General features: G+C 47.3%; 1 protein-coding gene across 3 annotated transcripts; it reads left to right on the top strand.

Annotated features, from left to right (window-relative positions):
* Window positions 1-16590: 16590 nt before the first annotated feature.
* Window positions 16591-44813, top strand: LOC119965352 (glucosamine-6-phosphate isomerase 1-like). Of its 3 annotated transcripts, none has more exons than XM_038796003.1 (7): window positions 16591-16712; window positions 21969-22118; window positions 25392-25493; window positions 33988-34170; window positions 36405-36589; window positions 39206-39380; window positions 43234-44813. In XM_038796003.1, exons 2-7 carry the CDS (start codon window positions 21995-21997, stop codon window positions 43374-43376), a joined length of 912 nt encoding a protein of 303 aa, XP_038651931.1. In that variant the 5' UTR covers window positions 16591-16712; window positions 21969-21994; the 3' UTR covers window positions 43377-44813. The 3 variants fall into 3 exon arrangements, with proteins under 3 accessions (XP_038651931.1, XP_038651932.1, XP_038651930.1); XM_038796004.1 differs by lacking the exon at window positions 16591-16712 and adding an exon at window positions 17458-17765 and having other exon boundaries at window positions 33988-34167; XM_038796002.1 differs by lacking the exon at window positions 16591-16712 and adding an exon at window positions 17461-17765.
* Window positions 44814-72089: the final 27276 nt, after the last annotated feature.

Raw genomic sequence — 72089 nt, 5'->3', positions numbered from 1 at the left:
ATGGATCTCTGACTCCGGACTCGCTTGGGTTTGTGCTCCCCAACATCAGTGCAAAAGTGCGCCTCACACAAGATTTACAAGGGTGCTGCCCGACGAGGCATCACCTTCTACGCCGCTTCGCACCTGATGAAGCAGTCTGCGCTCGTAACTTTGGTGAAGGTCCTCGCTGGTTCCCGGGACTGTTGTTCGGCAATCCAGTCCTCTATCATACCAGGTCCATGGCCGAGGTCAGCTCATGAAGCGTCACCTTAATTACCTCCGTGCCCAGCGGTCCGCCACTTGGGGGGCTCCTTGGGGGAACTCCACCCCGATCCTGTTGGTTGTTCTAGTTCCTAAGCCTGTGCCTCCGACTCCATTGTCTTTTTTCTTTGTTACCGAGATGCCTGATGTCTGGCTGTCTGATTCTGATATGGAGACGCAGACCTCTGAGGTCTCTGTCTTGGACGTTGTTGTTCGGCTGCCTTCGGAACGTTGTCCGCCCTCCCGTTCCAGCCGCAAGCATCGTTTTCCGACGAGGTTTACGCCGGCTGATCTGGTCCCACCGCTAGGAAACGGAGTGCCAAGGCCAAAGCGTTTGCGTCATCCGCCACCCACCGGGGCTGCGCCAGTTTCTTCTGATCCTTCCTTGTTGTGATGAATAGTATCAGTAGCTGCTGTAACGGTACCTTACCTTTAATGCATTGGTCCTTTAAGACCGGACTTGGAACCCTGGGGGACTCCGCCCCCAGGAAACGGTATATAAGATGAGGCTCACTCGGCAGCATGTAATGAGCACACTTCTCGGCTGCTGTTCAGTTCTCAGATGATTAAAGCCTTTGAATTACCTATCTTCTCTCCTGTGTCGGAATTGAGGGTATCTCAATTTAATCATCTGACGCATCAAGATGGACAGCGCTCTAAAGCCGGAGAAACTCAACCTGGATGCTCGGTCGCCGGAAGCCCCGGAAATTTGAGATGTTTTGAGGACTATATTGACTCCTCAGCGACTGACGTCGACGGCGCTCGCAAGCCGCATTTACTACATGCCCGACTCTCCTCCGCGATCGAGAATTCTGCAAATTACGAAGCTGCGGTCGAGATACTGACGAAACGCTTCTTGAAGCCGATTAATGAAGTACACTCCAGACATTTGCTCTCAACCTGCAGCCAGCGTTCCGGGGAAACTCTGGACGAGTACATGGAGAGACTCACTGCGCTCGCGAGGAACTGCAACCATAAAGCAGTGACGGCAGAAGCCCACATGAACTTGCATATTCGTGATGCCTTTGTGTCCGGTATCAGGTCCTCGTACATCCGGCAGCGGCTCCTAGAAGACGGGGCAAAGGATCTCCAAGGCACGGTAATGCTCGCCTCTTCTCTAGAAACGGCCCACCGTAACCTCCGTACATACTCCGCGGACCTTGCAAACCCCTCTCGATCCCCTCCAGACTCGGTCATGCTACAGGCCTGCGCCGTGCGGCGATCCGATCACTCCGGGGGTTCCCCGTTCTCCGTGCTATTTCTGTGGGCAAGGTCAGCACCCACGGCAACATTGCCCGGCCCGCTCCGCGATCTGCAACGACTGCAGGAAGAAATGGCACTTCGCTAAAGTCTGCCTGGCTGGCTCCAAAGAACACAAACAAAATACTCACCAGGCCGAGAAATCAAGCTCCCGGTCTCACAGGCCCTGCAACGCGGCTGCGCGGCGGCCGGACACGCCCACGTCCGACGCGTCATCGACCTCGTGCGAGTCATGGGAGCGGCCATCTTGGCGGTGGCCATCTTCGAACCCCGACACGTGCGACCGACGGCGGCAGCCATTTTGTGACTCCAGGCGGCCATTTTGTGAGTCCGACTTAACCGAGAACTCTGACTACCCGCAACTAGGAGCGATCACGCTCGATCAATCGCGGCCGAAACACCTGTGGAACTCAATGATGCGGGTGCGAATCAACGGCCATGACACTCCCTGCCTATTCGACTCCGGGAGCACGGAGAGCTTTATCCATCCAGACACGGTAAGGTGCTGCTCTCTGCGCACCCACCCCGCCTCCCAAACTATCGCCCTCGCCTCTGGGTCCCATTCGGTATTGTGTCGCTGACCTCGCAATTCAAGGCGCTGAATACTCCCGTTTTAAACTTTACATCTTCCCTCAACTCTGCGCCCCCCTGGTGCTCGGTCTGGACTTTCAGTGCAGCCACCGGAGCCTGACACTGAAGTTCGGCGGACCCCTGCCCCCACTCACGGTATGCAGCCTGGCGACACTCAAAGTTGCGCCCCCCCCCACCTCTTCGCGAACCTCACTCCCGACTGTAAGCCTGTTGCCACCAGGAGTCGGCGGTACAGTACCCAAGACATTACTTTTATCAAGTCAGAGGTTCAGCGGCTACTAAAAGAGGTGGTCATAGAGGCCAGCAACAGCCCTTGGAGGGCTCAAGTATTGGTAGTCTGTTCCGGGGAAAAGCAACGAATGGTAGTGGATTATGGCCAGACCATAAACCGCTTTACGCAACTCAATGCTTACCCACTTCCCTGCATAACGGAAATGGTGACTCACATCGCCCAGTATCGGGTATTCTCCACGGTCGACCTAAAATCGGCCTATCATCAACTCCCTATCCGCCCAGAGGACCGCCCCTACACAGCTTTTGAAGCAGCCGGTCGGCTGTTTCACTTCCTCAGGGTCCCTTTTAGTGTCACAAACGGCGTCTCTGTTTTCCAGAGGGCGATGGATCAAATGGTGGACCAGTACGGCTTACGGGCTACCTTCCCGTACTTGGACAACGTCGCCATCTACGGCCATGACCAGCAGGACCACGACGCAAACCTGAGGAAGTTCCTCCAGACTGCCCGGGCCCTCAACCTCACGTACAACAAAGATAAATGCGTGTTCCACACAACCCGGCTAGCCATCCTCGGCTACGTCGTGGAAAACGGGGTCCTAGGCCCAGACCCCGACCGCATGCGTCCCCTTAAGGAACTCCCCCTCCCCCGTGGCCTCAAGGCACTCAAATGGTGCTTGGGGCTTTTCTCCTATTACGCCCAGTGGGTCCCCAGATATGCGGACAAACCCGACCACTCATTAAGACCACGGTTTTTCCCCTGACGGCTGAGGCCCAGTCAGCTTTCAGCCGTATCAAGGCCGACATCATCAAGGCCGCCATGCACGCGGTGGACGAAGCCATTCCCTTCCAAGTAGAAAGCGACGCATCAGACGTCGCCCTGGCTGCTACCCTCAACCAGGCGGGCAGACTAGTAGCGTTCTTCTCCCAAACCCTCACCGCCTCAGAAATTCGGCACTCTGCAGTCGAGAAGGAGGCACAAGCCATAGTGGAGGCCGTGCGACACTGGAGGCTCTATCTAGCCGGTAGGAGGTTCACCCTCATCACCGACCAACGGTCGGTCGCCTTTATGTTCGATAACGCACAACGGGGCAAAATAAAGTATGACAAAATTCTGAGGTGGAGGATTGAGCTCTCCACCTATACGTACGATATTAAATATCGCCCGGGGAAGCTCAACGAGCCCCCGGATGCCCTGTCCCGCGGCACGTGCGCCAACACGCAAAAAGACCGCCTGAGAGCCAACCACGATGACCTCTGCCACCCGGGGGTCACCCGGCTTGCCCACTTCATCATTCCCGCAACCTACCCTACTCCACAGAGGAGGTCAGGGCCATGACTAAGGCTTGCCAGATCTGTGCGGAATGCAAACCGCAATTCTATCGACCAGACAGGGCCCGCCTGATAAAGGCCTCTGGGCCCTTTGAGCGACTAAGTGTGGACTTCAAAGGGCCCCCCCCGTCCACCAACCGCAACATCTATTTCCTCACTGTGATTGATGAGTTCTCCCGCTTCCCTTTTGCTGTCCCCTGCCCCGATATGACCTCGGCCTCCGTGATCAAGGTACTGCACAGCATCTTCACACTGTTTGGTTTCCCCGCTTATATCCACAGCGACCGGGGTACATCGTTCATGTGCGATGAGCTGCGTCGGTATCTGCTCAGCAAGGGCATCGCCTCGAGCAGAACGATGAGCTATAACCTGCGGTGAAACGGGCAAGTGGAGAGGGAGAACGCGACAGTTTGGAAGGCTGTCCTTCTAGCCCTACGGTCAAGGAGTCTCCCAATCGCCCGCTGGCAGGAGGTCCTACCCGATGCCCTATATTCCAGTAGGTCGCTCCTCTGTACGGCCATGAACGAGACCCCCCACAATCGTTTGTTTGTCTTCCCCAGGAAGTCCACCTCTGTGGTCTTGCTTCCACGTTGGCTGACGACTCCGGGACCAGTCCTACTCCGGAGACATGTGAGGAGCCATAAAACGGATCCCATAGTCGAGAGGGTCCAACTGCTACACGTGAACCCTCAATACCCCTACGTCGAGCACCCCAACGGCAGGCAGGATACCGTCTCCCTGCGAGATCTGGCACCCGCTGGCTCGCCCACCGACCCCGACGCTTTCCCCACCGAACCCCCCTCCTACCGACGCTCCCCTCACCGCACCAACTGCCGACCCCAACAGCGTCCCCCCCATAGCGCCCCCTGCCCCCCAGCCGGCGCCAGCACCGATCACCCTAGTCACCCCGGATACCCCCCGCTCCAAGGCGGGCAAAGGCTCAGTCAGCCGTGCTCCCGGATATACCACCATCAAAACCGACCGTATCCACGGCACCGCCACCGGAGCGGAGAAAGTCAGCACGGACGGTCAAACCACCCACAAGACTGAACTTATAACTCCACTTCATCCCCGACGGACTATGTGTTTTTTTTTAAACAGAGGGTGAATGTGATGAATGGTATCAGTAGCTGCTGTAACGGTACCTTACCTTTAATACATAGGCCCTTTAAGACCGGGCTTGGAACCCTGGGGGACTCCGCCTCTGGCTCCGCCCCCAGGAAACAGTATATCAGATGAGGCTCACTCGGCAGCATGTAATGAGCACACTTCTCGGCTGCTGTTCAGTTCTCAGATGATTAAAGCCTTTGAATTACCTATCTTCTCTCCTGTGTCGGAACTGAGGGTATCTCACTTGTCATCGGTGTTTTTAACTTCATCTTTGTCTACTCCTCATCTTCATCATCCTCATCATTCCCTTTGGGTGTCTTCGGACTTTGAGAAGGTGTAACCTGCATGGACACATTGGGTGGGATTGATTGTTTTCCCCATGTGGCTCGAGATGCATGAGCTCCCCCGCTAACTACGGGGCAGATAAACATGTTGCATAAAAGGACGGCCAGATAGGAACCAACCGACACGGAGAGAGGACCCGGTGAGGTTTAATTGGACCCTTGTAAATAGTTATTATAAATAAATGTCTTCTTTTGTTTACTCGTCTGACTCCCCTTTTATTAAACCCGTAACCCCATTGTTGGATTGTGAGAGGAAACGGGAGCACCCAGACAAAACCCACGCAGTCACAGGGAAAAAGTGCAAACTCCACACAGACAGTCACATACAGGGCCGGCTCAAGGCACCGGCAACTCGGGCAGTCGCCCGGGGCGCCATGTGCTTGGGGGCGCCAGAGTCTCGGGTCCCGCGCATGCGCAGTTGGGGCGGTGCCAACCAGCGCATGCGCGGTGGCCGCCCTCCACCAGGGCGGCCCCCCCCTCGGTCCGCCGACCCCTCGGTCCGCCGACCCCCCTCGGTCCGCCGACCCCTCGGTCCGCTCCCCCCGCCCCCCCCCCCCTCGGGTCCGCCCCCCCGCCCCCCCCGCCCCCCCCTCGGGTCCGCCCCCGCCTCCGGTCTGCCCCCCCCTCGGCCCCGCCCCCCGCCCCCCCTCGGCCCCGCCCCCCTTGGCCCCGCCCCCTGCCCCCTCAGCCCCGCCCCCTGCCCCCCCTCAGCCCCGCCCCCTGCCCCCCTCAGCCCCGCCCCCCGCCCCCCCTCGGCCCCGCCCCCCTGCCCCCCCCTCGGCCCCGGCCCCTTGCCCCCCCCCCCGGCCCCCCCCCCCCCGCGGCCCCCCTCCCCCCCCTCGGCCCCGGCCCCCTGCCCCCCCCCCCCCGGCCCCGCCCCCCCCACAAGGGCGCCGAAGTTCAGCTTGCCCGGGGCGCCAGCAACCCTAGGGCCGGCGCTGGTCACATACCAACGCCGGAATTGAACCCGTGTCCCTGCCGCTGTGAGGCAGCTGCGGCAAGTACTGTGCCACCATACCAGTGACTAATCGATTTCCCAAAAGAGCTTTAGTGAAGGTTTTTGGAGCCTTCGCTAAAAGCCCATCTGTTCCTACAGAAAGCATTCACCTTTATGACTAGAGTGGAATGAGCCGCCAAATGATTAAGATGAGAAAAAAAAATAATTTTAAAAACTCAGTGGATGAGTTCTCTCCAGCTTGCTTTTGTTGAAAGAAAATCAAAGATATTTGTTACAAAGTCTATCTGGTAAAAGATCTTCTCATTTTCACAGTTTGACCTGATGCTAAGCACTGATCCCATTGACCTTTGCTTTTTAATTTGACTTCCTGCCAATCACAGAGAGTGCTCGGGGCAAAAGACAAAGGACGCAAGTCCAAATGTGCAAAGCCGCACCTTTCTGTAGCTGAGCCATGCTGCAAGTCTCCTAGCCTGTGGAGACCCAGTTTGTGTGCCTATCCTTAATGAAACAGCCAAAATCATGAACTTGTCTCGTGGGAAACTGTAGACCTACTGTGATATTGTTTTAAACTGTTCTGGTTTACAACACACCATCTAATTAAAATGAATAATAAGAGAATGGCTTGTCCTCAACTCCTATTGCAGCATTTTCAGGAAACTTTGGAATCTGTCCACATTTAATCTTCAGTGAAGTCGAAACCTCTGCTGCAGGTTATACATTTTATTGCTCGAGATTGCATTAAATACCTTCTTTGGACAAAATTATGGCAGCTGAAAGACATAATTATGTACTACAATGGGATTTATACTATGGAGAATTCTCACTTGGATCTTTTTAGTGAAAAGTTAAACTGTGCTCGCCATTCTTCAGGTAACCATAAATTATTACATAATAATGAAGCCAGACCTGCCACTAGCTTCCTGCGATGATTGAACTTGGACCAAGCTCTAGATGAGGCAGGGCAATGATTTGATACGATTTGGCATCAGATTGGATGGGATCTGTTTATTGTCACGTGTACCGAGGGAGAGCGAAAAGTATTTTTCTGTGTGCAGCTCAATCAGATCAATTAGTATATTGAAAGAAAATACGGAATAGGGCAACACAAGGTATAGGAGATGTAAGAAGACGGTCTGTGTGAGAGAGCTCACAGAGAGTCGCCAGGCTCCGGCGCCATCTTGAGTAAATCCCTTTATTGCTTGTGTATCTTCCCTCTGATGTGACAGATGGTACTGACTGCTGACCACGTGAGGATATGCAGGATCAAGCTCAGTTTGATTATGGAATGTGTCAGTGCATCAATACCTTGAACCATCAGGACACCTCACTTATGGCAGAGTCAGTAACATGTGGGATTTGACTATGGTTTTGAAAGGTGGTTATAGCAGGAACAGTAATCACAATAGAACAGCAGAATGCTGCTGGTAGAAATGATGGAACTAGTGGAGGGGTTTCAGGCGGTATCATGGTCCCCACCAATCATTTTAAGGTGGCTATGGAGGGCTGCTTCAATTTTCCTTTCAGGATCCTCTGTTACCTGTCTTTGCCCTGGAAATATGCATTCTCCAGCTCAGTGGCATTCCCTAGTTCCGAACTAGGGCGGTAGGGTAGCACAGTAGTTAGAACTGTTGCTTCATAGCGTCAGGGACCCGGATTCGATTCCTGGTTTGGGTCACTGTCTGTGCGGAGTCTGCACATTCTCCCTGTGTCAGTTTGGGTTTCCTCCGTGTGCTCTGGTTTCCTCCCACAAGTCCAAAAAGACGTGCTGTTAGGTGAATTGAACATTCTGAATTCTCCCTGTGTACTCGAACAGGCGCCAGAATGTGGCGACTAAGGGCTTTTCATAGTAACTTCATTGCCGTGTTAATGTAAGCCTACTTGTGACAATAAAGGTTATTATTATTATTAACTCAATCCCCTTCCTAGCATGTCAGCCAATTCTTGAATTTGATCATTCCACCTGGCCAAACGTAACTCCAGAATGGTAATCTACAAAATGCCCTCATTTATCTACCATGAGTCATCAGAAATATAGCAGTTAGTTTAACCTTTGAACCTCATTAAAGATAAAACTAAGCTGATGGATCTTATTCTAAAGTGGAAAAGGGAACAAATATGCCAGCTCCCTCTTAATGAGAGAAAATTAAGTCACCATTAGGCATATCTTGTACCATTAAAAACATAACTGCAAGTAACTGAACCTTACAGATTAGAAATGTCCTGGGTTCAGGTTCCAGACAGTGCTGAGTTATCTGACCTTGAGTAGGTTGCTATTGGGACACTACAGTTGATCTCAAAATCCTCAGATTAGGGAAGGACTGTTATATCTCTGCCTTTGCTGCAGAGTCTGGCGATGCCCACACTCTGGATTCTTACAAACACTACGAGAGGTTTTATTGCTCATACAATCTAAGATGGAAAACTGAAGCCCGAGCAAACACTCTACTGATGTCACTACAGATCACATGACGCTTCACCAGCAGGGATGTATTCTCAGATACATAACACCCCTCCCCCATCATTACTACAGCGACAACGGCTTAATATTTATACAACAGATCCACTCATGCATTATCTCTATACATATTTACAACTGAATTAGACAGTCTCTCAGGTGGACGTATATTCCTTTTAGGTTGAATTCGACGATCTAGAACCTGACGACTCAAGAACATGGAAGGGACCTCTTTGCCTTCAAGTGGTACTTCCTGGGTAATTATTCCAGTGTCTGTCTCCATAGCTATTGGAAAGTCCTCAGAAACAGAATCTGAACTTGTCACTGTTCCTAAGTATTGCTGTCTAGATTTTAGGGAAGTACTTCATGAGAAGTGTAAGCGACTTCACTTTGTGAAGCTAGTAGCTGATCAGTATGACCTCATCAAACTCTTTCATCGTCCGTCTGCGATGGGCGGGATTCTCTGGTTGCCGATGCTGAAATCGTGTTTGCCGATCAGCCGGGGAATACCCATTTCCGACCAAATCGGGGGCGGTGCCGCTTTCGCGATGCTCCACCCGCTCCAAAGCTGCATACCGACGGCCTCAGGACTTTGCCTGAGGCCCACTCCCAATGCTCTGCTCCCGACCGGCCGAGTTCCCGACGGCGTTGGTCGCGTGTGCTATCATCCGTCGGGAACTCGGCATGGTGGCTGCGGACTCAGTCCAGTACCGCCACAGTCGGGAGAGGGCCGAACCACGGGCGGGGGGGGGGGACTTTGTCAGGGGCTGGGGGCAGTGTTGGGGGGTGGTCCGGGGCTCGCGGGCCGGCCAAAGCGGGAGCACGATTTTGCAGGCCGGGCGCACGCGTGGCGGCGCCATGTTGCTGCAGGCCACCACCGTGCGCATGCGCAACCACGGACTCGGCAATTCTCCGGGCCGTAGCGGGTTTGATGAGGCTAGAGCCGGGTGCACTATGCTGCCCGGCTACTAGCCCCCAACCAAACGGAGGATCGGTGGCCATTTTACACCGGATTTTCGGTTGTAAAACGCCACCGTTCCCACGCCGCCGTGGGCTCAGAATCGGAGAATTCAGCCCCTGGTGTATGATACTGGACATGTCTTTTCTAGCATCTTAGGAGGTAACCATTTCTCGTTGGTGGTGTAGCTTCTGGCTATCATTTGCTCTCCTTGATTGAATACTCACTTTTTAGAGTTTGCTCCCTTCTGGCAAGCTGTCCTTCCTGTTGTCGTTTGACAATCTCTGAAGTATCAGGTGGTATCAACAAATCAAACTGTATTTGCAGTTTCATTTTGAACAGCAGCGTTGCTGGTGAATTCTGGGTTGTTGCATGTGCGGTGTTTGGGTAAGACATTAAAATTTATTCACTCTTTTGCCAATGTTACTCCAGTGTCCTCCGATCCTTCAATGATTGAACAAAATGTTGGCCAATCCATTTGTTGCAAGGTGATACGGAGCTGACTTGATGGGGCTTATGCAGTTTCTCTTCAGTTAGTCCTAAACTCCTTTGAAGTGAACTGAGTATCATTATCACTTATGATCTGCTCCTGTGTTCCAAATTTTGTGAATATTTTGCCCAGCTTCTCAATGATTTGTTCAGCCATCTTGGATTTCATGATCACATTAGAGTGTGCATCGACAATCACTAGGAATATGTGACCCTCCACTGGACGAACATAGTCGATGGGTATTCTCTGCCATGGCTGTGTCGGCCATTCTCTCGGATGTAATGGTTGGAATGGTGGAGTGTTTCTTAGTTTTGCACAGGACTGACATTGCCCCACTTTCTCTTTGATTTGAGTACCTAATCCTAGCCACCAAAAATAACTGCATGCCAGTTCCTTCATCATTACCACACTGGGATATCCCTCATGCAGTTGGTCAAGGACTCTACTAAGGAAGCATAGGGGAATAATCATTTGGATCCCCCATAATAGAACTCTATTCTGCACTGTCGACTCAAGTCTTTGTGTGATGCAGGGCTTGAGATCTGGATTTTTCTTATGAACGTTTTTTGGTCAACGTATTAGCACTTTTGAGTCAAGCTAGAATGCTTTAATGAAAGAGAAAATGCTGCAATATCTCAGCAGGTCTGGCAGCATCTGTAGGGAGAGAAAAGAGCTAACTTTTCAAGTCTGATGACTCTTTGTCAAACCACGCTTTAATCCTCGTTGATTCTTAGCAGCTGGAGGAAATTGGGGTGGGTCCTAGCTATTGGTGACGTAGATGCCTTTGAGAACTTTCCCGCCCTAGCAATATGGTTCTCACTGACAGATGATGGCTGCTTGCAATTAAAGGGGATCTGGCTGATAGCCGTGGCTCTGCAATTTTAAGAGTTATGAGTCCTGTTCCTGTTGTCAGGAGAGAGGTTGGGTTTGCCTTCGCCGGCAGGGCCGTTTCCCCCTGTTGGAATCTAGGTAGCTAGCTGCCTGGGTCTGGTCGAGTCGACATGTTGGAACTAATGAGACTTGTGCTGCATTCATTGGAATCCTTAGAAGATCCTGAAGAATGCTATCCGTTTCCATTCCTCCTTTACCCTCAATGTCTACTTTCTTCGTGCAACAGTGGAATGGCTTTTATCCTGACGAATGCCTCGTTTCTCAGTTGTTATCGTAGTCGTTACTTCCCAATAATCAGGTGGCTATCTGTTAATGTTGTCTATGCATTCATTTGCAGGGAAGTAAATGTTTTGGGTGTGATGTCCTGCACCGTTGGTTATCCTGATTTGATCAAGTTTTATCATGTTAGACTGAATCTTGAGTTTGGGATTTGTACACAATTTCTTTATCCTAATATATCCTTGGCGGGGGCAGAGCAGAGCCAGAGTTGGGGGAGGGGTGGAGTGTGTGGGTTGTAAGGATAGCCTTGTCCTAGCTATGTTTGAGGAAGGTCCCCCAGAGTCAGGGTTTTCTTTTATTTTGGGCTGTGTTTTCGGCCTTCCTCAGACCCAGGCGGATCCTGTATTATTCTGCTCACCACTAGGGTTTGTTGAACTCCCCTTTATGGGGGAGTTGGTTGTTTCTCCATATGTGGGTCTCCCTCTTTGTCTGCTCTTCTTCACTTTACCAGTGACGTTGAGAGTTTTTGGGGCATTGCTTCTACTTATTTCTTTGTACTGGACCCTGTGAGGGTTTGTTGTGATGGTATTGGATATTGAGCCTTGGTGACATGGGCATTCAGATCTATGTTTGTCTTTGGGTGGCCTAATCCTTTCGTCTTTTGAGATTTGTACCCACTAGAATTCAGAAGAGTAAGAGGCAACTTGAACAAAACTTTAAGATACTGAGGGGTATTGACTGACAGGGTGCATGTGGAGAGCATGTTTCCTCTTGTCGGAGAATCTAGAACTAGGGGTCACTGTTTAAAAATAAGGGGCCACCCAGGGAGTCATGAATCTCTGGAACTCTCTTCCTCAAAAGACAGTGGAAGCCGAATCTCTGAATATTTTAAAGGCAGAACTAGATAGATTCAACATGAACAAGGGTGAAAGGTTAACGGGGTAGACAGGAATTTAGGGTTGAAGTTAGAATCAGATCAATCATGATCTTATTGAATGGCAGAGCAGGCTCGAGGGGCCGAATGGCCTACTCCTGCTCCTGGTTCGTATGCAACCGCAATCTGATTGACTTTTAAATGCTGTCTGAAATGGCCCAGCAAGCCACTCAGTTCAGTTCAAGGGCAATTAGGAATGGGGAGATCTCATGGTTCTGGAGGGGGGGGGGGGGGGGGGGGGTGGCGAGAGTGCCAACACTCCCAGGATGCATCCCAGTTTGGGGGTCGCTCTGACAGCCCTCCCATCCTGGAGCAGTTTATGTTGTTTTTGGTTCTAGGCACTGGGATATCCTGTTGTCCTATTCAAGGATACTCACCTCCTCGCCTTCCCACAGCAGCCCTTCTGCCAGGTTTCACATTTTTCGAAAGGTGTACTAATTGGTGCAGCATGACCACTTGCTGAGGAGGGCAATGAGTGATGGAAGGCCGTTGGATATGGGGTGACTCCCGTTAATTGTATGGACATAGGGCTTAAGTGGTGATAATTGGTTTCTCGTCAAACTAGGGTGAGATTCACCTTTCGCCAACAGGAGCGGTCCGGTTGCATCACAAATAAGGCCTCTCCCGCTATTCACCGGCCTTGTTACGTTCGAGTGAGAGCGCAACAAGGGTGGAGAATCGTGCCCTAAGTGTTGAATTGCGTGCGGTTCCCATTCCCATTGGGACAGTTATTTGTGGAACAATTCAGGACATGCCGGAATCAGATTCGCTGGGGCCAGAATTGGCGCTGGATAGCTTGACAAGCTAGAGCTGCTTATAAGTGTTGACCTCTTTATTTCTATGTGGACCACAAGCTGTTTCTTATATTGACCGAATGACCACACAACTAGTGCATTAGTCCAAAAGACAGTTTATTAGCAAACACACTAGTTTTATGTGCAATGATTCACACGGCTACGTACTAAACTAAACCTAATAACTAAAATAAAAGCAAATTACTGCGGATTCTGGAATCTGAAACGAAAGGGAAAATGCTGGAAAATCTCAGCAAGTCTGGAGTACGTAGGCTGCAAAGCAAATTTGCTTCGAGGCTCATGGCTTCTGCTGTACTGATTACCTCTGCATATTGAGTTTCATAGTAAATCAATAAATTATAGAAACTTTCAAATTGTGTTCTTAGGAGTGGCAGCAGCTGATGTGCTACTGATTGAGCTTGGCCACGTCCATCCCGTTGATCTGTAAGCGGGGGTCTGAGGGTTTCCACAGGGCAGCCTGAGTGGGCTCCCAAATGACCAGAGGCTCTGTGAACATTTACAGGACTCAATGAGCAGTCGGCAGAGTGAACGCCAAAGGTCTTTAACTTGTAGCAAATGGGTGCCTTGAAACAAATACTGTAGCAATGGCAGTCTGAGCCAGGCCACCCTGACCCAGAGAGGGACACCCTGTGGTAGTCACCACTGTTGTATTATATTGTGTATACTGCACTGCATACGAGGGTATTACGGTAAAGCCCCGTACTACAGGTACGGGGGTAGATCCCTGCCTGCTGGCTCCTCCCAGTAGGCGGAGTATAAATGTGTGAGCTCTCCGAACTACAGCCATTTCGGCAGCAGCTGTAGGAGGCCACACATCTCTATGTAATAGCCGCGATTTCTCTCTACTCTCGTCTCGCAATTGATAGTGCATCAATTTATTACGCCGAGATTTTAAAACGATGGATCTCCGCATCAAGCCTGATCGCCTGCAACTGCACCCTCAAGCAAACAACGGCAAGTCAGCCTTCGCACATTGGCTAGCCTGCTTCGAAGCATACATCGGATCTGCGGCTGAACCACCCTCAGAGGCACAGAAGCTCCAGATCCTCTACACGCGCCTGAGCTCGGACATCTTCCCCCTCAACCGGGACGTGCCGACATACGATGAGGCCATGTCACAACTACATGCAGCAGACCAACGAGATCTATGCCAGGCACCTCCTCGCCACGTGGCATCAACTCCCCGGTGAGTCTGTGGAGGATTTCTGGCGTGCCCTCCAAATCCGAGTGAGAGACTGCGATGGTCAGGCCGTCTCGGCCTCTGAACATTCGAACTTGCTACTTAGAGACGCGTTCGTTACAGGCATAGAGTCGGCCTACATCCGGCAGTGACTCTTAGAAGGGGCTACCCTGGACCTCGCAGCGACCAAGAAACTAGCGCTCTCACTCACGGTCACCTCACGCAATATTCAAGCGTATGCCCCAACCGCGCGGCCCACCTTTCCTGGACATCGTGGGCCCCGCCAGCGAATGCCCTACCATGCACCTCGTCGGTGACTGGCCCCAGCCAGCCCCAGGCCTGCACCGCACGGCAACCAAACAACCCCGGGGGACCCAAGTGCTACTTCTGCAGACAGTCAAAACACCCCTGACAACACTGCCTGGCACAGAGCGCGCTCTGCAAGGCCTGCTGTAAGAAAGGACATTTTGCTGCTGTGTGCCAGGCCAATTCGGTCGCTGCCTGCGTCGTGATTCCTGAAACATCGCCACCAATGCCTCCACAATCTCCTCAGCTATCTCTTTTAGAAACCTGGGGTGCAGTCCATTCGGTCCATGTTATTAATCTACCTTCAGACCTTTCAATTAACAGAACCTTCTCCTTAGTGATGGCCACCGCACTCACCTCTGCCCCCTGATTCTCCTGGAACTCTGGCATCCCACTGATGTCTTCCACCGTGAAGACTGATGCAAAGTAACAATTCAGTTCCTCTGCTATTTCTTTGTTTCCTATTATTACTTCTCCAGCCACATTTTCTAGTGGTCCAATGTCTAATTTTTGCCTCCCTCTTACCTTTTAAATATTGAGAACTCTTCCGATCTTCTTTTACATTACTGGCTTGCTTACACTCATATTTCACCTTCTTCCCCCTTATTGCTTTTTTAGTTGTCCTCTACTTGCTTTTGAAGGCTTCACAATCCTTTGGCTACCCATTAATCCTCGCCACTTTGTATGCTTTTTCTTTTGCTTTTATGCTGTCCTTGACTTTCCTCGTCAGCCATGGATGCCTTGTCCTCCCCTTAGTGTGTTTCCTCCTCCTTGGGATGAATTTCTGTGCTGCTTCCCGAATAACCCCCAAAATCTTCTGCCATTGCTGTTCCACTGTCTTCCCTGCTCGGCTCCTTTTCCAATCAACTCTGGCCAGCTCCTCCCTCATGTCTTTGTAGTTACCCCTTATTTAATTATGATACAGTTACATCTGATTCCAGTTTCACCCTCTCAAACTACAGAGTTAATTCTATCATATTGTGGTCACTGTTCCCTAAGGGTTCCTTCACCTTATGTTTCCTAATCAAGTCTGCCTCATTACACATCACCAAATCCAGAATCGCTTGTTCCTGAATAGGCTGTCACAGTCTGCTCCAAAAATCCATCTCTTAGACATTCCACAAATTCCTTTTCTTGGGATCCACTATCAACCTGATTTTCCCAGTCCACCTGCATATTGACGTCCCCCATGATTATTGTAATATTGCCTTTTTTACATGCCTTTTCTATCTCCTGATTTATTTTCTGCCCCACATCCTGACTACTGCATGATATGCATCTTCACCTGGAGAAAGTCAAGGATCTCCAATTGAAGCTCAACCACAGAAAACGACACCACCCATTCCTGCTATTAGACTAGTAAACGTTCTCTGAACTGCTGCTAAGACATTTACAACCTTCCTTAAATAAGGAGACCAATGCTGTATACAATACTTCAGATTAGGCCTCATGAATGCCCCGTGCAACTGAAGCATAACCTCCTGATCCTTATATTCAATTCACCTCACAATAAACAATAACATTGTATTAACTTTCCTAATTATTTGCTGTACGTATCCCAGCCTTTTCTGATTCATGCACTCGGCCACCCAGATCCCTCTGCGCATCAGAGCTCTGCAATCTCGCAGCATTTGGATAATTGCTTATTTTATATTTTTCCTGCCAAAATGTACAATTTCACATTTTACCACATTATACTCCTTTTCATAGAATTGTAGAATTTACAGTGCAGGAGGCCATTCGGCCCATCGAGTCTGCGCTAGCCTTTGGAAAGAACACCCTACTTAAGCCCATGCTTTCACCCTATCCCCGTAACCCCACCTATGTGATTTTGCCAGATCTTTGCACACTCACTTAACCTATCCATTCCCCTTTGAAGCCCCCCCCCCCCCCCCCCCCATGTCCTCTTCACAATCTACTTTCCTACTTATCTTTGTGCGGTCAGCAAATTTAGAAACCATCCCTCCGGCCCCTTCATCCAAATTGTTTCTCTAAGGAGTTCAGATGACAGGGTAACATGTCACGGATACCTGAGAGTCCTTTAAACCAATGAGGCGGAATTGCAAACCTGTCTTTTTAAAACTCGACTTATTTGACATGAGATAAAAAATCAATAACATTTGTTGCCGATGGGGAATACCCTGCGTCTGTGTGAAGCTTTGTGTGTCAAACCTCCTTCGGAAGAGTGGGGCATTTCCTGACCATCCGAACAATTTAATTTCCTTCTTCTTCCTTTTTCTCTTCCGATCATCTGACCGGCAACAAAAATCATATGACCGTCCTCTGTTTGCGCTGGGGTGATTAGAAATCAGATAAGGGCTTGGTGAGGAGTGTAAGAGGAGCTGGCATTTGCTGCTGGTGTTGAATCGGAGCTTGGAGGGTCAGCTCACTGCTCTGGGTGAGTAACAGAGGCAAAGCCTCGGGGAGGGGAAGCTTGGATCAATGCAGTCGATTTCCTGATCCTTGGGAATTCGGCAAATGATGGGAGAATCGCCCTCGAGAATTTCCCCTTTAGGACAAGCTCCTTGCTCAGGATTTTTTAAAAAAAGCTGGGCTGATTTCACTTTTTGAGTGTCAGAGTCCAGGGCTCACAATACCAAAGGCTGAATCGTTGATTTGCAAAGTTTCCACTTCTTCGCCTTGCTGGCCTGGCGAGACATCTCAATGTGTCACTTCCACCTGCTGTGGGTTTCATGTTTAATTGGGGGGTTTGGGGGAGGGTCCACTGGTGCTTTTCACCCCCTCTTGGTATCCGGAGTTCACTTTACCGCTTTTAAAAACTCAGGTTCGTATGGCTCACTGATTGAGACTCTTCAGCATGTGAGATGCAAAGTTTAGGCGCTGCAACACCCCACAGTGGTTGCAATAGCCCCCCCCCCCCCTCCCTCCTCCCGTGGTTGCAATAGCACCCTCCAATAGCTCCCCCCCACCCAGTGGTTGCAATAGCTTCCCCCCCACCAAGAAGTTGCAATAGCCTCCCCCCCCCACCAAGAAGTTGCAATAGCCTCCCCCCCCCCCTCCCCGTGGTTGCAATAGCCTCCCCCCCTCCCCCCCCCCCGTGGTTGCAATAGCCTTCGGCAAATGTGCCGAGCCGGCTTTGCTTTTTTTGGGGGGGGGGGGGGGGAGGCTATTGCAACCAGGAGGCAGCAGCTCCGGGAGTTACGGTGGCTCCACACCAGCGAGGCCCTTCCTTTGGATCTGGGACAGGCGGAGATGGAAAGGTGCAGGATCTGGGTGGTCCGTCCAGACCAGCACCAATAAGCCAGACCCCACCCCCTCTCCCTTTACATTGTATCTCTTACTGGATGAAAGGCGGGAAGCACAGAAGGTGCAGGCAGACCTGTTGAGCCTCAGGATTGAGGGATTCAGCAGGCAGGGCTGGTGCTCAAATGCATCCGCTCACAAGCAAGGAGGACACATTTTCAAGCGCCCAAACTGATGATTTGTAAAGGTACGGAACTCGCTCATCTCCGTGGCTGGTGGAAATTGTGTGGCAGTCGTGTCCCTCCACCCCGGCCAGGCGGTGGCCGTGCTCACAAGCTCCGAGTTTTCCTGTTAAGCTTCTGGGGTGTGAATGCCCCAACTGCCCCCCAGCAAAGCAAACTGCAGCATAACTTTACCTGGTGGGAAAGGCGAATTTAAAGTATTGGGCAACACGGTGGCACAAGTGTGGCTGTGGCTTCACAGCGCCAGGGTCCCAGGTTCGATTCCCCGCTGGGTCACTGCGGAGTCTTCACTTTCTCCCCGTGTCTGCGTGGGTTTCCTCCGGGTGCTCCGGTTTCCTCCCACAGTCCAAAGAAGTGCAGGTTAGGTGGATTGGCCATGCTAAATTGCCCTTAGTGTCCAAAAGGTTAGGAGGGGTTGTTGCGTTTCGGGGATAAGGTGGAAGTGAGGGCTTAAGTAGGTTGGTGCAGATTCGATGGGCCGAATGGCCTCCTTCGGCACCATGTTCTATGTATTCCCCAGTGCTTACTGGACCGTTCCCTGCAGCAGTGCACAGGCCTTTTAGCCCCTGGGTCACGTAGGTTTGTACCACCCAGCCATGGGGGCAAGTGTCTCATTCATCAACATTTAATATCCTCAAGTTGCTCAAATTAAGGTCTTCTGTTTTTTAGGTTGAGCAGCCAACAGCACCAAGGACAGGCAATAGAAATGGAACAACGACAAATAAGTCGAATTGCAAGAGAATGAGTATCTTATAGCCAGGATTGCTACAGCTAGATTCCACTTCCACAGTTTGAACACCACTGATTTACATCTTTGAAATTAATACAGATCAGATTATTTTGCAGTTGCTGAGAATTTGCAGGCACCTGCTAATAGAGTTCTGTTGGGTTTAATAGCGATATGAACGGGTGGCATGGTGGTTAGCACTGCTGCCTCACAGCTCCAGAGACCCGGGTTTAATTCCAGCCTTGGGTGACTGTGTGGAGTTTGCACTTTTCCCTGTGTCTGTGGGTTTCTTCCGAGTGCTCAGGTTTCCTCCCACAGTCCAAGGTGGTGCAGGTTAGATGGATTGGGTATTCTAAATTTCCCCTTGGTTCCAAAATGTTAGGTGGGTTACAGGGATGGGTTGGGTCGGAGTGTAGGCAGGGTAGGGATGGGGTGTAAGGAGGGTACTCTTTCCAAGGGTCGGTGCGGACTCTAATGTCCTCTTTCTGCACTATAGAGATTCAATTAAGTGCTCTATTTTGTTTTCCTGTTTTGAGAGTGTGCTAGATCACACTGCTTTTGGATGATACCTACAGACAAGAACCTCCAAAGGAGTAATCTCCTTCTTTGGGCTGGATTCTCCCGCCCCACCCACTGCAAGAACGCCATGTGCGAGCCGCGTACAATGGAGAACTCCATTGACCTCGGGCGGGATTCTCTGCTTGCCGGGTGAACGAGGCCGGAGAATCCCGCCCATTGTCGTTCATTTGCTTTTATTGTTCTCTGTCTCTTCCCTGTCTCACTCCCCACCTTACCCCACTAGCATCAGCTTTCATACTGTGCCTTTAAATTTATTGTGCCATCGCCAACAGAAATTCTTTGCTTAATCCCACAGTTGGGTTTATTCAGCAATGGTGGCTTTCTGCTTGTTTAAAGGCAGTGCTAAACATTTTGAAACACTTTCTGTATTTTCCTTTCAGGTTTAGAGCCCTTTCAATCCATGGTTCCTGTTATTCCAATGGCTACAAAGTCCCCTTGTCTGTTTGTTTCAGTTTTATTTTCCAATGTTCTCATAGGAAAGAGTCTTTCCGCTCATTTTCATCAGATTTTCTTCTGTTTTGTATATAACTTTCAACTCTTTTTTTTGTTGGCACTATTGTCACTGGTAAAATTTCACTAGGGAAGCAAATTCCAGAATTGAAAAAAAAAGACTAGTAAATTCTGGCTAGCACTGGTGTGTCTGTCCTCCAGCCCCACAGCCCTCAGATATCTGAGCTCCCTCAATTCTGGCCTCTTTGTGCATCCCCACTAGTGGCCTTGCTTTCGGTTGCCTTGGTCCCAAGCTCTGAAATTCCCTGCATATACCCTGCATTTCTCTACCTTGCTTTCATTCTTTCTTAACCTCCTTAAAACCTACCTGTTTGATCAAGCTTTTAGTCATCTGACCTAAAATCTCCTCGTAATACTTCCTTTTGTGAAGTGCCTTGGGACATTTCAATATATTGGAAATACGATATCAGTATAAGTTGCTGTTTTTATTATCCATTTGCATTGTTTCCTGTCAACAAATTCTGACAACTCCTGGGTGGGATTCTTGCCCGACGCCGATATTGTAATCGCCGATCGGGCGGAGAATTCCGGTTTATGACCGAATTGGGGGCGCCGCCTGTTTTTGGATGCTTCCGTCCCCTCCACAACGCCATCATCGAAGAATATGGCGCACACCGTTGGGACCGCCTCAGGACGTAACTGATGCTCCGTCCCCGATGGGCCGAATTCCCGTCGGCGAGGGACACGTGTGCTCTCAGTTTTTGTGACGCTGGCATGGCGGCTGCGGACTGTGTCCAGCAGGGCCACAGTCAGCCTCCTGTCTCTCATCTTTCTCAACGTGACCCCCTTCAACTCGGAAGCCAATTCTAGAGTCAGTGTGAAGTTAGTGTTTTCATAGAATTTACAGTGCAGAAGGAGACCATTTGGCCCATCAAGTCTGCACCGGCTCTTGGAAAGAGCACCCTACCCCCTACCCAAGGTCAACACCTCCACCCTATCCCCATAACTCAGTAACCCCACCCAACACTAAGGGCAATTTTGGACACTAAGGGCAATTTATCATGGCCAATCCACCTAACTTGCACATCTTTGGACTGTGGGAGGAAACCGGAGCACCCGGAGGAAACCCACACACACACGAGGAGGATGTGCAGACTCCGCACAGACAGTGACCCAAGCCGGAATCGAACCTGGGACCCTGGAGCTGTGAAGCGATTGTGCTATCCACAATGCTACCGTGCTGCCCTGTTCCAGGCCATTTAATGAAAGGTATTTTGAGCGACGGAATTGCAATACGCTCCCCTTTTTCTTTTCGGAGACCTGTGTGTTTGGCTTGAAGCCGAACCATTCTTCAGCCCAACCGCAGACAGAATTCTGCGTAGTTTATGATTATTTCTGACACTTAGCTAGAAGGTATATCGATGTAGCTACATGCTGCAATGGCACATAGCCAGGATGAAATAAAGCTTCAGCCTAAATCTTTGGTAAGTACCATTCACAATTACTCTTGCGAGTGTGATCCATTGAATGACACTTCATTTCCTGTCCACTTATGGCAAAGCCAGCCCTTATTGCTGATCTCTCTTTTTATTGTCTGTACAGATACACCCTTAAGTGCTATTTGAAATAATTTGTTCTCTGCAGTCAGGACTGTTTGATGTCAGGAAAGGGGAAACAATATATTTCGTGTTCACTAGCAGGAACAACATAACTATGTGAAATAAAATTCATTCCCTTCCTTCTAACTCATTGATTTTCTCTGCAAGTTTTTGAACGTCATTATCTAAGACAGCCTATTATCTAATAATGGATAAAATAATTCATTTAAAAATCTCAGTGGAAGGGGAGGAGACCAATATTGGAAATTGATTTTTGATCATATTTGTACAAATCCAATGATTTACAATAGTTAGCTAACGCTCCCCGTTTCTTCCCTTAGAGAAATGACTTTATTTGGGTGCCCATCCAGGTGGAACCATCTTTTGCAGCCCATAGAACTGAAAGGTTGTACGTGATTTGAAGAAATAGCAGAATTGGCTAATTACTAACCACTTGAGGCTGTGAATATAATGATGGACACCTTATAAATAATGAACTGCCTCTCAACCATGTTCAACCATTGTATCTCCACTTTTAGATGCCTCCTGCTGTTATTGAACAAGAATAATATTCTCCTTCCCTGCAATTTGTGGAATGTTTCTTAGTTTATGCATGTCCATTTTTAATGGGCATGGGGTGGGGGGAAATATTCTCAGACACTTTGGCGAGCTTATGAGAGTGAAATAATGTCTCTGTCGTTTTGAGTATTTCCAAGGAAATTTGTTATACTGTGGCCAACAGGACACTAGAGCCTTTGGACTTACTCCCGGAACTAGGCAGAACCCCACGTACCTAATTGAGGCAGTATTGTACATTTAAAGTTTTAGCGCAAAGTGCTTTGTTTTTTTTTCAGGTTCCTTGAATATATGAGAAACAATCATGAAATTGATAATATTGGAGGATCGCATAAAGGTCTGCGAATGGGCTGCAAAGTACATCAGGAATCGGATGGTTAGGTTCAACCCTGGTCCAGACAGGTACTTCACCCTGGGTTTGCCAACTGGTATGTAACAGTAATAACACTGGAAGATATTTGATATGAATTGAGTTTGTGCTGTTGGTCGTTTAGTCTGGTTGTATTTAGTGCCCAGGTAAATGTTCATCATTGCCCATTAACATCAAAAGATAATGGGCGGGACTCTCCATTCCTGACTCTAAGGTTAGGTGGGGTTCCTGGGTTACGGGGATAGGGTGGAGGTGTCGCCTTAAGGTGCTCTTTCCAAGGGTTGGTGCAAACTTGATGGGCCGAATGGTCTCCTCCTGCACTGTAAATCCTATGATTCTATGCCAACGGCGGGGCAGGATTCATGGACATCTATGACAGCAAAACTGGCGCTGCACCTGGACCGATTTAGCGACCATTGAGGGGCTGGCACCGGTGTCACGTGGAACACAATTGATTCCAATGAAAAACGGTGCCGGATTTGCCTGGTTCAAGATTGACGCTCCGGAGACTGACAGGCTGCAGCCATATATACACACACTTCACTCCAAACACACGCTCATCCCAGCCAACAAGATTGCACTGGAGTGCGCCCATCCTGTTGATGGGTCGGCTGGGGCAGAGGGCACCTTGGGTGGTGACCTTGGGGGACAACTATATGACCCACGGCACAGAGTTCGCAGTGTGCAGTTGGCGGCATGTGCAGCTGCATGGCTGCCCCTGTCCTGGCGGAAGCCCCCCCGGTCAACGACACAACTATCAGCACTCTATAGCACAATTGGATACTTTCTGTACCCTCTCCCCCTTGAGCAGCCATGGCGCCTCTGTCCTGATTTAAAAAAAAAGCGCAAGTGAACCTTGCCTTTGGGAATTCCTCTCAATGGAGGCGGAGAATCGGGAAGGCCCTGGAGAATACAGGGTCAGGCCCACTAATGATACGCAAACGGTGTTTACTGTACGTGCGGAGTGGAACGCATTGGCACCGCTGTCGAGGTACTGGACTATTGCGTTTTGGCGTGAACCTGGCATCCGCCATGATTTTGGCGTCAAAAGCGATTCTCTGTTCAATCGCCTTTCCCAATTTCGGCATCAGCCGACGGAGAGTCCAGCCCAATACCTTTTCTTTGTGGTACGGCCAAATTAGTGCCTGATTATGGGTGGCTTTATGTCGCAATTTTGACAACACATCATCTAGATCTCCTGTATTCCATCAATCTTATTTGGTTTTTGAAGGCTGATTCCCGAGTTCAATTGTCTGTATTCTGATGTTCTGTTACAGCCAGTCAGAACCGAATTATACATCGATGTACAATATTGTTTTCTCTTCCCTCTATATAAAAATACAAGTACAAGTGGTACTTTTGGTAAGAACACTGCAGATTGTCTGACACATGGCCATCTCCATGAATGCAATAACATTACTTCTAACCTTTCCACATGACAGTTTTATTTTTCTTGTCCTTCTCTTCCCTACCACCCAAACACCTGAAACCGTTGTGGTTGCTGGGTTTCTATCACACGTTTATGAGGTTCTTGCACACTAAAATGGGCTAACCTAAACTCGGGATTAAACACTATTCTGGTTTATTCGGACTAGTGATTCATTACTCTGAATTTGACATGTGGAGCAACTGATGAATGTGAACAGCCATATGAAGGTTAAAGTTACATATTGCAGCTGAAAATCAGTAAAAGCAAAGACAGGATTTGGGAATCAGGAAGAAGGGTTAGAATGTACATAGTGCAGTGTTAGTCCACCGGAGTAACCTGCAGTAAAAGCTGATAGAAATGTGCCATACTGTGAAAGTTGTTTGAAAACTTGCTTTCTGACTTCAGTCCAATCTTCTGCTGGTTTTAAGTGCAGTTTGTAAACCAAAAGGTTTAATCTTGTCTCACAAGTCATTAAAGTAGTCACAGTCCCAGGACTGGATTTGCAAAGGACCACAGGGACATGACCCAATCCAGGGTTGCTTTGAAAACCCTGGTCCTCATGGTCGTCTTGGGATCCCGATGCCTCTGGGACAGCCTTGAATTTTGAAAGGGTAGGGAGAAAGAGCAGGGAACGTGGAGTAGGGAACTTGAGCTCCTGTTCCCAAATGCAACTTTCAAATATTTTTATGGTGACCCCGGACAGCCTTGTACACATCATCAGTACACAACTGTCGGGTTTGCCACAGGGCCCAAATGCATTTCATTGTAAGGTCTTAGACAAACCCATAGGGCTAACTATCATCGACACAAGTGCTGGTCCTACCTTGTCTGCAAGGTCACTGTTTGCCTTGTTTCTTATCCATGGTCTTCCCACCTTCCCAGGAGCTGCCTGCTCCAATTGGCGAGACAGTGGCAGCCACTACTTACCTTTGCTGTAGGTGCCAGACTGGTGGCCTCCTAGCCAATTAGGCCAATTACATTTAAAAATTGGGACATGGAATCTATCCTGGTGTTGGGTTCCTGACTGCACATTGAAAGTCCATTCCCCATTGGTCTCTAACTAAATGTCCTAGTCCATGAACTGGTTGTACTTTTTACTCTTCTGTAAATGAAGCTTATTATAGGATGATGTATATTTTACAAAGGCCGGAGCTTTCCTGATGTTCACGCCGGCGGGATCTACCGGACAGTGCACTCCCGCCACTGGTTTCTTGGCAGCGAGGGGTGCATTCAATGGGAAACCCCGTAAACAAAGATAGGACAGGAAGATCCCACCGCTAGCCAATGGTAGGCCACCTCCTGCCGCCGTGAAATGGTTGCGTGGTAAATCCCGCCGAAAATGTACAGTGTCCACAAGTCTGCATCCATCTATATTGCCATTTGGAGTTGGTGGTGTAGTGGTAATATCACTGGACTAGTAATCCAGAGGCCCAGACTAATACTCTGCAGACAAGGGTTCAAATCCCACCAAGGCAGTTGGTGGAATTGAAATTCAGTCAATAAACTTTGGAATTGAAAATTATTCGTTCTGATAGTAAAAATCCATCTAGTTCACTCATTTTGTTTAGAGAAGGATATCCGTCATCCTTACCTGGTCTGGCCTACACATGACCACATCCATTGTAATGTGGGCAACTGTTAATTTTCCTCCAGCAAACCACTCGAGGCTAATTAGGAATGGGGAACAGCTGCTGGCTTTTTCAGCAACGCCCACATCCAATGAAAGAACAAACAAAATTCCAAGTGCTTCTTTCAAAACGCATCACTGATTAAATGATTGATCCTATGTTGCATTATATTGGGAGAGGAGACAATAAAGTGGGTGATTGACATTAGTTTGTTTTATTGCTGTGTACATCTTCAGAATTCATATGTCGTAGTATTAAAAAAAATATTCTACAGGAGACACTCCGCTGGGATGCTATAAAAAGCTAATTGAATATTATAATGATGGAGATCTGTCGTTCAAATATGTGAAGACGTTCAACATGGATGAGTATGTGGGTGAGTGTGGTGCAATAAAACTTTAAATTTATCTCAGGAGCACAGAATTGTCACAGTGCAGAATAAGGCCACTCGGCCCATCCTGTCTGCACCGGCTTTCCAAACGGGCATCATGACTGACTGCCAGTCAGTCCCCTGCCTTTTCCCTATTGTCCTACACAGTGTTTCTATTCCAATAATCATCGAATGCCTTGGTTGAACCTGCCTCCACCACTCTTCCAGGCAGCACATTCCAGACCCAAACCACTCGTTACGTGGAAAAGTTTCTTCTCACATCACATTTACTTCTTTTGCAAATCACTTTAAATCTGTGCCTTCTCGTTCTTGATCTTTTTAAGAGCAGGAACAGTTTCTGCCTATATACTCTGTCCAGCTCCCTCATGATTTTAAATATCTCTATCAAATCTCCTCCAAGGAGAACGGCCCCAAGCTCGCCAATCTGTCCTCCTAATTCAAGTTTCTCATCCCTGGAACCATTTTTGTAAACCTCTTCTGCACTCTCTCCAAGGTGTTCACATCCTTCCTATAGCGCAGCACCCAGGACTGTACACAATACTCCAGCTGAGGTCTAATTAGTGTCAGCGTAACCTCCTTGCTGTTGTACTCTAGGCCCCTGTTAATTAACCCCAGAATACTATATAGCTTTATTAACTGCTCTCTCCATCTGTCCTGCTGCCTTCAATGATCTATGCACATAAACACCCAGGTCCCTCTGCACCTGCACCCGCAAAATAATTTTACACCTTATTTTGTTTTCTCTCATGTGCTTCCTGCCATGTTGCAGAACCTAACGCTTCATTTGCCACCTATCTGCCCAATCCACCAAGCTGTCTATGTCCTTTTTGAAGTTCTACACTGTCCTCTTCACAATACCTCCAAGTTTTGTATTATCCACAACTTCTAGATTGTCTCCTGCACACCAAGATCTCGATCATTAATATATATCAGGAGAAGCAAAGGTCCCAATACTGACTCCTGGGGGACATCACCACAAATCCTCCCCCAGCCGAAAAGATATCCATTGACCGGTACTCTCTACTTCCTTCATTCAACCAATTTTGGATCCATATTGCTACTGTCCCTTTTATTCCACAAGCCATAATTTTTTGAAGAGGTCAACGAGGGTAATGCTTTTGATGTGGTGTACAGGACTTTGAAAAGACACAGCGCTACATAATAGACTTGTGACAGCTTGTTGAATAAAAGAGGTAGTAGCAACTTGGATGCAAAATTGGCTCAGTGACAGGACAGAGAGAGTAACGATTAATGGATGATTTTCAGACTGGAGGATCATTTGTAGTGAAGTTGCCCAAGAGTCAGCACATGTGAACAAACAAATTAGGAGCAGAAGTAAGCCACACGGCCCTTGGAGCTTGCTCCGCAATTCAGTAAGATCATGGCCGATCTGATTTTAACCAAAACTCCACATTCCTGCTTACCCCCTTTGACCTTTCATCACCTCCTTGCTTATCAAGAATCTTATCTACCTCTGCCTTAAAAATATTCAAAGACTCTGTTTCCACTGCTTTTTGAGGAAGAGAGTTCCAAATCCTCACCACCCTCAGAAGATTTTTCTCCCGTATCTCTGTCTGACATGGGCAAACATTTATTTTAAATAATGGCCCTTAGTTCTAGATTCTCCATCAAGAGGAAACAGCCTTTCCATATCCGTTCTGCCAAGCCTCCTCAGGATCTTGTATGTTTCAATCGAGTCATCTCTTACTCTTCTAAACTCCAGCAGATACAAGCCTACTGTGTCCAACCGTTCCTCATAAGAAAACCACTCATTTCAAGTATTAATTGAATAAACCTCCTGCTTCCAATGCATTTATATCCTTTCTCAACTAAGGAGGCCAACACTATCCACAGTACTCCAGATGCAGTCTTACCAATGCCCTGTTTAACTGAAGAAAACCCCTTGCAATAAACAATAATATTACATAGGAAATAGGAGCAGAAGGAGACTTTTAGCCCTACGAGCCTGTGTCGCCATTCATTATGATCATGGGTGATCAATCCAACTCCATAGCCTAATCCCACCTTCTCCCCCATATCATAAGACATAGGAGCGGAAGTAAGGCCATTCGGCCCATCGAGTCCACTCCACCATTCAATCATGGTTGATTTCAACTCCATTTAACCGCTCTCTCCCCATAGCCCTTAATTCCTCGAGAAATCAAGAATTTATCAATTTCTGTCTTAAAGACACTCAACGTCCCGGCCTCCACCGCCCTCTGTGGCAATGAATTCCACAGACCTACCACTCTCTGGCTGAAGAAATTTCTCCTCATCTCTGTTCTAAAGTGACTCCCTTTTATTCTAAGGCTGTGCCCCCCGCGTCCTAGTCTCCCCTGCTAATGGAAACAACTTCCCTACGTCCATCCTATCCAAGCCATTCATTATCTTGTAAGTTTCTACTAGATCTCCCCTCAACCTCCTAAACTCCAATGAATATAATCCCACGATCCTCAGACGTTCATCGTATGTTAGGCCTACCATTCCTGGGATCATCCGTGTGAATCTCCGCTGGACCCGCTCCAGTGCCAGTATGTCCTTCCTGAGGTGTGGGGCCCAAAATTGCTCACAGTATTCTAAATGGGGCCTAACTAGTGCTTTATAAAGCCTCAGAAGTACATCCCTGCTTTTATATTCCAAGCCTCTTGAGATAAATGACAACATTACATTTGCTTTCTTAATTACGGACTCAACCTGCAAGTTTACCTTTAGAGAATCCTGGACTAGGACTCCCAAGTCCCTTTGCACTTTAGCATTATGAATTTTGTCACCGTTTAGAAAATAGTCCATGCCTCTATTCTTTTTTCCAAAGTGCAAGACCTCGCACTTGCCCACGTTGAATTTCATCAGCCACTTCTTGGACCATTCTCCTAAACTGTCTAAATCTTTCTGCAGCCTCCCCATCTCCTCAATACTACCTGCCCCTCCACCTATCTTTGTATCATCGGCAAACTTGACCAGAATGCCCCCAGTCCCGTCATCTAGATCGTTAATATATAAAGAGAACAGCTGTGGCCCCAACACTGAACCCTGCGGGACACCACTTGTCACCGGTTGCCATTCCGAAAAATAACCTTTTATCCCAACTCTCTGCCTTCTGTCTGACAGCCAATCGTCAATCCATGTTAGTACCTTGCCTCGAATACCATGGGCCCTTATTTTACTCAGCAGTCTCCCGTGAGGCACCTTGATCCTTTGATCCCCTACGCTCCAAGTACTATATCAAACTGCTTCTTACAAACATACAATATTTTGGCATCAACCACTTCCTGCGGTAATGAATTCCACAGGCTCACCATTCTCTGGGTGAAGAAATTTCTCCTCATCTCTGTCCATATCCTCTACCCCATAGCCTCAGACTGTGACCCCTGGTTCTGGACATCCTCACCATTGGGACCATCCATCTTGCACCTACACTGTCTAGTCCTGTTAGAATTGTATAGGTTTCTGTGAGATCCCTCCTCATTCTTCTGAACTCCAGTGAACGCAATCCTTTTTTCAATTTAGAGTACCCAATTCATTTTTTTTCCCAATTAAGGGGCAATTTTAGCGTGGCCAATCCACCTACCCTGCACATGTTTGGGTTGTGGGGGCGAAACCCACGCAAACACGGGGAGAATGTGCAAACTCCACACGGTCAGTGACCCAGAGCTAGGATCGAACCTGGGACCTCGGGGCTGTGAGGCAGCAGTGCTAACCACTGCACCACTGTGCTGCCCCAAGTGAACGCAGTCCTTTTTAAAAAATAAATTTAGAGTAGCCAATTCATTTTTTCCAATCAAGTTGCAATTTAGCATGGCCAATCCACCTACGCTGCACATCTTTGGGATGTGGGGGCGAAACCCACGCAAACACTGGGAGAATGTGCAAACTCCACACAGACAGGGACCCAGAGCTGGGATCGAACCTGGGACCTTGGCGCCGTGAGGCAGCAGGGCTAACCCACTGCGCCACCGTGCTGCCCCAAGTGAACGCAGCCCTAACAAGCTCAATCACTCCTCATTCGTTCAGCCTGCCATCCCTGGAATCAGTCTGGTAAACCTTTGCTGCACTCCCTCGAGAGCAAGAACGTCCTCCCTCAGATAAGGAGACCAAAACTGCACACAATATTCCAGGTGTGCCCTCACCAAGCTCCTGTATAATTCTAACAAGACATCCCTGCTTCTGTCTCGAATCCACTCACTGTGAAGTCCAGCATACCATTTGCCTTCTTTACCACCTGCTTCACCTGCATGCCTACCTTCGACTGGTATATTAGGACCCGGTCTCCTTGCACAGTCACCCCTCCTAATTTATAACCATTCAGATAATAGTCAGCCTTTCCGGTTTTGCTACCAAAGTGGATAACCTCGCATTTATCCATATTGTACTGCATCTGTCATGCATTTGCCTTCACCCTGCAGGATCTTTGCACCCTCCACAGCTCATCCTCCCACCCATCTCACTGTCATCTGCAAATTTGGAGATATTACATTTTGTTCCCTCATCTAAATATATATTGTGAATCGTTGGGGTCCTAGCACCGATCCCTGCGGTGCCACACTGGTCACGGCCTGCCATTTTGAAAAAGATCCGTTAATTCCTACTCTGTATTTCCTGTGTGCCAACCAGTTTTCTATCCAACTCAGTACACCCCCCCCCGTAATCCCATGCACTTTCATTTTTACATGTTAATCTCTTATGTGGGACTTTGGCAAAAGCCTCCCCAAAGTCAAACTAAACCACATCCATTGGCTTGCCCTCATCAACTCTATTAGTTACATTCTTGAAGAATTCCAGTAGATTTGTCAAACATGATTTCCCCTTCATAAATCCATGCTTACTCTGTCCAATCCTGCCACTGTTTTCTATTTTTTTTAAAGTTTAGAGTATTTTTTTTTTCCAATTAAGGGGCAATTTAGCATGGCCAATCCACCTCACCCCCACATCTTTGGGATGTGGGAGTGAAACTTACGCAGACACGGAGAATGTGCAAACTCCACACGGACAGTGACCCAGGGCCGGGATTGAAACCATGGCCTTCATCGCTGTGGTCCCAGTGCTAATAACTGCTCCACGTGCTGCCCTCTGCCACTGTTTTCTAAGTGCTCTGCTGTAAAATCTTTAAAAATGGATTCTAGAATTTTCCCCACTACTAATGTCAGGCTTACTGGTTAATAATTCCCTGTTTTCTCTCTCCCTCCATTTTTAAATTAGCTACCTTCCAATCTGTAGTCTATGGAATCTTGGAAGACGACCACCAATGGATGCACTATTTCTATAGTCACTTTCTTAAGTACTCTTTGATGTATATTATCAGGCCCTGGGGATTTATCGGCCTTCAACCCATCAATTTCTCCAACACTGTTTCTCCACCAATATTGTTCTCCTTCAGTTCCTCCTTCTCACTAAACCCTGCGTTACCCTAAATTTCTGGTATCTTATTTGTGTCTTCAATTGTGAAGGCAGAACCAAACTTTCTATGACCGTTGCTAATTATTTCCTGCACCTGTGAACGAGCATTTTGTGATTCATTTACTCGAACACCCAGATGGCCCTGCACCTCAGCTCTGCCATCTCTTACCATTTTAGATAATCATCTTTATTGTTCTTCTGCCAAATAATAACAATCTTTATTATTGTCATAAGTAGGCTTGCATTAACACTGCAGTGAAGTTACTTTGAAAATCCCCTAGTCGCCACATTCCGGCGCCTGTTCAGGTATACAGAGGGAGAATTCAGAGTGTCCAATTCACCTAACAAGCATGTCTTTCCGGACTTGTGGGAGGAAATTGGAGCACCCGGAGGAAACCCATGCAGATATGGGGAGATTGTGCAGACTCCGCACAGAGAGTGACCCAAGCTGGAAATCGAACCTGGGACCCTGGTGCGGTGAAGCAACAGTGCTAACCACCGTGCTACCGTGCAATTTCCCACACAATACTCTATTTGCCAGATCTGTGTCCACTTACCTAACCTATAAATATCCTTTTGTAGCTTCCTTATGTCCTCTTCACAACTTACTTTCCTATCTATCTTTGTGTGGGTCAGCAAATTTAGCACCCATATTTTGGTCCTTTTATCCAAATAATTTCTTTCAATTGTAACGAGTTGAGGCCTCAGCACTGACCCCTGTAGCACACCAATCATTGGTGTTGGGAACCGTGCTCTTTCTGATATATATATTAATATTACGACCTTGGTGTACAGGGCATAATGTTCAGATGACATGAAACTCCGGTGTATTGTGAACCGTGAGGAGGATGTGTAGAACCTCAAAAGAAGACAGACATGTTGGTAGACAAGTGGCAGATGAAAATCAATGCAGAGAGGTGTGAAGTGATTCGTTTTGGAAGGAAGAATGTGAAGACCTAATATAAACTCAAGGGTGTAATTCTAAAGGGGATGTAAGAGGGTGTATATATGCATAAGTAATTAAAGGTGTCAGGACTGGTAGAGAGCACAGGTAACAAGGCATATAGAATCTTAGACTTTATTAATAGGGACATAAGAGTACAAGAACAAGGAGGTTATGTTAAACTGTAAAAAAAAACTTGTTCAGCATTAACTGCAGTATTATGTCTAATTCGGGGTGCTAGATTTTAGGTGCCACAGAGAGTGCAGAAAAGATTCATGATAATGGTCGGATCGGAAAATCCCGCTCTTGATAGAGATTCAGAATCATAAGGGGTCTGGACAAAATAGATTGGCAAAACTCTGTTCACTATGGTTGAAGAATGTGAAGGTACAGATTTAAGGTCTATAGCAAAAGAAGCAATGGAGACGTGAGGAGAAATGTTTTCAGGCAGTGAGTGGTTAATGCACTGCCTGAGATAGTGGTGGAGGAGGGTTCAATCGAGGCATTCAAGAGGAAACTGGATTATTTGAAAAGGAAGAATGTTCAGGGTAAGGAGAGACGTTGTGGGCGGCCGGTGGTGGGGGGAGTGTTGCGTGGGGAAGAGTCACTAGGTGAATTGCTCATTCGGAGAGAAGGCACAGACAATCTGGTGATTCTCCTTTGCTTGGACGCAGTGACCTGGCTTCATAGGTTTTGTCTCACGTATCTTGCTGAACTGCAATATATTTAAAACGATTTTAATGTTCGGGATTAATCGTCTCTGTACATGTTTCAAATATTACATAATTTGATCTTTCAAATCATTCATTTCAGGCATACCCCACATACATTTATTTCTGAAGATGATTTACTAAAACTCATTGGAGACTCATGAGGTGACTGGGAATATAAAGTAGTTTCAGTATAATGCCAGTGTCACCAGGTCCTGCTGAAACCAGTTTTCTCAGCTGTTCTACATTTGGCTTTCAGTCAGCTGCACTAAGTCCAATGTTCAGGAACTGAAGGATCTGGTTTAATAAATACACTATTAATAATGTATGCAGTAAAGTAGATGTTTATCTATCGAAAAAATGTTCGTGATGAAATGTAGCAGTCAGTCACTAGTTGGCATTTTTGTTGATGCTGAATTTACTGAATGGTTTTCATGAATGTGGTCTGGAAATTTGTCAATTCCAATCTGAAGGGGAACATATCTCTTGGCCAACCAACGTTCAGAATTTGCCTGTAGAAGATCAGCTTCATCTTGATTGTAATCCTTTTTTTTAGATCTAGGCAGGAAATGTTGCATTCACAGGCCTAATAAAATTGGCCATAATGGTAGCACAGCAGAATTGTCAGTATATTGGACCACAGAATACAGGGATATAACTTGGTCCCATCTGTGCTACTGACGTTGAGCAGAGGCCAGGCACTACTGAAAAGGGAGGGATGGATATTAAACGTTGGCCCACCCACCCCTCACGCCCCACCCTCACAATCCATTGCATTTAAACTGCTCATTAAAGCTGACTTAACAGCGTTTGCTGGAACCAACAAATCTGAGCATCTCCGTCGCTGGACTTCTGCATTCTCTTGTGGGAGAATTTGATTGGTCTTTGTGGGTGAAATCAGCTTTGAGACATTGCCAGAATTCCAGGTCTTTCCATAGTATCATAGAAAAGTTACGGCCATTCAGTCCATCTTGTCTGTGCCAGCCAAAATAGAGAAAAAAGAAACAATCCGGCCTCTTTAATCCAACTTTTCAGCACCTTGGGTGGGGGGTGGGCGCCTTGCAGGTCACAGCACTTCCGATGCAGATCCAAGGAGTTTTTGAATGAGTTGAGTGTTTCAGCCTCAACCACCAACGTAGGCAGTGAATTCCAGATGCCCATCACCCTCTGCGTGAAAATAATGTTCCCCATGTTCCCTCTAATCCTTTTACCAGTCACCTCAAATCTATGCCCCATGTTAATTGAGCCTTCAGCTAGGGGAAACAAGTCTTTCCTGTCTACCCTCTCCGTAATGTTTACTTATGTTCTCTTGTAATGTGGGAGAAATAATGGAGGGATCGTACTCATCGTAGTCAGAATTTGGGGTTTATGCATTTGATCATTGGTAATAGTTGATGACTTTGCAATATGATATGGTACACTTTCCTTGCAGGCCTGCCAAGGGACCATCCTGAGAGCTATCACTCCTTCATGTGGAACAATCTATTTAAGCACATTGACATCTTGGCTGAGAATACACACATTCTAGATGGAAATGCTCCTGACCTGGAGGCAGAGTGCGATGCCTTTGAGGAGAAAATTAAAGCAGCAGGAGGAATCGAGCTATTCATTGGTGGTACTTCGCAGAAACCTTTACAAAATTAATATCCTCTTCCTGAAGCTGGTGCTACTTACATGATAGTTCTCATCTGTTTTTGTATTGCTTTTAAAAATAGTTTGGAGGTGTTCTCAAAGGGCACATGTCTATATTGGGGAAATTACATTTTAACCCTGAACACCCAGGGTAACTATCAGGTGTAATATTAGTTGGACGCAGTGTAATTCTTCTCCTTATTGTGAGCAGCAACAGAGAATGTTTCTAGTGGAATGGTGTGAAATTACTATTTCTCTACACAGCCATCCATGTGACCTCACTTTTAAATTTTTAAAAATTTATTCAAAGTTTTCAATAAGTTTACAAAACCCTCCAAAAAGGAAAATAGTACAAAGAAAGAAGGGGAACATGCCAACAGAACAGAACAACTTAACCCTCTAAACGATAGACAGTTTAGCAAATTAACACTAAATTCAAACAGGATAGAGCATGCGCCCCTTACAAAGAGGAAAATAAATCCCCCCCCCCCCGGGTTGCTGCTGCTGTTTTTTTTTAGTTAAGGTTTTGCAAAATTTTCCATATTAAATAGTAATAATCTCAACACAGCAAATTAGTGCACATTAACATAGTGCATAAAGAAAGTGTACATCAGCAATCCACTAGACGTTACCCCACGCGCCTCAGTCCTCCCACCCCCTCCCATCGGGGCTCTCCCCCTCCCCCCCCCCCATGGGTCGCTGCTGCTGCTGAAGTGTTAATTTTCCCCGTGAAGTCAGCGGACGGTACTGTGCCCCCGCTGAACAGCGGCAGCTCTGTACCCGTGGCAAAGTTATTTATACACATATGTAGGCATCCGTTCGTGGTGTTGTCCCTTGCTTCTTCCGGACGGAGTTCGCTGGCGTTGTCGTCTCGTGCGCACTTCCGCTTCTGCGGCCCTCCCGTCTTCCCCATTTTCTCTGTTCCTGTGGATGCCAAGTTTGTTAACATTTCTCTGCCTCCCCCCTCCCCTTCCCTGGCTCTCCTCCATTGTTCCCCTGTTCCCCTGTCTCTCCCCTCTGCCCCCCCCCCCCCCCTTTCCCGCTTCTGTCCCTCTCCCGGTCTATCTCTCCCCCTCATGCTTTGGCTACTTTCCCGTTTCTTGGCTACCTGGCTATTCTTCTGCTTGTTTGTTGGCCACGAACAGGTCCCGGAATAATTGGGTGAACGGCTGCCACGTTCTGTGGAAGCCGTCGGATGGCGAATTTGATTTTCTCCATTTGGAGAGATTCCAAGAGGTGGGACAGTCAGTCTGCGGCTTTGGGTCCTGCTGCTGACCGCCAGCCGAACAGGATTCTACGGCGGGCAATCAGGGAGGCAAAGGCACGGGCGTCCGCCCTCTTCCCCAGGAATAGATCTGGCTGGTCTGAAACCCTGAAAACCGCCACTATCGGGCATGGCTCCACCCCAACCACTTTGGACATGGCCTCGAATAAGGCTGTCCAGTACTCCACAAGTCTGGGGCAAGACCAGAACATGTGGGCGTGGTTGGCCGGGCCTCTTTGGCACCGTTCACATCTGTCTTCAACCTCTGGGAAGAACCTACTCATACGGGTTCTTGTTAAGTGGGCTCTGTGTACCACTTTTAGTTGCGTCAGGCTGAGCCTTCCGCATGTGGAGATGGAGTTGACCCTATGCAGTGCTTCGCTCCAGAGTCCCCACCCTATTTCGATCCCCAGGTCCTCCTCCCACTTCCTCCTTGTTGCGTCCAGTACGGTGTCAGCCCCTTCTACCAGTCGGTTGTACATGTCACTACAGTTTCCTTTATCTAATATGCTTGCGTCTAGTAACTCTTCCAGTAGTGTCTGTCGTGGTGGTTGTGGGTATGTCCTTGTCTCCTTTCGTAGCAAGTTTTTTAATTGCAGGTACCTTAGCTCGTTCCCCCTGGCTAGCTGGAATTTCTGTCAGTTCGCCCAGTGTTGCGATCCTGCCGTTCGTGTATAGGTCCCTGATTGTCAGTGTCCCTCCGTCCTGACCCCACCTTTTGAAGGTGGTGTCAGTCAGCACTGGCGTGATCCTATGGTTGTTGCAGATGGGAGCTTTACCTGTGACCTCACTTTAAAGGAAACCGAAGTTAGCTCACGGTATTGGGAGCAGTTTTGTGCTCGGTTTAAAATTGCCCCAAATCCCTGGTGCACAGGATTAGCCCTGGCTGATGCTCTGGTGAAATGCTGTTGTTACATTTTGTTCACTTTTTTTTTTTCTTTGGCTTTGACTAGGTATTGGTCCAGATGGTCACATTGCTTTCAACGAACCAGGCTCCAGCCTGGTGTCTCGCACCAGAGTGAAGACATTGGCAATGGATACAATATTGGCCAATGCTAGATTCTTTGATGGAGATTTGTCTAAAGTCCCGACCATGGCTTTAACTGTTGGAGTGGGGACTGTAATGGATGCTAGAGAGGTAAATAAATGGCAGTTAACTTGCATGGTTCCTTTTTCTTTAGTTTTAGTCCAGCCCGGTGTTTTAAATGTGCCAAGTTTGCCTCTTGGATATAGTTATGTTTTTGTACTGCCTGAGAGTTACCTGTTTTGTTACCCTCACTCCTTGTATCTTGGTCAGTTGGTGTTGCAGTTTTGAAGATCAGGTACAAATGCAGAACTGAATTTCCTAGAATTCTACTAACCGGAAGGAGTATATTTGGCCTTTTGTTCTCCGCATGGGTTTTACATTTAAAAAAATTGTTTTTGGAGTTATTATTTAAATTTAAAAAAAATCTGTAGGCATTGGTCCAGACAGTCACACTCGGATGTGTGCAACTGATCGAGAAAAGAGTTTCATTAAGCTGCATTTTATTTGAATTTTAAAGCAACACTGTTGTTCTGCACTATTTATCTGGCTCTCCTCCGAACATAGCCCTCAGTTTGCGTCCTCCTGTTCTCTCCTCTGTTAGTGAACAATGGTAGTTTTAAAGGATTTATTAAGGGAGTTATTTTTAAACATTAGAAATAGGTACAGTTGTAAGTGGGTTTAATTTAACGTTTCTGTGCCTGGAAGGGTAAAACCTGGAGTTCGGTTCATGCTGGACAAACGTGTTTGTGTGGGTGTTGTTTAACTTCCAACTGTGCTTCTATTGTGCTTAGAGAGGCGCAAAGAATAAATATAAGGCACAAGCACATGGGTAATGCTTAGCAACTGAGGCCTTGTAAGACAGAGAAAATTTTAAGTGTTAGTTTAGCTAATTTGATTGCAGTTGTTGAAGATGGGTTACGGCAACTGTCAGAGACTAGAAGCAGTTGGTTTGAGAAAGCGAGAGAGGGAACATCTCTCTGAACTTGGCCAGAAGAAAAGCCATACCAGAGAGTAATGGTTAAGAAAACAAGTGCAGAGACCTGGAGGTAAGGTAGTTAAGAAAACTAGAGAAATGAAGAGAAGTGTCCAAGAAGACGGGAGTTAAGAGACAAAGGTATTGTTCAGCAGAATTCAAGGAAGAGTAAACAAAGTGTTCTGAGTTAAAGAGACAGTTGCAGTACTTGTGAGACAGCTGTCTTCCAAGGTAAAACAAATGTCTGATTCCATTTTATAGCCTGGGAAGCAAGAGTTGAAGCAATTGTGAGTAGTTTGGACAGCAGTCTTGACAAAGAAATCCTAAAGAGAGTTGGTGTGAAATCCTGGACTGTATTTGATGCTAAATATGGATTGGAAGCTTTGTTTAAAAGTGCCATTTGGAAAACCTGGTCTGGATTTCTGAATGCAAACCGCTAAGGGAAAGCATTATTATAAGAGAAGATTTTTAAGTGTGTTTTTGGATGTGGAATTTGGAAACACTCATGTGACAGACATGGAGGGATTCTGAGTAGAAAACCACAGACACTAACTTGGTTCCTGCAGAGTGTGTATTTGACCACAGTCGATCTGTGTGCATAAAAGGGACTTTTGAATTAATGGGACCATTGTATCTTAAGATGTACTTTGTAATCCATGTTAATCTGTAGTTGTGAAGATATGTGGGAACTAAATGAGTATTATATAATAATCCAACTTTTCATGTTTAATAAATGTTTTTTTCCTTGGTAAAACTAAGAAATGTAACACTGTTCCTCTATGCATTATTTGAGCCTGAATTCCAATCTGGGATCTTCTCATTCAATGTAATTTTTAAAGGTTCACTGCCAACTCTCAAGGAGATATTTTGGTGCAGTGGGTTGCGTCCCTGCCTCTGAGCCAGAAGCTCCAGGATTGAGTCTGACCCAAGACATAATGGCCAAGGAAGGTGCTTTCATAATGCGGCCAAACAGGTTCGGCGCGATTCTCCGATTGCGGAAGAGTGTCCGTGCCGTCGTGAACGCCCCACAGGGTGCCAGCAGGGGGCTGGAGCGGTTCACGCCGCTCCAGCCTCATTTCCTGGAGCGCACTGAGGGCGGCCAACCCACGCATGCGCAGTGACAATGCGCCAACCCGCGCATGCGCGGTGGCTTTGAGGAACGCGCCGGCCCCGACGCAACATGGCGCGGGGGTCTGGGGCTGGACGAGCAACAATGTAGGCCCGGGAGGGGAGAGGTCGGCCTGACAATTGGTGGGCCCCGATCGCGGGCCAGACCCCATCGGAGGCCCCCCCCCCCCACTGGTACGGAGACCCCCCCCTCACAGGCCGGCCCCCGACCCTTCGTGCAGAGTTCCCGCCGGCAGCAACCAGGTGTGGGCGGCGGCGGCGGGACTCTGCACCTCGACGTTGGGGCGGCGTGGCATGGTTGCAACGATTCTCCGGCCCGGTGCGGTGCCAGGAGAATCGCGCCCGTTGAGTGTCAACCTGCAAATACTTCCAGCATACGCCAATGAAAAACAGTAAGTGCGGGAGAGACTCCAGGTAAGACATGCTTGATGTGGAGTGGCACCCTTCAAGCTGTAAGCCGCTAACAACAGGCTAGCAACATGGTCCAGGATAAACTAGCAATGGGAAAAGCTGGAAGTCTGCCTCAGTGCACTACTAGGTGCAGGAAAAGAACAACTGCTAGCTTTTCGGTAATCATCACTGTTACATATGGAAGGTGCTCAGTGGGTTTTCTTTTACTTCTGCAGGTAATGATTCTCATCACTGGAGCTCATAAAGCTTTGGCTCTATGTAAAGCAATAGAAGATGGTGTAAACCACATGTGGACTGTATCTGCTTTTCAGCAGCATCCAAAAACAATGTTTGTGTGTGATGAAGATGCCACCGTGGAACTCCGTGTAAAAACAGTCCAATATTTTAAAGGTATTTGAATATTATTGGTGTTTTCAACCTTTTGGGAAATTCAATGAAAACATTCAATTGTAATAACTTACACAATAACGGACCCAATTGCTATTTAACTTTTTGAAAGAGGCTATTCGGTCTGTTTGAGAACATTGTTTTTATTAGCTCCAGGTTAGTGATTTTAAATTATTTTTGCAGATAACGGAATAGTTTGGAGTTTTAAAAAACTTGCTCATTCTCCACATCTGTTAGGAATGGCCAGTGTCAGCTGGGATAGGGATGTATACGAAGATGTAACCATTAAGAGTCCAGGGGAAGCATTTTGGCCGACCTAGGAACCATCCATGGCAAAAACCTTCAATTTTACCATCATGCCAAATAACTGTCCCTTGAAATAATTTGAAGATGTCCTCTCCATTGTCGAGCTTGGAAGATCATCTCAGTTTCGATCCCTGCACACAAATACATTCCTTGGGGTGGGGGTTTGGGAGACTGTGCTCTCCCGCTGGAGAATTGCGTCAGTTTTCCGATACCTCTGGGAGTGTAAAGCAGGAAGCAATTCTGAACCCTTGCCCTGAAATACGAGGGATTCCCAGGGGATTTTGCTATTGGCTGCATTTGGAGCGGGAGGTCCGATAGTGAAATCCCTCAGCCGGCCATGCCCCCACCCGTACCGCAAATCAGTCAGTCAGCCGTCCCCACTGGCTAAAGGGACCCACTGACAGGGACCCCCTGACTAACACCCCCTCCGCCCCCTGGGAAAAAATGCCCTGTCTGGGAGCTAGAGAGCAGTTCAGACAGGGGCAGTGGGGAAAAAAACTGCAGCTGTACCTGAAAGCTCCACCTATCCATTCCTGGAAGGTACACAGCTGGGACCTGTCTCAACCCCTCAAATCCATTATCTACAAACCATTCATTCCTTTCTAATAATGGGCTGTGTTTGATAGCTTCCAACAAACCATCTGCAGCCTTGATTCATTCATCTTCCTTCATGGATGAGTGACTCTTGTGGTGAAATACCAACGTTTAGACCACTAAAGAGTGGCAAGTGCATTCCAATCACTAAATACATTACAAGTGCACTCGAGCACTAGGTTCCCGCTAAAGATGGGAGCCTGGGTAGGGTTAGGGGGGTCTCTCTCTATCAGGAATCCGGGAGAAGGGTCTCACTATTAAGTGGTCGGCGGGCATGGTCTAGTAGAGGGATGGGGTGGGCAGGGTAGGTAGTGTATTGTGGCTGGGGAGGATGGCCCTCGAAAGAACTTTGGCTCACTGCAAGGTCCTCCACGACAGGCTCACAAATGTTGTGATCCATGCCCACGTGATTCCCGGCCCTGTGGACCAGAGACTAATGGACGGTCGGAGTACAGGTGTGCTGGGCCCACTAAATGGATGCAGATGGTTATTAAGAGCCATTAGCATTTATTTACATGCTCCCGCTGGCGTGCAGTTGTGACCGAGATTCCAGTGCCAGCGGGAGGGGGGGTCAGAGTATCGCTTTCAGATCGGCGCCTACCGATGCCGATCATGATTTGGCGATTCCCGGCCGCATTGTGAACCTCGATACCGCCTTTGGCTGATCCAGTCCCTAAAGACTGTTTATCAACTATGTTTTTACCAGTTTAATTGCTGCCTATGTCCAGGCTTGCCTCTTAGCGTACCAGATTATGTGCTCTGATTTAACCTGACGTATTTGCTCTAATGCTGCGTGTACATCTGGAAAGTTCCCTTTCTTTTAGAGCCCTCCATTCCATGTTAACAAACCACAGTTTCCCCAGCCTTTCCTCATAATCAGCGCATTGATCCCAGGAATCATCCCCGTGGCTCGCTGCTGCACCATCACCACTGCTTGAACTTTCTCCTTTTGTTTTTGTTGCTCGAATCTGAACACCATGTTTAAGGTCCGGCTCACGTGCTCCATGGATTTAGTCTGTGATCTTCTCTCTGTTGCTTGACTGGCTGTGCAATATCACAAAGCAATTCTGTTTGCAATTTCCCAGTACTGAAAAACTGGTCACATATTCGTAAGAAGTACTGGGAAGTCTACATTTGAGGACTGGTTTCCTTAAATTATAGCTTGTGATTTTGAAAAAAATGGAACTGAAAGTTTTTGTTGCTGTGCACGACAATTGTTCAGCCAAGCCATGTGACTTTAGTTGTGAAATTCTAGGTTAATTGCTCGAGAATTGCTTCTACCAGGAGAGTGATATGACATAAGGTCCTGCTTAGAATTAAATGTGACACTTGGAATAACAAAAGTTTGCAATTAAACCGTAATAATTGGGTTATTTCCTCGAAGTTGTAGTTCCATCCTCAAGATTAGCATTTTTTTGTTGTTGTACTGTCTGCTTTGTTGTAGTATCTGTACGTTTCAGATACTTTTTTTCAATAAATTTAAGAGTACCCAATTATTATTTTTCCAATTTAACGTGGCCAATCCACCTAACCTGCACATCTTTGGGTTGTGGGGGTGAAACCCATGTAGACATGGGGAGAATGTGCAAACTCCACACAGATAGTGACCCAGTGCTGGGATTCGAACCCGGGTCCTCAGCGCTGTGAGGCAACCGTGCTAACCACTGTGCCGCATGCCGTCAATTCAGATACTTCAACCAGCTCCTTAATTAAAGTTTACTCAGATGTCTTTATTTATGAGTAGAACAAAGTACGGATATAATGCAACACTTTATTAAATATAGTTAACCTGTAAATTACCCACTATACATACAAGAAACACCCAGGATTCGACTATACTACCTGCAAAGGTGGTTTGGTAAGTTGTAAATCCGATCCCGGAGTCCCTCTGGTTCCTCTTTGCAAAGGTGATTCTCGCTGGCTGTTGCTTGCTTGCTTCCTTCTGGTCTGGTCAGGGTCACCTCACACACCGAGTCTTTGCTTCAAGTCCTTTGCTTCGAATTTTCTGCTTGTCTTCTGCTCTTTCTGCCTTTTTTGCTTGTTCTGCTTGCTCTTTTGCTTCTTCTTCTGCTTGCTCTGCGTCCCCTGCCTCTGATGTCTCTGAGTTGCCTACTTTTATCCCCCCATCACTCGCTTTTCCAGAAACTTCTCTGGCTTCTGGCCAATGAGGTCTCGGGAGGGGGGTCCCAGCAGCCAATGTTGATGACTGTTTGACAGGCCAACTGAGCCTGCCACAGGTGTCCCATCTCTGGTAATGTGGGCTGCACATGACCTGTTCCCTTATAAGGCAACAGTAGATACACTCCGTGACAAAGTCTGCCTCGATCTGGGCTACGAATAACAGACTTCCTGAGGTTTGACTGCAGTATGATTTTAAAATGACCACACTGTTCATGCCTTTGTTGGTTCTACATGTGACTATTCCAACGCTCGCCAAGCAGGCCGCCCACCGTGACTCTCCGTTAACATTCTCATCCAATCCTCTGCTGCCCATACTTTGACTGGCACTAAAGTCCATTTCGCCCATCACCCCTGTTCGTCAGTGCCTCAATCTTGTTTTCAGATCTTTCACAGCCTTGCCCCATCCCATCTCTGTAATCACAGCCAGCAGTACCACCCTCAGACCTGTGCTCCTGCAACTCTTGCCTCTTCTGCATCCCTGCTTTTCAACGCTCCACCATCGTTGGGTGTGCGTTCAGCTGCCAAAACTGTGCAATTCCCTTCCCAAACCCCTCCACTTTTGTGTCCTCCCCGTTTAAGATAAAACCCACGCCGTTAACCAAACTCATCACCTATCTCCTTATGAGGCTCACTGACAAATTATGTTTCCCAATGCTGTTGTGAAATGCCTTGGGACTTTCTAATACATTAAAGTTGCTAAACAAATGTAAACTGTTGTCTACGTTTTTTGAGTTTGCTCCTATATCCCTTTGTTTTGCTTCTATTTCTTCCCCAGGTATACTACACGTTCACAATAAGCTTGTAGATCCATTGTACAGTATGAGAGAAATCGATACAATGAAGATACTGAATCCGAGCTGTGAGAAACGAAGACAAGAAGCTTCAGGACTTTCCATGGAAATTGCTTTTTCTGAATGAGTATCTGAAAGAAACTTGCGCTAACTGGTTATGAAATCTTCACCACACTTCCTCACACTTATGTTCTCAAAAAAAAATGTCTGTTATTTTTATGGAGTGGGCAGAAAGGGGGGAGGATCTTAAGGCAGCTGATACAGACTGAGGCTAAACTTTACTGATTGAAGCATAAGGATTTCAAGAAAAGGGGGTTGACGACGAGAAGAATATCCTTGACCTATATGAACATTTATACTTTTTAAAATGCTTAATTTTTATTTGTGGAAATTTGTAATTTGCAGTTCCGACCCGGCTGCTCCCTATTTAGTATATTTTGCCAAAAATAAAATCACAATTAAAATAAAAATCCTTTGGGTAGCATGGTGGCGTAGTGGTTAGCACTGCTGCCTCACGGTGCCGAAGACCCGGGTTCGATCCCGCCCCGGGTCACTGTCTGTGTGGAGTTTGCACATTCTCCCCATGTCTACATGGGTCTCGCCCCCACAACCCAAAAAGATGTGCAAGGTAGGTGGATTGGCAAAGTTAAATTGCCCCTTAATTGGGCAAGAAAAAGCATTGGGCACATGAAGTTATTTTTTTTTTAAAATCCATTAACAATTTAATGTGAGAAACCACTTAAATAGGATAAAGTCATTGCAATGTTTTATTTTAAATCAAAACTTTGCGCAGAAGTTATACTGTTGTACTGTGCACCTCATTATAATGGCTTGATTAGTGTTACTGTTTCTCTTTCAATATATTGATTCTATTTGTGAATTAACTTTGCACCTAATTCAAAGTCACTGTACAAGCCTGAGTTTACCCAGTTGTTTTAATAACTTGTCATGTACTGCATTTGGTATTTTTAATGTAGAGGACTGAAAGGGACAACTACAGTCGACCTGGCTCATCTTACTGTTTGAAAACCGATCGCTTGCTACTCCTGCCAAATACCCTTTACTCAGACTATATATCTTTGCTGCTTTTCTTTGCATTGTCCTAGATGTTCACGAGCTTTTTCTGTAAAGTAACAACGTTTAACTTGCCTGTCGGGACTTCCCTTTCCTGCACTTACTTTTGTGCTCCTTTGCAGAATGTTTTCTGTGTCAGGAAATCCCCAAGTTTAAACAGAAGAATATTTAACCACAATTGAATATTCAGTAGAATGGAGAGCCTTCCTGTGGCAGCTGGTTTTGGGCATTTCATTTTTGTTCCTAGAGTTTGATTTATGCTTTACTGTTGAAGGCATTTTGAACAGGTTACAGTCTAAAAGCCTGGCATTTTGGATGCAGGGATAGGTTTATCAATACTTGGTTGTAAACAAACTCGGAAAGTTGACCAATTTACAAGCAAAAATGGAGAAGCGAAGCTTATTTAAGCCATCAATTAAAGCCAGTTACTAAAGTAGTATTTTGAACTTTTTGCAGAACAATAAAAATGTTGCGTTCAACTTGAAAATAAGTCTTATTCGCATGTGTAATCATTTTGTGCTGAGCCATTTGCCAGGAGAGGTCTCTTTATCCCGTACTTACAAAGGAGAACCTCTCCGGCATACGGATACGAATATTTGCATGATTTAAAGTAACATTTATTGAAATCAATGGATTAATACAATTTTTAAAATCAATTTGCACAGATTCAAAATACTCATCATTGCTTTTAAAATGTAACACGGTTTAAATTAAAATTGAATATAAATCAATCAATCAGAACAATGCACTTTCCCAAATCAATTTACACAATACACAGATTTAAATCACTCAGTACGGCTGTGCATTAATCAATCAGTTATTTTAAACCACTTGGCATTTTTCTCCAGATCATAGAATCATAGAATTTACAGTGCAGAACAATTTTGCCATTCGGCCCATCGAGTCTGCACCGGGTCTTGTACAAGGCACCCTAAAGTCCACTCCTCCACCCTATCCCCATAATCCAGTAACCCGACCTAACCTTTTAGACACTAAGGGGAAATTTAGCATGGTCAATTCACCTAATTGCACATATTTGGACTGTGGGAGGAAACCGCAGCACCCAGAGGAAACCCAAGTAGACACGGGGAAAAGTGTAAACTCCACAGTCACCCGAGTCCAGAATTGAACCGGGGGCCCTACAGTGAAGGTAAGATTTTCACATTACTTTTTATACGATCCCTCTTCAGATACTTGAGTTGCAAATGTGTCTGTGTCACTTGTTGATCACACCTGGTCACGCTGCTCCATTGCTGATGCAGATTCCTCACTGCTCCCGGATTCCTGGAGCTGGTGCACAGATTCCTCACTGCTCCCGGATTCCTGGAGCTCATGCAGATTCCTCACTGCTCCCGGATTCCTGGAGCTGATGCACAGATTCCTCTCTGCTCCCAGATTCCCGGAGCTGGTGCACAGATTCCTCACTGTTCCCGGAGCTCATGCAGATTCCTCACTGCTCCTGGTTCCTGGAGCTAATGCACAGATTCCTCACTGCTTCCGGATTCCTGGAGCTAATGCACAGATTCCTCACTGCTCCCGGATTCCTGGAGCAGATGCACAGATTCCTCACTGCTCCTGGATTCCTGGAGCAGGTACACAGATTCCTCACTGCTCCCGGATTCCCGGAGCTGGTGCACAGATTCCTCACTGCTCCCGGAGCTAATGCACAGGCTCCGCACTGCTTCCGGATTCCTGGAGCTAATGCACAGATTCCTCTCTGCTCCCGGATTCCTGGAGCTGGTGCACAGATTACTCTCTGTTCCCGGAGCTGGTGCACTGATTCCTCACTGCTTCCGGATTCCTGGAGCTGATGCACAGATTCCTCACTGCAATCGGATTCCTGGAGCTGATGCACAGATTCCTCACTGCTCCCGGATTCCTGGAGCTGATGCACAGATTTCTCACTGCCCTCGGATTCCTGGAGCTAATGCACAGATTCCTCTCTGCTCCCGGATTCCCGGAGCTGGTGCACAGATTCCTCACTGCCACTGGATTCCTGGAGCTGATGCACAGATTCCTCACTGCCACCGGATTCCTGGAGCTGATGCACAGATTCCTCACTGCCCTCGGATTCCTGGAGCTGATGCACAGATTCCTCATGATGTGTTGGGCAGGCTGGGTCAAAGTGGACTGCGCTTGATGCAATGTAGCGAGAGACAGACTTCCAACACTTGATGAGATGCAACACGATTTTTAAAAACATCTATTTTACATGTTCAATTGTGGGTTGACACTGCTGACTTGACTGCAGACCTGATGCTAGCCTGACCAGACTTACTAGCTACCACATGGTGTTTGCACTGGCTAGCTCGTGGACTCTGACTGTCTCAGTGGCTGGGTCCAGAGAGAGCGGGAAACCTAGTGCCCTCTGGCTTTATAGTGGTAGTGTCCTGCTGGTGATTGGCTGCAATGTGTTGTGTGCTTACTGGTCATCCTGTGTGTCAATCACTGCCTGTCTGCACTCCATTATATACATAGATGTATATTATGACATCTCTCTCCTCCCCCCCCCCTTTTGTTTTGTATTTTGTGTTCAGATAATAAATATTAAGATGCATGTGCGTGAGGATGTGTATATGTGTGTGACTATATACAGAATGAGCTAAAATGGACTTGTAGACATAGGAAGGTGTCGCTAGTGCAGATATAGGGCAGATGAAACGGTAAACAACAATATTTACAGAGGTCAAAAGGATGAGGTAACAAAATTGTGCAAACGTTCGGTCTATAAGTTTAGTCTCTCTGGCGGGTGACGAATTCTGGTTGACCGCCTCAAGGTTGGATCAGGGGCCGCCTGCACTTGGATAGGCAGGACCGCCGCCAATGAGGTGGTCGCAGAGGTCGACAGGATTGCTGGTAGATCGGTGGCCTCGTGGCAGGGCGCGTCCGGAGGAAGCGGTGTGTGAGGTAGGACATCATGTTTGGGTGGCGGGCGTGGAACTCTGCGCAGCGCCAGCCTGTTGCATCAGAGGAATGAGCCATGTGGACGAGGAACGATCTCGGGGCCAGCTGTGGCCGACCAGCGCCGCCAGGCAACTGTACACAAACTCGCTCAGTTGGGACCAGCTCGGGGAGATCCGTGGCATGATTGTCGTATGCTGATTTCTGTTGGGCCCGAGACTGCTGCATCTTTTGTATGACCGGGAAGTTGTCAAGGTCTGGAATGTGGATGGCTGGAACTGTGGTTCGCAGAGTGCGATTCATGAGCATGTGCGCTGGAGACAACCCAGTGGACAGCGGGGTTGCTCTGAATGCCAACAGTGCCAGGTTGAAGTTGGAGCCTGAGTCTGCAGCCTTACATAGTAATCTCTTGACGATATGGACCCCTTTTTCGGCCTTCCCGTTTGACTGCAGGTAGTGGGGGCTGGAGGTGACATGACGAAAGTTGTATAGCTGGACAAAATCAGACCACTCCTGGTGTAAAAACAGGGGCCGTTGTCACTCATCACCGTGAGCGGTATCCCATGTCTGGAAAATGTTTCTTTTCATGCCTTAATCACCGCCGTCGACGTGAGGTCGGACAGTCTCACCACTTCGGGGTAATTGGAAAAGTAGTCGACCAGGAAGACATAGTCACGCCCCTTGGCATGGAAAAGGTCAACACCGACTTTGGACCATGGGGAGGTCACTATCTCAGGTTGCTGCAGAGTTTCTTTAGGTTGCGCTGGCTGAAATTTCTGACATGGGCAGTTGAGGACCGTGTTGGCAACATCCTGGCTGATGCCCGGCCAGTAGACTGCCTCCCGAGCTCTGCGTCAACATTTCTCGACCCCCAGATGACCCTCGTGGAGTTGGCCGAGCACCATAGCTCGCATGCTCTGCGGAATCACGATTCTATCGAGCTTCATGAGGATGCCGTCCACCACCGTCAGGTCGTCCTTGACGTTGTAAAACTGGGGACGCTGTCCCTTCTGCCAGCCATTCGTGAGGTGCTGCATCACCCACTGGAGCAGAGGATCCTTGGCCGTTCCCTCACGAATTTGAATGACCCTCTCATCAGAGGCCGGAAAGTTGGAGGCACAGAATTGCACCTGCACTTCGATTTGGCAGACAAAGTCAGTTTGCTCACACGGTGTGCTGATAGACCTGGAAAGGGCATCTGCAACAATGAGTTCTTTGCCTGGGGTGTAGACAAGTTCAAAGTCATAGCGGCGTAGCTCGAGAAGGATTTGTTGTAACCGTGGCGTCGTGACATTCAGGTCCTGGATTATGTGGACTAATGGCCTGTGGTCCATCTCAACCATGAATTTTAGGAGGCCATACACATAGTCGTGGAACTTGTCGATTCCCGTTAGGAGGCCCAGGCATTCCTTCTCAATCTGAGCGTACCATTGTTCAGTGGGCATCATGGCTCTGGAGGCACACGCAACTGGGGCCCAGGAAGAGGAGTCATCCTGTTGGAGGAACACCGCCCCAATACCGTCCTGGCTTGCTTCAGTAGATATTTTGGTCTCCTTGGCAGGGTCGAGAAACGCCAGCACCGGGGCCTTGGTGAGTTTTGCCCTCAGCTCACGCCACTCTTTCTCATGAGTGGGCAGTCACTGGAATTCCGTTGACTTTCTGATGAGATGGCGGAGGGCTGTGGTGTGGGACGCCATGTTGGGAATGAACTTCCCGAGGAAGTTGACCATCCCTAGAAAGCGGAGGACCGCCTTCTTGTCCTCTGGGGTCTTCATGGTGTTGATCGCCGAAACCTTGTCAACATCTGGTTGCACGCCGTGCTGCGAGATGTGGTCGCCAAGGAATTTGATCTCTGATTGACCGAACGAGCACTTGGCCCAGCATAGAAATGGTAGCCATGGAGTTCCCTGAGAGCGAACCCTCAGCTTCAGAGCCACATGACCTGCTGTTTGTTGGTCCAAATTACAAAAGCATCTCTTGACCTCGGTGATGTCCCAACCTTGTAGACGTGCCTGCCGGAAAGTAAGTACCGTGGGTAGCATGGTAGCACACTGTGGCTTCACAGTGCCAGGGTCCCAGGTTCGATTCCCTGCTGGGCCACCCTCGGTGTGGAGTCTGCACGTTCTCCCCGTGTCTGCGTGGGTTTCCTCTGGGTGCTCCGGTTTCCTCCAACAATCCGAAGACGTGCAGGTTAGGTGGATTGGCCATGATAAATTGCTCTTAGTGACCAAAAAGGTGAGGATGGGTTTTGGGTTATGGGGATAGGTTGGAAGTGAGGGCTTAAGTGGGTCGGTGCAGACTTGATGGGCCAAATGGCCTTCTGCACTGTAAAGTTCTATGTACATCCCATCAGGGACAAGAGGATTGTAGGGATGCAGAGTCAGCGCACAGCCCTGATGTGACAGCACTGCTCCGCCATGAACATCCTCAGCTCCCTCTTCTCCTCAAACACCTTGAGGAATTTCCTGCACGCTGCAACATTCTTGAAGATCTCATCAAGGTATCCAGCTCTGGGGATGTCCTGCAGATTGTAGATGTCCACAGCTTCGAATCCGCAGGATTCCAAAATGATTCTCTTAACGAAGAAGGCACGGTCAATGGATGTACCTCCTTCGCTGTCTTTCTCCACCACCCGAATGTTGCTACTTAGTCGCTGGTTTAGGGCTCTATTCGTTGTAGTGATCAGCTCTCCAAGTTCCCTGTGTTAGGCACTGAAGCCCCGGAAAGGGGAAACAAACAACCGCAGAAGAAGTTCTAATACTTTTTTTTTTTTAAATTTAGATTACCCAATTATTTTTTTCCAATTAAGGGGCAATTTAGCGTGGTCAATTTACCTACTCTGCACATTTTTGGGTTGTGGGGGTGAAACCCACGCAGACACGGGGAGAATGTGCAAACTCCACACGGACAGTGACCCAGAGCCGGGATCGAACCTGGGACCTCAGCGCCGTGAGGCGGTTGTGCTAACCACTAGGCCACCGTGCTGCCCTAGAAGTTCTAATACTAAATGGCAATAGGCCGGAGCCTTTGCTGAAGCCAAACCACTCCTCCCCCATCTCCTCCTCCACTGCTCCCGCCCAAACATAAACAGAAATGAAACACACAAAACCACAACTACACATGCCCAGGGACAACCATGACTCTGGTCTCTCCCCCTGCCAATGACAATGCAGCACTCCTACACAGGATTGCACCATACCATCAGCCAGACTATGTGCAATGGCCTGTGGAGTGAGACTCAAATCCAGAAATTTCTGACCTCAAGGCAAGAAAGCTTCCGCTGAGGCAAGGTTTTCTCCTTGTGCTGGTATTTTGTGATAGGTGGGTTTTTCATGTCAAGCAGCAATCCCAATTGGCTTCACTAATTCAGCTGCAATGACCCAGTTAACAGCTATATTTGGATAAGGGGGAAAATCCCTTATTACTGATCCAATGCATTTGTGGAAGAAAAAGGAAATACTGGAATTGGCATCTCCTTTTCCCCTTCCCCACCTACAGCATGTTTGAACAGCCTGGCTAACACTCCATGGGTTGGATTCTCCGCACCCCGACACCGGAATCGTGTTCGGCGACGGGGGTGGAGGATCCGTTTTCGCACACAAATTTGGAACTGGCGCCAGTTTCTCAATTCTCAGCCCCTTGAAAATCAGCGTACTCATGGAGTACACCGCACCGAGTATCCACCACCTCAGGCCATTGCCTGAGGCCCGCCCTGCGATGCTCCTTTGCCGACCGGCTGAATTCCCGATGGCGTGGTTCCAACATGGTCGCACCGTCCGTGATGCTCGTGTGACGCCTGTGGACTCAGTCCGGGGGCACCACAGTCGGGGGAGAGCCGATCGGCGGACAGGGGTGCTTCATACGGGGCTGGAGGCTATGTGTGCTGGCGGTCCGGGGCGCGCGAGCGGCCGATGCGGGGCACTATTTCGGAGGTCCAGGCCCGTGGGTTGAGTTGCGAGCTCTACGACGGCTGCCTGCTAGCCCCCCGCAGAAGGGGAAACGGTGGCCTTTTGACGCCGACCACAGTTTTCACGACGGCGTGGGGAGATAATCCCCAAAACGAAAAACTATGAGGATACATGAAAAATGGTGAGCTGTATACCAATAGAGCTGTATACACAATCTAGCACGGATTATTAAAGGAATGATGAGGGAAGAAATCTTTGAATATGTGAATTGTTATTAGGTGAACAATTTTTGTTTCGAAACCAGGGAATAATTATAGGATGGGATACTCCGTTCCTGAGACTTGTTGACGCCGGGGCAGGATTTGTGGACTTCAACCACAGCAGAACTGGCGCCGCACCTGCACCAATTCAGCAACTGTGGAGGGACGAGTATCGGCGCCGAGCATCGGCACCATGTGTAACACAATTGGTTCCAATGAGAAACTCAGGAGGTGGACAAGCTGTAGCCACATATACACACTTCACTCCCCATACACACACACACACACACCATCCCAGCCAACAAGATGGTACTGGTCGCGCTAGAACACGCCCACCCCACTGATGGGTTGGTTGGGGCCAAAGGGCACCTAGAGGGGGTGGCTTGGGGGGACACCCACATGACCTGTGGCACTAAGTTCACAGTGAGCTGTTGCAGCCTTGCAGGCTGCGGCAATGGTGTTCCGTGCCAGTCCACCCCAGCTCCACGGCCCACCTCCTGGCCAACCCCTGCTACTCCTCCTCGCCCTGACAGAAGCCCCTCCCTGGCCAGTGGTACAACTGTCAGCAAGCTATGGCGATGTTGGACACTTCCCAGACCCCCACTCTCTCCCTCAGCAGCCACAGTGTCTGGTTTGCGATTTTTAAAAGCACAGGTGAAGCTCGCCGCCGGGAACGTTCCCCCCCAGTGGAGGCGGAGAATCATGCAGGCCTCGCAGAATACCGGTCAGGCCTGCTAATCATATACCAACGCCGTTTATTGTACTTGCGGAGTGGAAGGCATTGATACCGCTGTCGAGACACCGGAGAATTGCAATTTGGCGTGAAACCAGTACCTGCCACGATTTTGGCATCAAAACCGATTCTCCGCCCAATTGCGTTTCCTGATTCCGGCGTCGGCCGATGGGGAATCCTGCCCCCTAGAGTCTAGAATATGACAGGCCAAAAGACTGTCTGTGCAAACTGGATTCAACAGCACAATTAACTCAAAAGATTGACATTAAATGTTTTTTCGTTACACTAATATATCAGAAGACAAATGGGCTATCTATCTCCAGTTAGCAGACCCTTTTGCAATATTGGCTGTTAGACTGCAAAGGATGCATTCATATCCCTCCACCCCCACCCCACTTTCCCCGGATGACCATGCAGCCCCCCGCACAGATGGCTCAAATACACAACAACCTTACTGATAAAAATAACGTTAGAAATCCAGCCCATATGACAGACGCATTTTATATTTTGCTGCAATGCGTGGCCTGGCCACGAGATGGCAGTCTTAATTTGAAAATCACAGTCCATCCTCCGTGGATACTTGCTATGGGAAAAGGATATTTATAATGAGTCACAAAATGAGGTTCACAACATTAAAACTACGCAAATACTCTGCACATTTAATTAAGCATTTAAGTGCCTAAAAGCTTGTCAGAATATTAAAAAAAAATCTGCCAGGGTTTGTTTGAATCAATTCAGACTGATGGGATGAAAGCCTCCTCTTTCCCATTAGTTATAATGGGCAACAATTAAATCAAATTGGAACTTATCTCAGGTTTAAGTGGGTGCAGTCTCCAAAATGAGCCACAGTTCAGCAAAAAATTGGTGCAACATTCTTCTTTTATAGAAAAACTGGCAACACATGCGTTTTTTCTTGTTGCTGACAAACTACTGTGAAAATTACAGCAAAGTGCGGTTCGCAAATCTGTGTTTCCTGTGAGTGTGATTACCCCGGTAACAATGAACTTGCAGCCAATTGCAACACATCTGGAGTAACAGCAAACTTTTCATGCAGCTCCTAAACCACTTGGCCATTCCGAAATATTGGGAGGTTTGTCAGCCCACTTGTGGGAAGCACGTTTTTGTGATGCAAGGGCGGGCACCCTCTGGTACCGTGGATGCAAGCAGATCTCTGGTTGGGAAGGAAGGCTGCAAATATACAGCCAGTAAATGTGATGAGATGCATAATGTAAGTTTGTACATAATATTGTGCACGACCTCCGACCACTAGGTGTCATTGTAAACTCATCACATCATCATGTGATCTGGGAGTGGGGAGTAGATCGTGCTGGGAGATAGACCTATTTGCAGTAGTTCCACGGGAGTTGTTTAGTGTTAGTTGTTTGTTAGTTAATTTACCCCAGTTATCTTACCACAAAGTTTGTTCGATAATACATTATTTTAAACTATATGTTTTGTAGTTAATCGTTCACTTTGGCCAGTCTACAGAACGTGACAGTAAATAATAAGGGGTGGAAATAACACTTATGCAAATTGCATCCAACCCTGGAAACAAATTTCCATCGATCAAATTGACCATCTGTTCCAGTGACAACCATCGGCACTCTTAGCTTAAATCCTCCTCCACTCTCAGGTACCATGCGCTAAGAGGGCATTGCCAACTATCACATTCCATTGGATTGGTCCATGATGATGCTTGACAAAGCACTGCAGCAGTTTGCCGTTGCCTTTTGCAGTCTGGCTGGCCCAGAAACTCTCTGACCCTGACCACCTGCCGCCAGGTGTGTTGGAATGATTTTGGACTGACAATCAACCTGTTGGGACACATGATGCAAGCACGTTACATTACCATCCCGTCCCAGGCACGGGACACTGCCACTGTCCCATAAGGGCTGGAATTCTCTGCCCATTGGGATTCTGTGTTCCCGCTGGCAGTGCCCCCCCCCCTGCCCGCGGGTTTCCCGGCGTTGTGGGGTGGCTTCAATAGAAAATCCCATTGACAAGCGGCGGGAAGAGAGAATCCCGCCGCCAGCGAAGGGCGCACCTCTGAGAAACACGCGCTGACGGACTGCAGAATCCAACCCAAGATCTCCCTTAGCTTAAATATAAAACCCAAAAACAGTAAGAGGTTACAGAGTACAAGAGGAGGCGTGCTCCCAGACACAAAACAATGCATCATGTGAGGAACTTTACTCAGCAAAGAGGGTTTGGAAAGCATCGGATTGAAATAAAAGGGAAAAAACTGCACTTTTCATGACCTTACAAAAGCATTTTACAGTGAATTAAGTACAAGTATAGTCATTGCTGTAATTTAGGGAGTGTAGTGGCCAAATTCTCCACAGGAAACTCCCACAAACACCAATGTGCTAACGACCACTTAATCTGTATTTGTGAAGCTAATTGAGGGATAACCTTGCTGTCTTCTTTGAAATAGGGCTCTAGGATCCTTTACATCTATTGGAGGGAGCAGACAGGGCCTCGATTTAACGTTTCATCCGAAACACAGCACCTCCGACACTCCCGCAGTACTGCACTAGAATGTCAGCCCTGGCTATCTGTGCTCAAGGTTTGGAAACCGATAGAACCCACAACCTTGAGACTCGGAGATGAATTTTCCCCTAACCGAGCCACATCTGACAGATTGGAGTGATGCAACTTGTGATTATTTCTGCTATGTGGATGTCCAGCATGGGATCGAACTATTTTGCTGTCTGTGTCTGCTTATTAACTCCTCCCAGATTTTGTTGGCAAAATAGACTTTCAGCGCCAAACATATTGCAGCAAGCAATAGTAGAGGCCACGATGAACAAAATGAACTAACTCCCAATGACGTACTTGCGAGGGTGTTGAAAATTTTCAAACAGACTGTGTTGAGTTTCATTATTTCCAAAAACATGTGGCTGCACTCCAGAGAATCGGTTGCTGCAGGGTCCCAGTGTCCACCTGATTCAGTTACTGACTACACTGGCTTTTGTGAGTTTATTCTGAGTAGGCTGACTTAGCTGGTATATCGCTGTTCTGAAAGGCCACAGTGAAGTGTTTACTGAGCCACTGTCACATCTGAAAACAAGGGTAAAATGGCTGCGCATTGGAAGTTTATTCATTGTAAAAACGGACGTGTTCTTCAGCACTAATAATATATTAGAACTCAAAGGTGAAAGTGAAGAGGCCCACACTGTGAATATTTTTGAGGGGAAGGAAGCTATTTTGAGAACAGATTGGTTTGGCAGTGTACGGTATGCTAACAAACCTTGCTCCCAACAAGGCAAACGTTGTACCATTCAAAATAATTAGCACCAAATTGGAGGAGAATTTTAAACCTGAATCATAGAATTGAAGAATTGTAGAATTCGGTGGCGCAGTGGGTTAGCCCTGTTGCCTCACGGCGCCGAGGTCCCAGGTTCGATCCGGCTCTGCGTCACTGTGCGTGTGGGGTTTGCACATCCTCCCCGTGTTTGCGTGGGTTTCGCCCCCACAACCCAAAGATGTGCAGGCTAGGTGGATTGGCCATGCTAAATTGCCCCTTAATTGGAAAAAATTAATTGTGTACTCTAAATTTATAAAAAAAAGAATCATAGAATTTGCAGAATAATAATAATCACTTATTGTCACAAGTAGGCTTCAATGAAGTTACGGTGAAAAGCCCGTAGTCGCCACATTCCGCCGCCTGTTCAGGGAGGCCGGTACAGGAATTGAACCCGCACTGCTGGCCTTGTTCTGCATTACAATCCAGCTGCTTAGCCGACTGTGCTAAACCAGCCCCATATAAGGAAGCCATTCGGCCCATCGAGTCTGCACCGACCCTTGTAAACAGCACCCTACTTAACCCCACATCTCTACCTTATCCTCGTAACCGAACCTATCCTTTTTGGACACTAAGGGCAATTTAGCAAGGCCAATCCACCTAACCTGCACATCTGTGGACTGTGGGAGGAAACCAAAGCACCTGGAGGAAACTCACGCAGATACGGGGAAAACATGCAGACTCTGCACAGTGACCCAAGCCAGGAATCGAACCTGGGACCCTGGAGCTGTGAAGCAACTGTGCTAACCACTCTGCTACTGCACCGCTTGAGATAATAAAACGCCGTGGGCAACACTATCCGGAACGGCAAGCAGTGCCGGAAAAAACTGCACGACCTCCTCCTTTGCCCGTGAAGGTGGCATCAAAGAATTGTTGGATTTTGTCTTGTGCTGACATATGCAACTTCTATCACTGTCAGAGAGCTTCTACCAAGGCTAAGGCCAGGACTCTGATTGGAGGAGTACTGTTGAGAGAGATTTGATAGCTTACTATTTCTGTAACCACAACCATATGGCAAAGCTTTTGGAAAACAGCGACGTCACAAGATTGGATTTCACTGTCCTGAAGTGAATTCAGAGTGCTGAAGCAATGCGGAGCTAGAGATGTATGGTATTTATGCCATTTTCAATCACTCAAAATTATGTTGCAGGTGTTGGTAAATTAACAAAGCATCAACATGCACATCTATACGGCTACAGATTATTCAAATCTAAGTAGAAACAAATGCAGTGAGGGCATATTCAGTGACATACTTCGAACTGGTGAAGTTTTAGAAACAGGTGGACAAATGGAGTGCAATGTCCAATATAAGGCCAAGTCCTTCTAATTGCCCATTTAGCGAGGTATGGCGACTGTAAGGATCCTCCGGTTAATCCTTGTCTGTCCCTTGTTTTTCCCTTTTAACTTCTGTTATTCTGCTATTTCAATTTTTGGAGCTGAACAGTTGATGTAGCCTATGCCTTTAATATGGACCTCAACTTTAATTTACAAAAAGCGACCTTAGCAGGATGTGCTGTTTGGTCTGACATCAATGATGACTCATCTCTTTTTAATAAATTTAGAGTGCCCAATTATTTTTTTTCCCAATTAAGGGGCAATTTAGTGTGGCCAATTCACCTAACCTACGCATCTTTGGGTTGTGGGGGTGAAACCCACGCAGACATGGGGAGAATGTGCAAACTCCACACGGACAGTGACCCAGGGCCGGGATTCGAACCCCGGGTCCTCAGCCCCCTAGTCCCAGTGCTAACCACTGCGCCACATGCCGCCCCTTGTGATGACTCATCTTGATGGATTTGGCTGGTGGCTAATGAACTGTTTCAGATTGCCGGGTGGTAGCCTGTGCTGATTTGTGCTGACCATTCTGGAATGTTCCTTCCTTTGTAGGATGGTGGTTCCAGGGTTTCAGTTTTGTTTTGAACTCAGAGCTAATGGAAGCTCTTTTGAGTTTCTCTCTCCCTGGAAGTGGTAGATCTCCCTCAAATGCCCGGTTGGAGACTCTGTTTTATCCTCTGTGAAGCTGGAAGGCCACAGCCCTGATCTCTCTCTCATCTGGTGATCTCTGTCTAAAGATTCAACATAAAGACCTTTCCCTCTGCACAGCAGGATTGAACTGTAGGGAGATCCAGTCCAGCAGTAGCTGCAGGCTGGTCAGTTGTTTAAAAACCCCTTTGAAACTCTCGTGTGGGGAATTCTGTTCTTATCTCAGACAAGCTGTTGGTCCTTCTGGTGGAGTTGGAAACAAATAAGAATTACACAGGCCTGAGGCTGTTCTTTTATGTGAAGTCCCAGGTTGATAAATATGAAAGCGACTCCCCAGAGGAAAGCCCACACCCTGGGAGTTCTGACTGAACGCAGCTGCCAGAAGATCCTCATTAGCAATCCAACTGGTGGTTTCAAACTCACCGTGTCCGGGGTGGACAGCCGGCTACAACAACTTTAATATCAACAACAAGGACACTCATCTCTCTTTCCCCATTTTAATCCCTGTCACTTTACCCCTTTTCCCTTTCTCTGTTGTGTCTGTCTTGTGTATGTTTGGGTAAAAGGTGGGATGGTAAACGGGGGAGTAGTAGATCAGCTGGCCACTTTTTTGTTACAGTTATTGCATGTTTCAACTATGTTCCTGTTATAAATAAACAGTTATTGTGTTCAACTTTCAAACCTGATGGCTATAACTTAATTGAACAGGCAAGGGACCAAATATTCTGCAAATTTTATATGAACTATTGGTTAATTCATTTGTGTTGGGACTCCGGGGTCGGTGGGGTTGGAATTGACCGTGCACTAGCCCAGGGTGTCAGAACTCAAATCCAATGTTAATGGGTAAAGGCTGGCTTCATGAAGTTTGTTTAGATGCCTGTTTTTCAAAATAAATCGACCAAACTTGATCAGCAATTGAATAGTTCTAACGACATTCCAACGAAGAAGGTGAGGAAATGCACATCCAAATTAGGTATTATACAAAACCAATATATTGCAAGGTGAAAGGAACTGGCTATTTCTGATAGGTAAAAGGGTAATTAATTTAGCTATTTTAATGTAAACGCTAAAGCACAGTTTAAAATCCATTTAAAATGGATTTCATCATTACAAAAACACACAGCTTGCAGAATTTGCAGTGGCAAAGCACAGACTTTGAAACATTCAAAAGCTGGCTGCAGCTTATGCAACATTTTACTGATATTAAAAAATAACCATTGTTCTAATGAACAGGATTGCAAAGGTTATGCAGCCATACCACAATCTGATCAAGGTCACCATGACTACATGAACCCACCATTGTTCAGATTACAGATAATAGTGCAGTCAGCAATAAAACCAGTGAAAGCTAGAATTGATTAAAAGAATATATCACATTCGAACACACCCAAACATCTAAAAATGCCACATATTTGAATATATGTTGCACATTGATGATTGACAACTAACCATCCAACCAAATGCATTTGAAACCCATCCAAGCCAATCAGCACATTGCAGGGGTGGGGACAGATGGAGTCAGACTGATAACATTATCTTTAAGCATAGAGGTCCGGGCAGACATTTTCCATCCAGAATCATTCTATACCTTTTTAAAAATAAATTTAGAGTACCCAATTATTTTTTCCAATTAAGGGGTAATTTAGCGTGGCCAATCTACCTAACATTCTATACCTTTTACCTAACTACTCGCTATCCTTACTTCATATTTTCATATTTCCACTCTAACTCTTGAAGTTTGAGCAAGCTGTTTTGCTTTAAGCAAAGAACCATTGCTATATTTTGAAAGTAAAATCTGTTGTAAGCCATTCAGCCAATTATTTCTCTTAAAGTCTTTTGCTGGCAAGGGCTTTATTGAGAACATCTGATTTGTAACCACAAGAAGATTTCAGTCTCTCAATTATAATCAATAGACACAATTATAATCAATAGACGCATCCGAGAAGTGTCCACTGAGTTTTGAAGTGTATACGAGACTACACTTAAACCGCACGGTAGATTACTACACAAGGTTAAGGCAATTTTTTGCATCCCCAAAGCCTACACTAAGGAGGAACTAAAGAAGTAGCTGGAAATGGTTCGCGGGTGAAAACAGATTAGTGATTGGACAACCCCAATTGTAGGAGCGACCAATTTAAACAAAACCCTCAATCTATACAGAGACTATTAAGTCACAAGTGATCAGGCAATGGATTATGAGCTGGATCCATTACTGACCTCTCAAGATTTGTATGCATAGTTAGCGGGATCCAAGATACCCAAGTTGAATTTGTCCCATGCTTGGTTTAGATCGAGAGAGTCATCAGGATATTATGATAAACACACCTATGAAGTTAAACCCCTGCACAAAACTGCCCTATGGTGTCTGGTCTCCTTCAAAAATCTTCCGAACATCAAAGGATAAGATTTTGCTCGGCATGTTGCACTGCTTGTGTAATCAGGATGACGCATTGACTGGAACCAAGGAAGATTATCTTCAAGTGTTGAATGAAGCGTTAAAAAGGCTCAACGACTACAATATGAAGTTGAAAAAGAGTGATGTGCTTTTGTGTATTGTGAACCTATGTTCCGTGACCTGACAATCAATGCAAAGTGCCTACAGTCAGTGAGAGATAGGTTGAGCCAAAAGATGATCTTTACAATGCATGGTCCAATACTATTCGTGATTTCTGCCTAAGCTTTCAACAGTGTTATCTCCATCGCAGAAAGAAGTAGCTCGAAATGGTTCGTGGGTGAAAACAGATTAGTGATTGGACAACCCCAATTGTAGGAGCGACCAAATTAAACAATACATTCAATCTATACAGAGACTATTAAGTCACAAGTGATCAGGCAATGGATTATGAGCTGGATCCATTACTGACCTCTCAAGATTTGTATGCATAGCTAGCGGGATCCAAGATACCCAAGTTGAATTTGAGGACAGAAAATTGCCTATGATGTCAACAACACGCACAGGAAGTTCAAAATCGCCGCAAACAAATTTTCAGCTGTGCTGTTGGGATGTTGTTGGGGCCCATGGCCTTTGGAATGTCCAGTGCACTCTGCCATTTCTCAATACCACACGGGGTGAAGTGAACTAGCTGAAGACTTGTTTATGTGATGGTGGCGACCTCAGCAAGTGGCCCGATGGTCACCCTTTTTGCTGCAGATGGTTGCGCATCCTTTGTACTCGTGGGCTGGGCTTTGTCATCATTGAGGCTGATTGAGTTTGAAAAGTGTTCCAGCCTTTCCTGAAAGTTAAGCTTTGGAAACTCACTCCTTGATGCTCTCAAAATATTTAAATTTTGATGGTCAGCTGTGAAATATTAATGTATAAGTTCTCTCCTGGTTCAGAGAATCCATATCAGAGCCAATCATTCACAAGAACATAAGAACTAGGAGCAGGAGTAGGCCATCTGGCCCCTCGAGCCTGCTCCACCATTCAATGAGATCATGGCTGATCTTTGTGGACTCAGCTCCACTTTCCGGCCCAAACACCATAACCCTTAATCCCTTTTTTCTTCAAAAAACGATCTATCTTTACCTTAAAAACATTTAATGAAGGAGCCTCAACTGCTTCACTGGGCAAGGAATTCCACAGATTCACAACCCTTTGGGTGAAGAAGTTCCTCCTAAACTCAGTCCTAAATCTATTTCCCCTTATTTTGAGGCTATGCCCCCTAGTTCTGCTTTCACCCGCCAGTGGAAACAACCTGCCCGCATCTATCCTATCTATTCCCTTCATAATTTTAAATGTTTCGATAAGATCCCCCCTCATCCTTCTAAATTCCAACGAGTACAGTCCCAGTCTACTCAACCTCTCCTCGTAATCGAACCCCTTCAACTCTAGGATTAACCTCGTGAATCTCCTCTGCACACCCTCCAGTGCCAGTACATCCTTTCAAGTAAGGAGACCAAAACTGAACACAATACTTCAGGTGTGGCCTCACTAACACCTTATACAATTGCAGCATAACCTCCCTAGTCTTAAACTCCATCCCTCTAGCAATGAAGGACAAAATTCCATTTGCCTTCTTAACCACCTGTTGCACCTGTAAACCAACTTTCTGTGACTCATGCACTAGCACACCCAGGTCTCTCTGGACAGCAATATGCTTTAATATTTTATTGTTTAAATAATAATCCCGTTTGCTGTTATTTCTACCAAAATGGATAACCTCACATTTGTCAACATTGTATTCCATTTGCCAGACCCTAGCCCATTCACTTAACCTATCCAAATCCCTCTGCAGACTTCCAGTATCGTCTGCACTTTTCGCTTTACCACTCATCTTAGTGTCATCTGCAAACTTGGACACATTGCCCTTGGTCCCCAACTCCAAATCAGCTATGTAGATTGTGAACAATTTTGGGCCCAACACGGATCCCTGAGGGACACCACTAGCTACTGATCGCCAACCAGAGAAGCACCCATTAATCCCCACTCTTTTCTTTCTATTAATTAACCAATCCTCTATCCATGCTACTACTTTACCCTTAATGCCATGCATCTTTATCTTATGCAGCAGCCTTTTGTGTGGCACCTTGTCAAAAGCTTTCTGTAAATCCAGATATACCACATCCATTGGCTCCCTGTTATCTACTGCACTGGTAATGTCCTCAAAAAATTCCACTAAATTAGTTAGGCACGACCTGCCCTTTATGAACCCATGCTGTGTCTGCCCAATGGGACAATTTCTATCCAGATGCCTCGCTATTTCTTCCTTGATGATAGATTCCAGCATCTTCCTTACTACTGACGTTAAGCTTACTGGCCTATAATTTCCTGCTTTCTGCCTACCTCCTTTTTTAAACAGTGGTGTCACGTTTGCTAATTTCCAATCCACCGGGACCACCCCAGAGTCTAGTGAATTTTGGTAAATCATCACTAGTGCATCTGCAATTTCCCTAGCCATCTCTTTTAGCACTCTGGGATGCATTCCATCAGGGCCAGTAGACTTGTCTACCTTTAGCCCCATTAGCTTGCCCATCACTACCTCCTTAGTGATAACAATCCTCTCAAGGTCATCACCTGTCATAACCTCATTTCTATCAGTCACTAGCATGTTATTTGTGTCTTCCACTGTGAAGACCGACCCAAAAAACCTGTTCAGTTCCTCAGCCATTTCCTCATCTCCCATTATTAAAACTCCCTTCTCATCCTCTAAAGGACCAATATTTACCTTAGTCACTCTTTTTTGCTTTATATATTTGTAAAAACTTTTGCTGTCTGTTTTTATATTCTGACCAAGTTTACTCTCATACTCTATCTTACTCTTCTTTATAGCTTTTTTAGTAGCTTTCTGTTGCCCCTTAAATATTTCCCAGTCCTCTAGTCTCCCACCAATCTTTGCCACTTTGTATGCTCTTTCCTTCAATTTGATACTCTCCCTTATTTCCTTAGATATCCACGGTCGATTTTCCCTCTTTCTACTGTCCTTCCTTTTTGTGGGTATAAACCTTTGCTGAGCACTGTGAAAAATCGCTTGGAAGGTTCTCCACTGTTCCTCAACTGTTCCACCATAAAGTCTTAGCTCCCAGTCTACCTTAGCTAGCTCTTCTCTCATCCCATTGTAATCTCCTTTGTTTAAACACAAAACACTAGTATTTGATTTTACCTTCTCACCCTCCATCTGTATTTTAAATTCCATCATATTGTGATTGCTCCTTCCGAGAGGATCCCTAACTATGAGATCATGAATCAATCCTGTCTCATTACACAGGACAAGATCTAGGACCGCTTGTTCCCTCGTAGGTTCCATTACATACTGTTCTAGGAAACTATCGCGGATACATTCTATAAACTCCTCCTCAAGGTTGCCTTGACCGACCTGGTTAAACCAATTGACATGTAGATTAAAATCCCCCATGATAACTGCTGTACCATTTCTACATGCATCAGTTGTCTCTTTGCTTATTGCCTGCCCCACCATAACGTTACTATTTGGTGGCTGATAGGCTACTCCTATCAGTGACTTTTTCGCCTTACTATTCCTGATTTCCACCCAAATGGATTCAACCTTATCCTCCATAGCACCGATATCATCCCTAACTATTGCCCGGATGTCATCCTTAAATAACAGAGCTACACCACCTCCCTTACCATCCACTCTGTCCTTCCGAATAGTTTGATACACTCAGATATTTAACTCCCAGTCGTGACCATCCTTTAACCATGTTTCAGTAATGGCCACTAAATCATAGTCATTCACGATAATTTGCGCCATCAACTCATTTACTTTATTCCGAATACTACGAGCATTCAGGTAAACTACACTTATGTTGGTTTTTTTACCTCTGTTTTGAATCTTAACATCTCCAGTTTTACTCCTTTTAGTATTACTGGGCCTATTCACTGAGCTCCCCTCAGTCACTGTACCTTGTACTGTCGCCCTTTTTGATTTTTGACTATGCCTTCTCTGTCTTGCACTTTCCCCCTTACTTCCTTTTGCTTCTGTCCCTGTTTTACTACCTTCCAACTTCCTGCATCGGTTCCCATCCCCCTGCCACATTAGTTTAATTCACAAGGAGAATCTGAATATCTTCATACTGTGGGCGCTAATCAGTGGACTGACGTTAAAGTCCGCTGTCGGACATGTTTAGTGTGGCATTTCTCAGTGGCTGCAGCGCCGTGAAACATCCCACTATCCAACGGCACTTTGTCATTTTCTTTGGCCTAAGAGGGGTTTTGCGCTGGCGGGCGCAAGTTCACCAACAGGAAACACTCCTTGTAGATCAGGGCACCTTTCTGTCCGGCAGCCCCGGTCTCCCCCCTGCCCCCCCCCCCCACACTTTCATGCCCCCCTCTGCTTTATTGACCCCCCTCAACCCACCAACCTTGGGTAACCCCCCTGTAAAATCCGCTCGACCCTCCCTCCAAGTGGCAAGCCCCCCCCCCCCCCCCCCCCCCCCCCCCCTCCGGCAAGACCTGACCCTTAACACTGCACCTGGCACCTGGGCGGTCTGGCACTGCCAGCCTGGCAGTAGCCCAGACACCCTGGCCCAGGTACCGGGGGAGTGCCAGGATATCACCCAGCTCTGTCCCCGACCACTCGGGGGTCTTTAATGGCCTGGGAAATGCCCCCAGGTACTGTTCTGCCTGGTCCACGTTTGTGTGGACCGGTACTAAATGGCACCGTGGCCAGATCTCCCTGGCACAGCCATTAGGATCATTTAAATATTCAGATCTGGATCTCGCCCAGTGAGGGTGTGATACAGATCACACCGGGTGGAATGGGATGGGTGACACTACCCGGCATGAAGCTGGATTTGGGGCACGCGCACAGTTCACACGTTCCGCCCGGATCTGTGCCAAGCTCAACGGGGTTGCTGAATTGTGCCCTGCGTATTGAAAGGCTGGACCTATCATATAGGTCCTGGACTATAGAGCTATAAGGTGCGATTCAGTGGCCTTGTTGCGCTTCGGTGGGAGAGGCCAAAAACGAGAACCTTGCCCGGTGGCAAACTGTCCACGATGCAACCGGCCTGTTCCCGTAGGTGAAACGGGATCCACCATAATGTGGCGAGATGCCAATAATCACCACTTTAGCTCTATTTCCATACAATTAACAGGAGCCTGCCCATAACCACTGACTTCCCATGATTCATCCCCCTGCCCAGAAAGCGGTCACACTGGCACAGATTAGCACTTCTTTTGAAAAACGTGAACCTGGCGGATGGGCTGCTGCGGGAACCAAGGATGTGAGGAGCCATCTTCACTCACAGGCAAATAGCCCGGGGGCATTAGGCTTGCTGCCCCTGTGCCTGGACGGGTGTGGGGGGACAACCAGGAGTAGGGGGGGGGGGGGGGAATAGAAGAAGGTTTCGGTGAGGGGGTGTTGGGGAGGGTGAGGTGTGGGCTGAATGAGTGGCGTAGGGCACGGCATGGTGATGAGAGGAGGCGGCGAGTGGTGCCAGGCGCAGTCCTGTTGGGGGTTGGGTGCTCTGGTGCCAACTCACCAGTGCGGCCCGGTGGAGGCCGTTGACTTCCTTGTGGCATTGGCTGCCAGTCCTTCTGGTGATGCTGCCCATGCTGAGAGCAGCTGCCGGACGGCACTAGCTGCCCTGTGGATACCCTTGGGACTCTTGGGGAAACAGGACATCCATCCTGCCCTTGAGGAGTCTCCCCAGGCCTGCATCACAGAATCGTGGGGCTGGTCCTCTCAGTGCCATCGCTGCGAGCTGAGTGGGATTGGCTGTGCAATAGCAGTTTAAGTGCTGCTCTATCTTGTTAGTGGGAGTCCCAGTGAATCGCCTGGTGAGCCTTGATTTTCAGCGTGAAGCCCATTCGTGGACCAATTAACGTTGGATTGCGGTGATGGCCCCGCTGGGACGAGCGCGGGGAACCTTGCAGCAGTTCCCGCTCACTACCGCGCTTAGAAACTTTCTCATTGAAGCACTCCCATCGTTAAATAAATCCTTCATGTTCTTTCAAAAACATTTGACATTTGGGGGCGGCACAGTGGCTTGCTGGTTATTACTACTACCTCACGGCAGCGAGGACCCGGGTCGCTGTCCGTGTGGAGTTTGCACATTCTCCCTGTGTCTTTGTGGGTCTCATTCCCACAACCCAAAGATGTGCAGGATGGGCAGCACAGTGGGGCAGTGCGTTAACCCTGCAGCCTCACGGCGCCGAGGTCCCAGGTTCGATCCTGGCTCTGGGTCACTGTCCGTGTGGAGTTTGCACATTCTCCCCGTGTTTGCGTGGGTTTAGCCCCCACAAACCAAAGATGTGCAGGCTAGGTGGATTAGCCATTTGAAATTGCCCCTTAATTGGAATAAAATAATTAGGTACTCTCAATGTTTTTTTAAAAAAATTGTCATTTAATGCATTTCTTTTTAATTTAATTCATTGCTAAAGGCTTCCAATAGCAAGTTTTATTATCATTGTCCATCATAGAAGCTTAGATTTGCAACACCCGTGTCACTAAGGAACTGGAAAGTGTCTGAACATTTTATTGATAAAATGCAAATTTGAAAAGCAACAAACTGTAACACCTACACATGCAAATCAAGGTTTAACAAGCATTGATCAAGAATTTTCTGTTTTTGACTCTTTGGCAATTGCGATTTTCTATTAAAGGGGAAATGTATTTCATTCAATTGCTGTGTAATTTGAAATAACTAATAATGTATCGATTTGCATGATAAAGTTCTTGTCCACTCATATCACCATCACAGGTGAATGTTTGAAAGTGTGAAGCACTCTTGCTTTCATGGTCTAATTGGGATCGAACTTCATTATGTCACAGCAGATTGGGGGAGAGGGGGAGAAACATTGAGGCTGCTACTTCACATTTATAGATATAGTCCCGTTTTAACATTTATAAATAGGTAACAGTTCCACTGTAAGCAGAGTAGCTTTGAGCCAGCATCAAGTTCCAAATTACTGTTTGTGCTGTAAGTAGATTATGATATCGCCCAGGCATTCTCATGCATTTACACCTTATCTTTGGAAGACTGACGTAGTGGTTTGTACCATTTCCAAAAATATAACAAAGTTGCAGTTTTCATTATAACTGGTGTTAGAAGTTTTAAAGTGCCAGGAAATGTTGCAGTTTCTGTTTGGAAACTGAACATGTTCCATGATGACAGATGCTAACTGAACTTCAGGGAGTGTTTCAGTGAGTCTGTCTCAGGAATAGATCACTATACATTGGAGGAAGGTTGTCTTGACTCTAGAGTGATCTATTGGTTGATGTTAGATGTCTTATGTAAGAGGTAGAAGTCTCTGTTTAGGAGTCGAGTTGCTTCATTCTCCATTCCTGAGACAAACTGTTGATGCCAAGGCAGTATTTGTGGATTTCCAAGACAGCAAAACTGGAGCCGCACCTCGACTGATTCAGTGACTGTGGAGGGGCTAGCACCAGCGCCACGTGGAACACAATCAATTGCAATGAAAAACGGTGCAGATTTGCCCGGTCCATGAGTGACACTCAGGAGGCTGACAAGCTGCTGCCGTACATACACATTACAATCCCCACGCACACCATCCCAGCCAACAAGATGGCACTGGTTGTGCTGGAGCACGTCCATACAGCTGATGGGTCTGTTGGCGGAGACTCTTGTCCAATGTTCTCCCACCAGAGCTGAATTGCACCTGATTTCCGCTTATGCTGAGAGTACACCAGAGATCTCCTCATTACAAAGATCTCCATGAGAGACCCCCCCCACCTCCCCAATTAGAGAGACACCCACCAGAGATGCCTCAATTAGAGAAACATCCACGAGAGACCACTCCATAAGAGAGACCCCTGCCTGGAAGCCCCCCATCAGAGAGACACCTGCCTGGGAGTCCCTAATAAGAGAGACCCCTGCCTGGAAGCCTCCATAAGAGAGACGCCTGCCTGGGAGTCCCTAATAAGAGAGACCCCTGACTGGAAGCTAGAGACCAGTCCAAAGAAGGCAGTGAAAAAGATCACTAGCTGTGAAACTAACTGCAATGTTTATAAACATCTAGCTATGATTGACATCTCCTGGACCACATCAAAGACAGTTAAGTGCTTTCTGCAGAGAAAAAAGTGGAAGTGAGGGCACTTAAAGCACTTAACTGGTTAGTTTCACAGCTGTGTACTTCAAAGCCACTCAAGCGTGAAGGGAGATGAATGAAGCAATGCAGATAGCTGGATGTGTGGACACTGTCAATCACAGCCCAGTGAAAGCGATTTCACAGAGAAATTAATGAAAATCTTGCAGATCAAAGATCTGAGGTGGTTTAAACCTAGCTGACTGGCGTGAGACAATTCACACCTCTTTCACCTTAATTATCCCTCTCTCCAGTTACTCCATCTGGACCTGCAGACTTAATTACCTGCAAAGACTTGCAGTCGAAGTATTTAATTACATCTTTGACTTTGTCTGTATATATGTTTCTGGAACCCACCCCTTCATTCACCTGAGGAAGGAGCAAGGCTCCGAAAGCTAGTGATTTGAAACAAACCTGTTGGACTTTAACCTGGTGTTGTAAGACTTCTTATTAATGATTGATTCCAGCAACTTCTCTACCACAGAGGTCAAGTTAATCGGTCTATAGTTTCCTATTTTTTTGCTTTTCTCCCGTTTTGAATAGGGGCGTCACATTAATGTGTTCCCAATCCACTGGGACTCTTCCAGAAAGTGGATGAAAGAAAGCTCAGGCCTAACAACAATACCACGATAATTTCCAGTCAGGTTCTCCAAAAACCATTTGTAAAAGTAATTTGAATTCTATATCGAGAAAGGAAGAGTTTGCATGCGGCTGAAGAGAAAAAAACAGGAAGAATCTGAAGAGTCTGATGTTGACATGGACTTTGCTCTCTTTGATTAACTGTACCATGCGACAACACTGTTACCATTTAAAATTAAAATTGAATATGCTTGCTCTTTCCTGAAAACAAAATGCCTTTCATGATCCCGAGAGATCCAAAGTGCACTGCAATCAATCAGATACGTTTGAAGTATGGACAACCCTGTGATGCAGGAGGGCATTAATAACATTACAATAAAAGAAAATGTAAAAGGTATAACATATTTCTCTTTTAAGAAGAGCCCTTACAATTTATGTTACGATACTGTAACAAATGCATTCAGAAACATCCTGTTTGCAACAACAAGAGCAGTTTAGGACTCTTTGAAGATATTACATTACATAAACCAGCTGGGCTTAGGAGGTAGATGAATCGCTAACGGATTTGCATTTACAGTGGTGAAAATTATACATTTGCTGCAAATCAATCTTCTGATGTTTTTGCATATGTACTTTGAGAAAGGTCAGAATTCAGAAGGGAAATGAAATATTCATTATAAAGATTTGATACAAAATATGAATTTGGATGCACTTGTAGAATTCTCCAGCAAAATTAATAGATATTGCACGGATGTGATTGTTGATATTGGCTGTGTTTTTTGCTATGAGTCCTGTTCTTGTGTCAAGGGATGTGGTCAAGAATGCACTGTTGAGTCTAACTGTAGACAAATATTGCCCGTGCCAAAGGAAATTCAACAGTGGTTCAAGTTAGAAAAGTAAAGGTTCTATTATTAGTACCAAGAACATGAAGTGAGTGGAAAATATTACACAAAAATATTCCTTTCTAGTATTCTGCTGAATTAATCAGCCAGTGGCATTAGATTCCTTATTAATATTTAATTAAATTACAAAGAGACTTGTGAATCAACAGTTAATTGACAATCCTTTCAATTAATAGATGTTGGTTAGTTTAAATTATTGATTGGTTTAATCTTGTTATACTCAATAATGAATAACCAGAAATGAAGTACAGGCCAGCCTTTGCATTTCTATAGCACCCTTTCTGCAAAAGAACAGTTTACTGTGAATGCCGTTGCTGCCATTGTGCAGACAGAAAGCAGGCTACAGGCTGAAACCTGATCTCAGGGTTTAGATAGACTTCCCTAAGGAATGGCAGGTTGCAGGAATGGAAAATAACATTGAAAGTTAAATGGCCATTGTAAAACTCTGGATCAGAAATGCTCTGAACTACGGGTGTAACATGAACTTTATTGTGGCATGATGCATCATTGCACCCCCCCCCCCCCCCCCCCCCCCCCCCCCCCCACCACCAGCAATGGAATTCTCCGTTCCCACAGCCAGCCAATGCGGTTTCCCATTGTGGTCACTCTCACGCTGTTGGGCAATCCGCGGGCATGTGTGCGCTACTGGTGAAGGGGAGAAGTTCACCGACAGAGAATCCCGTAGGTATTCTTTAAATCAATAAAACATTCAAGCTTCTAGAATGACTTACGAAAGAGAAAATGCTGGAAAATCTCAGCAGGTCTGGCAGCATCTGTAGGGAGAGCAGAGAGCTAATGTTTCGAGTCCGATGATTCTTTGTCAGACCTGCCGAGATTTTCCAGCATTTTCTCTTTTGTTTCAGATTCCAGCATCCGCGGTAATTTGCTTTTGAGTTATCTATTTCATAGTGGGGCGCAATTCTCCGAGCCCCGCGCCGGGCCGGAGAATCGCTGCAACCGCGCCACGCCGCCCCGACGCCGGCACGATTCTCCGAAGTGCGGAGAATCGGCGCCATTTACGCCAGCGCTTTTGGTGCGGCACCGGTCGCGGGCCACTGTCCACGGCGGGGCCGCCGATTCTCCAGCCCGGATGGGCCGAATGGCCGTGCGGAAATGGTAGAGTCCTGCCGGCGCCGTTCACCCCTGGCCTTTCCCGGCGGGAACTCTGCGCAAAGGGTCGGGGGGCGGCCTGTGGGGCGGGGAGAAACAGTCCTTCACCGGGGTGGGGGGGGAGGCCTCCGATGAGGTCTGGCCCGCGATCGGGGCTCACCGATCGGCAGGCCTCTCCCCCCGCCGGGCCTACTTTGTTCCGCTTCCGGCCCCAGAACCTCTGCGCCATGTTGCGTCAGGGCCGGAGCGTTGAAGAAGTCCCCTGCGCATGCGCGGGTTGGCGTGGCCCAACTGCGCATGCGCGGGTTGGCGCGGTGCCCATTTGGCACCGGGGAGGGAGACTGGAGCGGCGTGAACCGCGCCAGCGCTGTGCTGGCCCCCTGTGCGGGAAAGAATCGGTCGTCTCCTCCCGTTTGGCGCCACCATGAAACGCGTCGGTGTTCACGACGGCGCGAATACTTAGTCTCCATTTTGGAGAATCGCCCCCAGTGTTTCAATGGTCCATTTCCAAAAGCGCAAACGATAAACTTAAACATAACCTAAACATTCACCTTCACCAGTAACACTGACCTTATTACGCCAATAATCTTTTCAATCTCTTCCTCCTTTTCAACTAATTTGAAGTCAGACTTATGCCAAACTTTCACTCTTAAGTATGCAAACATTACTTCTTCCATGCATGTTTGCTTTTATTGATCTGCTTAAACATGGAATAAAATGTATACATGCAAATACGACAAAAGAAAATATTATTTGTTGTAGGTTTTTCACATGAGCAACATTCAATTTATCAGAGACCGTGAGTTTTTTGACTTCGGTACTCCATGTCGCATTTGGTTATCTGATTACTTGAGTGCTTACTGTTGAAAGCCAATCCATGCTTGATAGGAATTTTCTTGTAAGCTTATAGTTTTGCAGTCTCCGCCCCCCACAGGCTTCAAACCAGCTTTTGGCGCCATGTCCACGGTGGCAGCGACCAGGTGTGGTTGCCGCCGTTGTGAACCGGTCGCGAACGGCAGGCCGCTCGGCCCATCCGGGTCGGAGAATCGCCGGTCGCCGTGAAAAACGGCGAGCAGCGATTCTTCCGAGCGAGGGGGTGGGAGAATCGCGGGGGGCGCCAGGGGGGCGTGTTGTGAGTCGCCCGGCCCTCCCGTGATTCTCCCACCCGGTGTGGGGAGCGGAGAATTAATGCCCCTGATGCTTTGGGATTCAGCCCCTTTTCTTCGGAGACCTTGGGCTGGATTCTCCGATCCCCAACGGCGATATCGCAAGGGGGCGGAGAATAGCTGATGATGACAAAATCGCGGGCGGCGCCGCTTTCGCAATACGCTACCCCCTGAAAAGCGGCGTTCTTTAGGAATACGCCGCATGCCATACCCGCAGCCTCAGGCCATTGTCTGAGGCTTGCCCCACGATGCTCCGTCCCCAACCCACCAAGTTCCCGATGGTGTGGGACTCTCATGGTCTCACTGGTCGGGAACTCAGGGTGCCGGCTGCGGACTCAGTACAGCGCTGTCACAGTTGGGGGATCACCGATCCGCAGGTAGGCGAGACTTTACTGAGGGCTAGGGGCACTGTG

The sequence above is a fragment of the Scyliorhinus canicula genome, chromosome 4 (assembly GCF_902713615.1).
Source record: "Scyliorhinus canicula chromosome 4, sScyCan1.1, whole genome shotgun sequence".
Taxonomy (NCBI): Eukaryota; Metazoa; Chordata; class Chondrichthyes; order Carcharhiniformes; family Scyliorhinidae; genus Scyliorhinus; species Scyliorhinus canicula.
This window is presented reverse-complemented; position numbering and strand designations above follow the sequence as displayed.

Bases quoted from the DNA above. Each gene is read 5' to 3' on its own strand.
- LOC119965352 (XM_038796003.1), top strand. From the start codon at position 21,995: ATGAAATTGATAATATTGGAGGATCGCATAAAGGTCTGCGAATGGGCT. The intron at 34,171-36,404 runs GTACTTCGCAGA...GGCTTTGACTAG, and splicing joins AATCGAGCTATTCATTGGTG to GTATTGGTCCAGATGGTCAC. The intron at 36,590-39,205 runs GTAAATAAATGG...TTACTTCTGCAG, and splicing joins CTGTAATGGATGCTAGAGAG to GTAATGATTCTCATCACTGG.